This window comes from Miscanthus floridulus, chromosome 8 (assembly GCF_019320115.1).
Source record: "Miscanthus floridulus cultivar M001 chromosome 8, ASM1932011v1, whole genome shotgun sequence".
Taxonomy (NCBI): Eukaryota; Viridiplantae; Streptophyta; class Magnoliopsida; order Poales; family Poaceae; genus Miscanthus; species Miscanthus floridulus.
Window position 1 is genome coordinate 92,287,137 of NC_089587.1, and position 71,415 is coordinate 92,358,551.

The 71,415-nt window shown below is 47.6% G+C and overlaps 4 protein-coding genes across 5 annotated transcripts in view; 2 read left to right on the forward strand and 2 right to left on the reverse strand.

Annotated features, from left to right (window-relative positions):
* The first annotated feature begins 1,415 nt into the window (after nt 1-1,415).
* On the forward strand, nt 1,416-8,380 carry LOC136476973 (probable E3 ubiquitin-protein ligase ARI8). The gene is made up of 15 exons (XM_066474960.1): nt 1,416-1,694; nt 2,536-2,657; nt 3,261-3,363; nt 3,484-3,574; nt 4,057-4,229; nt 4,357-4,458; nt 4,562-4,650; nt 5,578-5,685; nt 5,768-5,858; nt 6,088-6,177; nt 6,661-6,708; nt 6,892-6,963; nt 7,060-7,153; nt 7,248-7,401; nt 7,659-8,380. Exons 1-15 carry the CDS (start codon nt 1,503-1,505, stop codon nt 7,912-7,914), a joined length of 1,785 nt encoding a protein of 594 aa, XP_066331057.1. The 5' UTR covers nt 1,416-1,502; the 3' UTR covers nt 7,915-8,380.
* Nucleotides 8,381-8,524: 144 nt separating this feature from the next.
* On the reverse strand, nt 8,525-11,077 carry LOC136476974 (calcium-dependent protein kinase 21-like). The gene is made up of 4 exons (XM_066474961.1): nt 9,989-11,077; nt 9,765-9,917; nt 9,391-9,674; nt 8,525-9,324 (listed from the first exon to the last, which is right to left on the reverse strand). Exons 1-4 carry the CDS (start codon nt 10,950-10,952, stop codon nt 8,977-8,979), a joined length of 1,749 nt encoding a protein of 582 aa, XP_066331058.1. The 5' UTR covers nt 10,953-11,077; the 3' UTR covers nt 8,525-8,976.
* Nucleotides 11,078-27,758: 16,681 nt separating this feature from the next.
* Nucleotides 27,759-28,379, reverse strand: LOC136469587 (uncharacterized). Its single transcript, XM_066467719.1, has one exon. It carries the CDS (start codon nt 28,377-28,379, stop codon nt 27,759-27,761), a length of 621 nt encoding a protein of 206 aa, XP_066323816.1.
* A 41,290-nt stretch (nt 28,380-69,669) lies between these two features.
* The window catches only part of LOC136476975 (CRS2-associated factor 1, chloroplastic), a 6,426-nt gene continuing 4,680 nt past the window's right edge, over nt 69,670-71,415 (forward strand). Inside the window, exons 1-2 of one of the 2 annotated variants that reach the window (XM_066474963.1) lie at nt 69,670-70,332; nt 70,414-70,541. In XM_066474963.1, the coding sequence (XP_066331060.1) occupies nt 69,714-70,332; nt 70,414-70,541 (747 nt within the window). In that variant the 5' untranslated portion in view covers nt 69,670-69,713. Of the gene's footprint in view, nt 70,542-71,415 lie in introns of both variants that reach the window. The other variant, XM_066474962.1, reaches the window with a different exon arrangement.

Sequence of the window (71,415 nt, forward strand, 5' to 3'; positions counted from 1 at the left end):
CTTTTCTCCGCACGTCTTCTGGTTCCTACCGAGCGGGCGTCCTCGGTCGGATGGCTCCAGTCGACTCTAAGTGCGCCGGTCGGAGAAGAGCGATGAACAGGGTTCCTGCGAACCCGGGTCGGAGACGCGGGGTCGGAGTCGGAAGTAGTGTTTTGGGCCAGGCCTTCCGATCGGAGAGGCCGTCCGGAGGCGGCTGGAGTCGAAGCGAACGCTCCGGTCGGAGAGGTGGGCCGAAGTAGCCGACGAGCGGGCGTTGTTCCTCTTTGGCTAGACCTTCCGATCGGTGACTGGGCCGCCCTTCTGGCCTGTCATTTTAGACTCTTGGGCCGGCCCATGAGTTACGTGCTGTCTACTCGAGCCGAGCCTTGGCGTGGAAGCCGGTTCCCAAGGGACCCCGGGTTTATGAACCCGACACAACTAATCGATCGTGACCAAGATTGAGGATCTAATCTATCCGGACCGTTGGCTGCGCATAATGCACCGAGCCTAGTTGTCCCCTTGTGTCGTGATATTTGGGATTCGGCCAACATTAGAGACAATCAAGATTGATCAGCAAATCAATATACTAATTGAGCGGAATATTTCTTAAGGGAGATGAAGATGGTATAATTGAATCATCTCCCATATAAAAGTGTCGGCAGTGAAACTCAAATAAGTAGTATTGTAAGTCTCATGCTCTCTTTTATATCTATATTTTGAACTATCAACAACATGACGTTTGAACCATTTATATTAATAATTTGCGGATGTTTTCAATTCAATCTTCAAATTTATTTAAAACTTATCGTGTTATTTACTTCATGTATATTGAATTACATTGAAAATTGTTTAATTGTTACCGAATTGCTAACAGCCTGTTCGGGAGGCCGTATCGTATCGTGGATTATTTACTGCTGGCTGGTTTGGTGTGAGAGAAAAACACTATTCTCAACTAGAAATTTACGATCGTTTACGAGCAAACGAACAAGCTGTAAATTGTTTTACCGAATTGAATGCAGTTTTTTTTTGGCGGCATATTCTTAGATAAAATCATAGATCCGCCTCAGAGTGTTTATATTTTAAGTCCAAGCATGTTCTTGACATTTCCTTTAAAACAAACAACTACTACTCGGAGCAAGTGTACTTACTTCATTTTGAGTTTTTATTTATAGCAACACAACGGCACAAAATAAATGGAGTTTTAAACGCGAATCAAACGGGTCAAATCAATTGTGTGAAGAAAACGAAGAAGAGGCTTAAGCTTTTAACCCCGTTTGCTTTTCCCAAATCACCCTTCCTCCCGCGGCACAGAAAACCCAAAAGAAACGCCGTTAAAAACGCGCCCCACGACTCGGGCACGCAACTCTCTCTGCCGATCTCCGCATCCCCCCGCCCCCCCCCCCCCCCCCCCCCCCCCCCCCCCCCCCCCCCCACCATCCCCCCCTCTTGGCCTCTCCCTCCCAGGCCCGCCGGAACCCTAGCCTCCCCGCCCCGCCCGATCGCCGGATTCGTGCCGCGGCTGGATGGACTCCGATGTGGAGATGAACGCCGCCAGCGACGAGGAGGTGATGGACGACGAGGACTACTACGACTACTGCGACAGCGACATGGGCGACGACGACGGCGGGAGCGAGGAGGAGGAGCTGGTGGCCGGGGACTACGACGAGGGCATCGAGGCCGAGGGGACCGACGAGGTGGTGTCTAGGCGCGAGCAGGTGAGGCCGATGCTGCGAGCATGAGGCGTATAGGGCCGTGTGCGGTGCTTAGAATGTTTAGTTATCTCCTGAATCCTTGGGGTTTGAGTTCGGATGTGTTGGAATAGGCTGAAAAGCTTGCGTGCTCCTACCGGAATGGAATGGTTTTTTAGTGATGTGTGATATGTCAGTGAGCTGGGGATTTTCATATGTGATATGCCAGTAACCTGGGGATTTGGGCGATCAGTGCATGAGCACTATAGTGGTAGCGATTTTTTAGTGATATGTGATGTCAGTGAGCTGGGGATTTTCATGTGATATGTGACATGTCAGTGAGCTGGGGATTTTTGCGATCAGTGCATGTACTGGAGCACTAGAGTGGTAGCGATGTAAGGTAGCGGGTTAGATCAATTCATTCTTAAATCAGTGGAATGTTAGATCGGTTCATAGACTTTTATTAGAACTGGTGGCCTGCTGCAAATTGATGATCATTTCAGTGCTGTGGCTGCTGATGCCTGCTTTATATGCACCGCTGAGTATTGATTTGTGTCATTGTGTGGTCTGAATTTGGCTTAAAAGTAGCACTGCAGAAGCTTCCTTTGCTTCTTAATCTGAGTATTGATTTGTGTGGGCTGAATTGGGCTTAAAAGTAGCACTGCATGAGCTTCCTTTGCTTCTTAATCAACTGTTAGTATCACGGTCCTAGATGAGTGATGTACCGCCTCTTGTAGGCTCTGTCAAGCATCCTAGATGAGTGATCACGCTTGGTCTCTTTGTGTTGCTTTGCTCTTCTGCCCATATTTTTGCTCCATGTGATACTCTTGAGTTTTGCTAAAAGGGGAGTTGCATTTGCTATTAACAGACATTTGTGGTTTTAAACGAAGAAGTTATATCTGAGCGTCAAGAGGAAGATGTAAGCAAGGTATCTGCCGTGTTGTTGATCACAAGGGAAGAGGCGTGTGCCCTCCTGCACCACTACAAATGGTGAGTTTGTTATGTCAGTGCTCCATCAAATATTCTTTTCTGAAGGCAGCAAACTCTTAACAACCTTGTAATGTAATGGCATTTATCCTTATTATACTGTATGTTAGTACACAGTCACTGAAATCAGGTACTCATGTCTATATCTTTGAACACAGTATCATACCACAGTATGTGTAGGTCACTATGTTGTTTCTTGTTTTTAATTACTTCCCAAGGTGCTGACAGCCCCGCCTTTTTATTGTTGAAAGTTCCTCTATCAAGCTCGAGATAGAACCTGTAAATATTCTCTCAAAATACTCTGGAAAGGACATTGCATGATATGTACCATATGCTAATCATGGCAATGATTTTCTATTTTTCCATATGTTTGCGTCTATACATGAGATATCAAGAAAACTGCTACCTTCAGTTTGATCCTACTAATTTTCCCTGTTTTTGGTTGTTCGCAAAAGCTAGTGCACACTTTATGCACTTGGATATATTTAGAATGATAAAACTAAATCTGCGCTAGAAGCAATGCACTGACATTTTCTTATTGCTAGATGGTGTGGAAGTGGAATTAATGTACATCTGCGCCCTGTGTGTTCTGTATTCACTATGCAGGAACATCAGCAAGTTGAGTGACGAATGGTTTGCAGATGAAGAAAAAGTCCGCCATACTGTTGGCTTACTTTTGAATGGAAATCATGAGCCTCACTCTAGGAAGGCAAGATTTATATTTCATATTTTTATGCTTTTTTTTCATCAAAGCAGCATGTGTAATATGGTAGAACCTTTGGCTCTGGCATATATTCATAATTTCTTCTAACAATCTTTTTGGTTGCAGCTAACTTGTGGAATATGTTTTGAAGGGTATTCTTCTGATATGATGAGCTCCGCTGGTTGTGCTCATTTTTATTGCCATGAATGTTGGGAAGGTCTCCCTTCCTTCCTCCCTTGTTATTGCTCTTTATGCTTGCATGATTAGGTTCTGTTGTCATTGTTTGACTGGTCAAATTTATGTTTTAACTTGACTACCCACAAGCATGTTTTGTGATCCTTTGATTGTGATAATACTAAATGTTTAGTATTATGCATGCCCCTATATATTCTACATAAGATAGAATGATATTGAAGCAGATCATGTCTAGTTTTGTATATTACCCAGAAATCTAAATGTAGTATAAACTTTTTTCTGTTTTCTTCTGTAACGCCATAGAACTACATTAGACACATCAGAGTAAATTTCCTAATGTCAATATGAATGACATAAACATCAGGTTTTTCTGGTGCCTTCTATATGTTAAGTATCGCTTCTGCTGGTAACATTCATCGTATGACTATCCTGTTTTCCCTTGTACGTGACTATCTCCCTCCTAATAAAGGGGGGATTTCTGATGGATCAATTTAAATTTTGTAGGCTACATTAGCGCTGCAATAGGTGGTGGTCCAGGATGTTTGTCATTGAGATGTCCTGATCCATCATGTAGTGCTATGGTTCTTCAAGGGATGATTAATGAATTAGCTAAAGATGAGGATAAAGAAAAATATGCACGATTTCTCTTACGTGCATATGTTGAAGGTAGCAAGAAGGTAATAGGTTTTAACAATTTGACCGATTCTCCAATTTCACAGTTCTTTGGGCCTGCCTTGTTTTTACACCGCTTTGGCATCATGTTCTCTCACCGTAAACTCAATTGTGAAACCTCATTTCATGCAGACTAAATGGTGTCCAGCTCCTGACTGTACATGTGCTGTGGAGTTTCTTGGTGATGAAAACTATGATGTCTCATGCAATTGCAAGTTCAGCTTTTGCTGGAATGTATGATGGTTCCATTCTTCTAATGATTTTATGCTTTTGTTTTCACGAGTCCTAGGGATCAAGCATCTAAGGCTTCATCAATATCCATTACTCTTGTTTGCAGTGCACTGAGGAAGCTCATCGACCAGTGAACTGTGAGACTGTTTCTAAGTGGATATTAAAGAACAGTGCAGAATCTGAAAACATGAACTGGTTCGTTGCAGGTTCAACACTAGCGTTTGATGTGGTTTTCAAGTTTCGGTTTTTGTTGATACTATATTTTAGTTAAGACAGGGCATATAGATAAGGAGTTCCTTTAATTTTTTTGGAAGATACAACCTATTTCAACTTTCTACTTTCTGATTTTGATTATTTGTTTTGTAATGTGCCATTTATCAGTTCAGACTAAGCACAGTGATAACTAGTTCCTGTGTGGTTGGAGCTTCATATCCTATTTCACCAAACTTTTAGCAATTTATTCAACAATGTAAATGTCACAGTCCTGGAACTATTCACCTTGACTGCTGACAATAAGTGAGATGGTGAAAAAAATTGTGCTTAAAGTTAGTTGTTCAGGTTCACAGGCTTTTATTACCATTTTTTAAGCGATTTAAATTGACTTGGAAGTGGGTGGGGAAGCCACGACAAATATTTCTGTGAGGTTGAATCATAGGTGTCATCAACTATGAAAAATATCCTAGTAATTCTAATATAGTTTTAAGATAGCTTTTTTTTTTTACTGTAACTTGCATGGGATTAATAAGCTTTGTTGTTACTGCTGCTGTAGATTGAGGATAGCTAGATTTTTTTCTCTCTGAACATGTAGGAGAGTTGCGTATCATTATATTAAGAAGATGATGAGGTAGCTAGTTTGATTTAAGTGGATTATAGAGGTTTTGGATTGATTTAATTTTCATCTATTTGCCTTGTTTTTTTTCTTGAAAAAAGCCCTAACTAGGCACAAGCAACCAAGATGCTGTTCAACTTGAACTTTGCATTACCTGTACTAGATTCACATATCATTCAGATAGAGATAGTGTGTCAATGTGTTTAGCTGATAATTGTGATTGTTTTTATTTTATTCCTTATGGCACTCCAAATTGCATGAAAAGGTTTGTTATGTTGTGTTCATCTTTTCAGGATACTGGCTAATTCTAAGCCCTGTCCAAAGTGCAAACGACCAATAGAGAAAAACCAGGGATGCATGCATATGACATGCACCCCTCCTTGCAAATTCGAATTTTGCTGGTATAGTTCACTCACTGCTTGAAAGAATTAATATACATGCCTTGTTTATCTTCTTTTGTCTGAGGTTCTTTGGACATTCTAGGTTATGTCTAGGCGCATGGTCAGATCATGGAGAGAGAACAGGTGGCTTTTATGCTTGCAATCGTTATGAATCAGCAAAGAAAGAGGGAGTTGTATGTCTTCTCTTTACTTCATGCATTTCAGAGAAATCCTTTTGTAGAACCCTAGTATAATTGTAATATTATTTCTGCCACTACTGCTACAATGGGATTAGAAGCCTGTGTTTGGTGGGTGAACAGCAGCTCATCTTTGGGATGTTGTGATTTTCTGTGGTGCTGGATGCTATGTTCTTTTGATTTCCAAGAATGTTTTCTTCTTGAACTTAAATTGCTTCTGTTGCAGTATGATGAGACTGAAGCAAGGAGGGAAAGAGCTAAGAACTCTCTTGAGAGATATATGCATTACTATGAACGCTGGGCATCCAATCAGACAGTACGTTCAAGTACCTTAGTTCGATGTACATAAGTTTCAAAATACATCTGTTTTGTGCTCATAATGTAATGTTTGAACCTTCTCTTTTGTTGTGCTGCTACTCTAATATAATGCCAGCTATAGTTCTTGCCTTCTTGGTGGGATACCCATTTCAGTATTATGTTGGTTGTGCATAAGAAGAGTAATGTCTTAACCAAATAAGAAGAGTAATGTCTTAACCAAATATGCTTTGAGGTTGTTCGAGGGTTTGTTTCGTGATTATTTCCTCAGTCAAAAAATAATCGCGTTGCCTTCTGTACGTGCATTATCTGATTATTTCATGGCTATCAATATGCTTATTGGCAGTCAACGATATATTTTTATTCCTGATGTTCTTGATCTCCGGTGCATTTTTATGCTTCAGTATTTAGATGCTTTCATTTCATAATGTATATTTTGAACTGAGCGCATTAATTTCTGTTCTCATGTTTGCCTTTATTGCAGTCGAGGCAGAAGGCCCAAGCAGATCTGCTAAAAGCGGAAAAGGATCAGGTGAGAAAATAAATCATGTTATGGGCCTTAAGGGCTCTCAGCGTGCCATGTAGAAGTTTCTCTGCTTGTCATTCTTTTCTGTATTAGCTGCTGTGCTAGACTATATTTTAGTCTTGCTTGCCCTAACTCTTCTTCCATGATGGACCAACTATAATGCTGTTTCCCTGTTCCTCTGTGCCACAGCTTGCAAATTTAACTGATATTTTCGGGATACCAGAGACCCAGCTTAAGTTCATAATTGAAGCTTGGTCACAGGTTTGCCATCATAAATTTTATATTATGGTTTCAATGGGTTTTATGATTTACAAATGTTCTTATATCAGATGCTTTCACCACTCTATTGTACATCAGATTATAGAATGCAGGCGAGTGCTGAAATGGACATATTCTTATGGCTACTATCTGGATGATAAGGTCAAGAGTGAATTTTTTGAGTATCTGCAAGGTTTGTTATTTCTATTTCATGTTGACATTATTACTGGGTTTATAATTGCTTGTGGGAACTCTTGGAACATCAGTGAATTCTATGTATTTGACAGGTGAGGCTGAGTCTGGCTTGGAACGTCTGCATCAGTGCGCTGAGAAAGACTTGCAAAATTTTTTGCCTTCTGTGAAATCAGACAGCACTGAAACGACGGCACCTACACTGGATGAATTTAGTGAATTCCGCGTGAAGCTTGCTGGGCTCACAAGGTAGTAAATTCACCATGCTGTCCACCTTTTTGTTGATATGACTACTACCTCTGATCTCTAAAGCATGATGTTTTAACAAAACAAATAGGCAGAAACAAGTGATTTAGTATGTCTAAAATGTCATTTAGCATGATTCGCTCCATAATTTCAGTTATGCTCTGTTTTTTGCTTGTTTTCGTGGACCCTACATCATAGAAGGATGTTTTGGAGTCTTCCATCATTACTCTAATTTTACCAGTGAGCTTTGTTTACTGCAGCGTTACCCGGAATTACTTTGAGAACCTTGTTCAAGCTTTGGAAGCTGGGTTGGAGGATGTCCGCGCCACTGCCCAGGCTGCTGGTACATCCAGCGCTGCCACCAGCTCCAAGAAAGGAGGAACTAAATCCAAGAAGAAGCAGCACACTAAGCCATCATCTGACCACACTGATGATGGGTGGCCCTGCGAGCGTTGCACATTTCTTAACCCTGCCTCAGTGGATGTGTGCAGCGTCTGCGAAAAGAGTAGGTACTAGATGATGGAATAGCTCAAAGGCAGGCACCCCAAGAAAAGCTCAAAGTTCATGAGAAGAGGAGGGGCGCTTTAGATCTAGCATCAGATGCTGAGCTTCCAGCAGCAGCAATGGTGTACAGAGAGTTATTTGAGGGCCTCAAATGGTTGGAAACGGAGTGGAGGCACAAATGGTTACATGTGTGTGTGTGTGTGTGTGTGTGGGGGGGGGGGGGGGGGGGGGGGGGGTTCATTTGGTTTTCTAGTTCGTTTCTGTTGTACCTTGTAAATATTAGATGTGAAGTGGTAACCTGTGTGTCATGTGGTGGGTTTTGCATCTGACCAATCTGTGAAATTAAATTTCACGAATCTGATGGGAGGTAGCTCTGTTTATCCCCTCGTAATTGCGGGCAGGGCTTTTGTCTATTATTCAAGGACTTATAAACTATGGTTACTTGCCATCTGCTAGTGCTGGTCAATATTACTTCAAAGCCGAACATCGCGTGATATATGTTTTCCCATATACTGTCACGGTGTCACCTCTACCGTATGCTCGCCTCTTTTACCCATCCGTTCCTGGAGTAATAGGAAACTTTGGATTTCATTTCAACTTGCTCATAGGCTGGGTAGAAATTGTTTGAAAAGTTGGCTGAAGTTGTTATTCATTTGAATATACTCGTATGCTTATCGGTTATTGGTGAAATGTTTGAAAGTGGCTGTTGGCCACCATACAAGGGCTTGATGTAGGAAACCAGGCGTTAGATATGATGATGAAGAAACGCTGAAACGGTTGTCGGTCGGTTTTACAAGTTTTCTACAGGTTTCAGTTTGCAAATCCGTTCTCAGCTTTGCTTCAGCTTCTGAAATCGAAATTGTGCGCTGCGCCCGTTGTGCACTCGTTCTTTTGTAAATTTTGAATTTGAAATTGTAAATGCAGTTCTAATTACCCAACGAATTGAAAATGATTTTCTGTCAGATGGGCAGCAGCAGCCGTACATGCAAGCGTTTATCCCTTTTGCACCGCAGTTCTAATCAAGAAGCGCCGAGCCCGTGGATCGTAGATGTTGGTGGTGGCGAATCGCGATCGTCACGACATGTCCTTGCAGAGCTTGCGGCTGAGGCTGCTGAAGTTGGCCCTGGAGTACTGGCGGGAGCCGTTCCTCCAGTCGGTGCCGGACTTCATCATGAGCTCGAACTCCTGGTAGCTGATGCGGCCGTCCTGGTCGGTGTCGACGTCGCGGATGATGTCGAGGATGGCCTGGTCGTTGGGGCCCAGCTCCTCCCTCAGCTCCTCCGGCTCGATGAAGCCGCTGCCGTCCTTGTCGAAGTACCTGAACGCCGACGCCAGGTACTCGTCGTTGCTCATCTTCTTGAGGTGCAGCGACACCGTCACGAACTCGTCGCAGTCCAGCGTGCCGTTGCCGTCCGTGTCGGCCTGCAGGGATGCATGTCCATCATCCGGTCTGAAGGAAGGAAGGAAGCGACCAAGCAAAGCACTCACGGCCTCGAGGAGCATCCTGATCTCCGACTCCGGGACGGGCTGGCCGTTGATGTGGAGGCCCTCCATGAGCTCCTCCAGCGTGAGGTTGCCGTTGTGGTCCTTGTCCATGAGGTGGAACATCTGCACGTACTTGTCCAGCTCCTCCACCGGCAGGTTCCGTGCCACCACGCCCAGCGCCTTCTTCTTGAACTTGTTCATGGCGGAGAACTGCTGCAGCCGGGCGCGCACGGCCTCGCCCAGCGACACGTTCGGCGCCGTGTCCGCGTTCTTCAGCCACGGGTGCTCTGCATGCCGTTGCAATTGCAAGCGCCCCAACAGCATCAGTGCCGCGCATTCTCTGCATTCACCGGAGGCTAGGACGATCGGTGGCTTACCAAGCACCTGCCTCGCCGTGAGGCGGGTGGAGGGGTCGGGGTCGAGCATCCGGCGGATGAGGTCCTTGGCGTTGGCGGACACCCTCGGCCATGGCTCCCGGTTGAAGTCGATGACGCCGCGGAGGACCGCCTGCGCGATCTTCTCGTCGTTGTCTGCATGCATTGTTCAGATCAGAACCGGATCGGAGGACGAAGTGAAAGCATGCACGCCGCCTACGGCCTACCTCCCCAGAATGGCGGGACGCCGCAGAGGAGGATGTAGAGGATGACTCCGGCGCTCCAGATGTCCACCTCCGGCCCGTAGTTCCGCTTCAGCACCTCCGGCGCCATGTAGTACGCGCTCCCCACCACCTCCGTGAACCGATCGCCGGGGCTGAAGAAGACGGAGAGGCCGAAGTCGATGACCTTGAGCGGGGAGTCCTCCGACTTGTTGGCGAACAGGAAGTTCTCGGGCTTGAGGTCCCTGTGGATGACCCCGTTGGAGTGGCACAGCCGCACGACGTCGACGATGGTGCCGAACACGCCCGCCGCGGCGCGCTCCGAGTAGTGGCCACGCGCGACGATGCGGTCGAACAGCTCCCCGCCCTCGCAGAGCTCCATGACGAGGTGCACCGCGCCGCCGCCGGCGTCCTCGCAGCACGCCTCGCGGAGACGCACCACGGCCGCGCCGCCGCGGGACGACATGCGCCGCATGATGGCCACCTCCCGCTGCACGTCCGCCGCGTGCGCCGCCGCCGCCGCGTCCTGCTGCCCGGCCGCGGCCGGGGGCGCTCCGGCCGGTCCGTGGGGACCGGCGGCGTTCCCGGCCCCGGCCCCGGCCCGCGGGCGGCGGACGCCGGCACCGCCGCCGCCGCCGCGGGGCCGGCGGTGCCTCCGGATGGTCTTGCACGCGAGTGCCTCCCCCGTGGCGGCGTCCCGGCAGCGGCGCGTGACACCGAACTCGCCGCGCCCCAGCTCCCGGCCCAGCACGTAGCGGCGCGCGAACTCGGCCGCGGTGGTCCGGACCACCAGCGGCCCGGCGTCAGCGTCGTTCTTGCGCGGGGATGGGGACGGGGACGTGGAGGCGACGGAGCTGGCGCCGCCGTCGCTGGAGCGGTCGTCGCGGTCGCGCTCGGTGACGGGGAGGACGAAGGAGATGCGGCCGCGCAGCTTCCGCGAGCAGGCGAAGGCGGAGTAGCAGCCCCCCATGGGTTCGGCGGGGCCACGGCCACCTCGCCTCGGCCTCGGCGCGTGCGTGCGTGCGTGCGCGGGGACGCTGGGCTGGGCTACGCTTGTTGTCTTTGCTTGCTCTGCGGGTCAGAAGCTCCCCCTCCACCTCGTTCGGTTCGCCGCGAGCCTCGCGGCGGTGCCCGTGCCTGCTATCCCTATTCTATTCGTGGCAGCCCAGCGGCGGCCGCATGCGTTATTAACGGTGCGTGCGAGGTTTGTGTCATGTGTACTCGAATAGGAATACAGTTGGATTGCGTGACATGTGCCGTTGTGCGCGACGTTCCCACGTGCGCAAAAGCCATTGAGGACCGATATGGATCCATTATTCATTGGCCCTATTGTGTTCTTCTTGAACTCTAAGTGTGATTTTACCTCTATTTTTTTTTCACTTTGTGTTTTTACCTATGCTTTTCCAAAACGAAGGTTCAATTTACCCATACTCCGTGAATAACAGGTAACAGTATTAAAAAAGTTGAAAGATGACATGTTTACCCTTCCGAATATTGCGTTTTTGCCCCTATTTCAAACCGCAATTGTGATTTTACCCCTATTTTCTTTCACTTTGTGTTTTTACCCCTACTTTTTCAAAACGAAGGCTCCGTTTACCCCAATTCTTAACTCAGTTATCTACATCCGGATCAAAGCAATTAAAAATTAACAAAAGCCCTGTGAAAACATAAACTTACCCCTTATCTCTTGGTCGTCTCTCTCAGGGTCGTCTCTCTCAATGCTAGCAGGCAGCGGGCGGCTGGGTGCGGCGGCGGTGGCGGTGGAAGTACAGTGTCGGGCCGTCGGGCGGGCGCGGCGAGCGGGCGCGTGCGGCCAGGCGGAGGAAGCGGCGAGGGCGCGCGCGGCTTAGCTTGACGTGGGCGCGTAGCCAGGCACGCGACTCTGCTTGGCGTGGGCGCGCGCGGCTTGGCCAGCGTTGCGAGCGCGCCTCTCGTGAAAGCAGCCGACCATGGAGCCGAAGACCCGCCTCTCTCTCTCAACTCTAGCGGATGGCTGGGTGCAGCGGCGGCGGACGGCCAACAGCGGGCCCGTCGGGCGGTTTGCGGCGAGTGGGCGTGTGTGGCCAGGCAATGGAGCCCGAGACTGACAGGTCCAGAGCTATGATTTACCTGGATCTGTCAGTCTCCGGCTCCATTGCCTGGCCGCACACGCCCACTCGCCGCACACCGCCCGACGGGCCCACTGATGGCCTTTCGCCGCCGCCGCACCCAGCCATCCGCTAGAGTTGAGAGAGAGAGGCGGGTCTTTGGCTCCATGGTCGGCTGCTTTCACGAGACGCGCGCTCGCGACGCCGGCCAAGTCGCGCGCTCCCGCGCCAAGCAGAGCTGCGTGCCTGGCCCGCTGTTGGCCTTCCGCCGCCGCCGCACCCAGCCATCCGCTAGAGTTTGACAGTAATAGCATATGAGTTAGACTGAACAACAGTACCATCAAAAAGACTACTATTCCACATAGTGAGGAGGCCTCCAGAAGCACCAACAAAAGGGAAGTAGGCAAATTGATCCGAGTTTCTTGGGTAAAATTTCTTAATGTAGAAACTGTCAAAGGTTTCTCTTTTAGTTTCTTGTAAGCAGAGCACTTGGCAGGCACTTTCATTAATTTTGTCTTTTATTGCATCCCATTTCTCTTGAGAATTTATTCCTCTTACATTCCAAAAAAGAATCTTACTGAATCCATTATTGTTGCTACTATCCATTATCACTATTAAGGGAAGGAGAGACAGGTTTGAACAACCAAGTGTCAAACAAGACAACCATCTTTTCATAGTGAGAGTGGGATAAAAAGGAGAAAAGTGCAGGAGGATAAGAACAGATAAAATCTCAACATATAAGCAAAATCACCACTTAGATTAAAGGACATAAGGACATTGTCTGCAGGAAAGCTCCTGATGGTGCTGAGACACCTGATACAGGCATACAAGTTTTTATTTAGCCAGTACATGCACTGGTCAAAGTAACAAACTAAGGAAGCAAAAGCATAAAGCACCATCTTCAGGACTGGTGGTGCACCAACAGACTGCAAGTGAGAACTAATCAACGAGGTCATCATTGTCCAGAAGCGCAGCAGAAACAGCCTTAGGCTGGATCTGCAGGAAGACCTGCCCAATGCCTTCCAGGACCTCCTTGGAGTGGTGTGGGGCAATCTCTGTGCCCGCTGAAGGGATCATGGCAAGGGGAACAGGCTCATCAACATCAGCTTCAGCAGTTGCACCAGTTGACTTCTTGGTCTTTTTTGTCCCCTTGGGCTTCCTGGCCTTCTTTGGTTCATTGGGCTTTTTCTTTTCTTTCAGCTTCCTTGTGCTTCCTGGCACTGTCAGCATCTTTGAAGCCACCAAGCTTCTGGGAGACTCTCTTGCTGCGCCTCAGGAATTCATCATCTAACTTTTACTTGACCTTGACCACCCTCTTCTTCTTAGGAGTCATGAAGACAGGGGGTGGACCATCCAGCATCTCCAGGTCAGAGTCCTCTTTTTCTTCCATCTCCATATCAGGTTCCTCCTCCTCTTGTGCCATCATCTCATCTTCCTCTTCTATTTCTTGTGCCACCATCTCAGGCTCTTCTTCATCTTCCTCAAAGTAGTCCAGAGCTATCTTTTCCAGGGCAGGTCCACCAAGCTGTGGAGACAAGATAAAGGCAAGGTGGACAAGGAGATTTCTATCAGAGAAGTAATTTGGCACAAGAGTATCATGGTTAATATCTAAAATGGAGAGATGCCTGAGAAAAGTAGATGGACTAAAGGATATAAAATTAGATACCTGCTTAATGAGAGAGGGAACCCCAGGAATGATGGGGTCATATGCAGCTGAGGGTCCAACAATCACAGACTTGAGTTTGGGAGCTGCTGCTGCTGCAATCTGAACAAGGTTGGGCATAGGGTTCACATGAACAGAGCTGGTCCCAATGTTCCCTGCATTGTTTTCTGTCATCTTCTCAACTGTATGTGCAGCTTTAGTACCAACATTCTCTGCAGCTTCCAGGACAACTCTTGCAACAAATTGTCCAGCCACGGTTGGGGCAGGCTGATTAACAAACTCACCTTGGGGGGCCAGGTGCTGCTGCCAGCGATTAGTTGGGCCTCCGCCATCAACATGCATAGCTAATCCATTGTTTGATCCAACAGGAGTAGCATCTGAATCTGCGGGGGGAACTGGCCCCATCCAATGAGAAGGCTGAGGAGGCTAAGGGGGCCAAGGCCCAGTTGTGACAAAGGCTTCTTCATCCTGCAACTCAGTAACACTCTGCCTTTTCAAAATAAAACAACGAACAGTCCAAGATCTGCCCTTCTGAGGAAGCACAGCATTCACTTTCACTGAATCAGGGATTTTAGAATCATCATTCAGGTAAACTTTTGCAACTACTCTAGCAAGGATGTGAAGTTCATGCCAGTGTACCAAAATGCCAAAACCAGAAACAGCCTTAGCTATGCCAACCGAGTCCTTAAGATCTTCTGGAAACCCAACCAACAAAACCCAAGCCTCTCTATCCAGATCAAAGCTACGTGCATTCTCAGCTTCATCATGTTTAATCACTGACATGGCATAGTTTCCAAAACGAAAGACTAGACCAATAAATCTTTCTCTATCCAGAGCACTATTGAATCTGACGTAAGCATCACGGAGGGCACAAGGTTGAATTTCAGCAGTGCGAACCTGGTGGATATCATGGAAGAAGGTTCTGAGCGCAGTCTTCAGTTCACCAAAGTCATCCTTGTGCACCGGCGGCTGCATCCTCACAATCGCCAAGTCTTCATTGCAGAGTGTGTAGCAGCCCGTGGTAGGATCAGCGGTGTATAAATGCTCCTTGCGCGGCCCTTCGCCTTCGGAACGGGGAACAGCCCGGTAACGCCGTTATGCACGAAATTTAGAGAGACAAAAAGAGGAAGTGTGACCGTAATTGTAGCAGCGATTGCACCTGACCGATCGGGTGCACTCCTTCCTAATGTGTCCTAGGCCCAAACAATTGAAACAGTAGAGATCCTTGTCGATGGCAAAAGGTGACGTGGAGTCGTTGACACGTGAGCAAGCCAAGAGAAACCGCACGGAGTAGATCCCGAGCTCCCTCCGGGCTTAAAAGGTAGGGCACCGGACCGGATGGTCGTGACCGAGGGCGTGCCAGTCAATTTGATCATGCAATTGACAAGAAGATAAAAGTTGATCAGTAATTTAAGGTGGAATGTGCCGATGTTTGTCCAGACAGTTCCAAATATACGACCAAGTGGCCAGCACAATAAGGCTATCGACTAGATCCGACATGTTCATGATTTAATGTAAACAAAACAGGCATATCGACAATTATTATTTACTTAGTTACATACATCTAACTTAGCCGATGATCATGAAAACATGCGAAGGATGTAAGGGTAGATGTGTAAGCATACATGTGAGAGACATACTAGCTTTTAACCAGGACAAGAACAAGTAAAAACATGTAAACAGCTAGTACATCCTCAACAAAGCGGGCTATCGGCTAGAACAGTCGATTCCAGTGATCGTGTTGTACGCCATACAATCACTCATCCGTTGGATACAAATAAATCTACAAACGACTGGACTCAATCTATTGTACCGCCAACAGGTCAAGTCGTCTGATGCAGCATTGAAGGTAGGACCCTAGATCAGAGACCAACAATCGATAGATCTACTTACGTCGCAAAAGAATCATGAAAGCATGTCGTACGCGTTAGAGATCAGGCTATCGGCTAAATAACCGATGGAGTCATAATGAGTGATAGACGCCATGCTCTTCATAACAGATAGATCTACTAACCACCAATGTTCGATCTGACACACTATCAACAGATCGAGTCGTCTAATACAGCATTGATAGCGGAGTCATACCGGATACTGACGATCAATGGATCTATCTCCTAATGGAACACGACTTCAAACACCCGTCATGTACGATCAGGACCGAGATAGATTGGTCATTGAAACAGGATCTAACGTCAGGGATTGAATTCAACTGTTATAGTAATTAACAGACGATAGATCAAAACAGATAGGACCAACGAATCTCAATCTAGATCTTGCAATTGGTGATATTGTATTAAACAACGAACTATCTAACACAATATTGATAACTTTGATTAATACCAATGTTTACCAGAGATCAGTCGTCTGTTGCAGCCTTGTAAAAGTTGATACGAATCGATAACTAATCTATACCGTGATTTGTAAGAGATCAGTCGTTTGTTACAACCTTACAAATAACAATATAGATCGATAACTAACTTATACCGCGACTCGTAAGAGATCAGTCATCTGTTGCAGCCTTGCAAGTAACAATATAAGTCGTGACGGATATTCACAACAAGCCGGAGGTCAGGTCATCCGATGCAGCCCTGGTTGTCTAAAAAATTCGTCGAAATCTACTATACTCCTACCCGTAAGGAGTGGCCAGAACAAAAAAAAAAAGTAAAGATACTAGATTAGATTTGTTTGATCGATGTGAGATCTCTTACAATCTACCGTGACCCCTTATATTTATAGGGCTGCTGGACTTTAGGTACATGGACTAGAACAGCCGAACAAAACAAACCTAATCTAAGTCGGTTGAATCTCGTACAGGTCCTAGACTTGTTCGGCCCAATAACTGGTCACGTATGCTAGGTGGCCAGGCTAATTACGTGACCATGTTGCACCTCGTCTGGAAGGATATCTGCCTTGGTAATTTCCTTACTGATGTATTAATCCTTGTATTTTCCCTCCTTCGTGAATACGTGATCTCCATCAAAAAGATGTCTCTCTATTTCAGCTCGCCGGCCAAACAATACTAAAATATTCCTCCATATATCAACTAATAGGCCAAATAAGTTAATTGGCCATGCTTGCCGAACATGCAAGTTTAGCGATCACGTATGCATGTATGTATATCTTCCTTGTTTTGTTTTAGAGGGTGTTTGGATCAAGAAACTACAGTCTAGGAGGTGTCACATGAGTGTATCGTAAGGGTGTTCGGATACTAATAAAAAAACAAATTATATAATCCTTCGTTAATTCGCGAGACGAATTTATTAAGTCTAATTAATCTGTAATTAGCGTATGTTTACTGTAGCACCATATTGTCAAATCATAGTCTAATTAGGCTTAAAAATTCATCTCGTAAAATAGTCTCAATTTGTGCATTTAGTTTCGTAAATAGTCTATATTTACTACTACATGCATATGTCCAAACATCTGATAGGACAGCGACTAAAGTTTAGAAGGTGAAACCAAACACCCCCTTAGTCTTGCTGGTGACCATGTCAAGTTGGATTTTTTTAACACTTTTTGTAAACTAATTTTAAATCTAACACTATTTTAATTTTTTTCTCAAAACTAACACTATCTCCGTGGCGCGGCGAAACGCATGTGCCTCGCATTGTATGGTGGCTCGGCGAGAGGGATGACATGGCGACGAGAGCGCTGACCGGTGACATGGCAGGGTCTGCCGCGCCACCGATTTTGGCATGGCAGTGACGCACCCTGATCGGTGGCGCGGCAGAGCCGGCTAAAGGCCCGCGGCCTAGTCCCGCGTGCCTACCGCGCCCGCCGCGCCTGGCCACCGCCGTGCGTGCCCGCCGCTGTGCCTGCCGCCGGCAGCGCCAGCCCGTTGCGCCGGGCGCGCCACTCCCGCCACGCCCGCACGCGCCCGCCGTGCCACGAACATCGACCACCCACTGCGCCCGCTGTGCCCGCACGTCGGTGCACCACCCCCTCCGGCCACGCACAACAGTTGCCCACCACGCCATGGACGCCCACCGCGCCCGTCACTGCCCTCACTGTCGCGCCGCCGTCCTCACTGCAGCGCCCGCGACTACCGCTGTCGTCCTCACTGCCACGCTGTACACCGCTTCCAACTGCCGCACACCCTTCTCTCTATCCCGTGTCCACTCGCCGCCGCCGAGGCCAGCGCCCGCGCCTCCTGGCCCGATCTAGCACGCCGCCGCTGCGAGGACGAGCATCGCTACCGCGAGGTACTTCCCTAGTGTATTTGTTGATTGAATCGACATTGTTAGTATAGTAAGTTAGTAAAATAAATAAAGTTAGTATAATTAGTATAGTTAGTAAAGTTAGTTAGTTTAGTTAGTATAGGCAATATAGTAAGTTATTATAGATAGTAAAGTTAGTTAGTTTAGTTAGTACAGTTAGTGAGTCTAGTTATACATTAGTTGTTGTAGTTAGCCTTGTATAGATGTTAATATTAGATTAGTTAGTATAGTTATAGTTAGAATATGTATTAATATTACTATGGACATTACGTACGACGATTTCGATGAATTGATAAAGTTTCTTGAAATGCTTTTGTAGATAATTGTTGTGTTAGAGTTTTTTACGAAGGAAATATTAGGAGAGAAGATAGTATGTTTGAGGATATAGAAGAAGAATTGAAATGGTTTGATGAACCTCCTAGCTTCAACGACCTTTGTGTCCATTTAAATGCAAAGTTTGGCAGTGATTTTACACTAAAGGGGAGGTTTGATACTGGAAAGACTAGCGCACACTATGTCCTCATACCCTTGCGTGACCCTGCTCACTGGTCCCGCTACACTAGGGTGCTCCAAGGTTCCAATGTGCCCATAGCTGAGGTGGTGGTGGAGAATTGGTACAGGATGTAGGATGTCTAGGACGGGCCGTCCATTGACGGTGTTGGAGGCAATGAGCAAGAATTGGGGGTCGAAGGGAGAGCAGCTCATGGTAACATGGATTTAGACGGTTAGTTGACACAGGAGCAGTTTCATTCAAGTCAAGTAGGCTGTATAAGCAATGATTTCAATGTGAACGAGTTCAAACTGGAAGAGGAGGAATAGGAGGAGGACAGGATCGGTGATGTAGTTAGCACTGATTCAGATGATTCAAATGGTGACCAGGGAGATAGACATGTTATACCCACACCGGTTGGTGCCATGCCAGTACCTGTCATGGTATGCCATTACTAGTACCAACTGAGGTTTTGCATGCTATGCAGACTCAGGGTAGACTAGTCATAGATTTGCCAGTAGATGATACCCCCTATGATTCATGGGGCAGAATTAGCGAAGCGCAGCAGTATGTTCCACCACCACCTTACACAGCGACTGAGCTTGAGCAACTAAGGTCGATGAGCATACCTTTTAGGGATGTTCCAAACTATAGGGATGTCAGCACGATGGATATGGCAGTTTATGACACCGGTCTCCAGATGTGTAGGAAATCATTGTATAACCATGAGAAAGAAACCCTTAGGAAGAGGATGCTATTCAATATAATGTCAGAGATGAAGATCTTCCTTTAGGACTATGCTATGTATCACCATAGGTCGTACAACGTCACTCATTCGGACCAGGAGTTGAGGTACCATGTGATATGCAAAAACGGTTGTATGTGGAGGTTAAATGCACGAAAGAGACAGAGTGATGACAAGTGGAGGATAAGTAAAGTTGTCGAACCCCACACTTGCCTAACAAATAGGGGGAAGGAAAATCATCAGTAGCTCACTACACGTTACCTTGCCCGTCATATATTGGGGCTCGTTGATGACAATAATGACATTTCGGTGTCTTCTTTACAATAGTCCATATCTAGATTCGTTAAGTATGATGTGAAGTATGGAAAGGCTTAGCGTGCTAAGCAAATTGCCATGGCGATTCATTGGGGTAGTTGAGAGGAAGCGTACAATAGGGTGCCCCACATCTTATGTGCAATGCATTACTATAACCCTGGCTTGAAATGGTTTGTGGACACCGGAGGGATGTGTTTTTGGGACCTGTTGAGGCATGTCCTCTATCGTGTGTTCTGGTCGTTCGCGCAAACGGAACATGCATTCTAGTTTTGTCGGCCAGTCGTACTTATTGATGGCACTTTCCTGACATGAAAGTACAGGGGCACCTTGATGATGGCTGCTGCTGTTGATCCTAAGGACCAGATAGTACCCATGGCATTTGCTTTGGCAGAGGGAGAGAACAATGAATTATGGTCATGGTTCATGCGGCTTGTACGTGTACAAGTGCTTGGCCCATATCACACTATATGTTTGATCTCGAACCGTCACCTAGGGCTTCTTAATGCTATAGCTGAGCATATAGATGGGTTCCCACCTCTAGTGCATAGATGGTGCATGAGACACTTTGCCGCTAATTTCTGGCGGCGTCAGAGGAAGCAGGAGGTATGTGACAAGGTAAAGGCTCTATGTTGTGTACGTACATAGCACCAGTTTAAGGAGACAAAGAGAGAACTAGACAAGATGGTAAATGAAGCAGGAAAGGCTTGGTTAGAGGCGCAGATGGAACAGAAGGCTCAGTGGGTGTTAGCATATGATGAGGGAGGGTTTCAGGTATGGCATCATGACCACTAACTCCTTGGAGTCCTTCAACCATGTATTCTCTAGAGTTTGATCATTGCCTGTGTCTAGAATTGTTGAGTTCTCCTTTCATAAGTGCAACAAATATTTTGTTAAGAGGTACGAACTTGCATAGAGGAATATAGCTGAGCAAGGGCATTTTGGAAAGGCCGGAGCAGAACATTTGAAGAAGGCCGAGGAATTGGCCAAGCAGCACACCGCCGGGCCGTATGGACCCTGCCGCCATATCTTTAGTGTACGGGGCAAGGGTGGCATAAGCTTAAACGGCGAACATTATGGTGGACAAAAATATCGAGTTGATCTTGAAAAGGTAGAGTGCAATTGCAACATCTCTCAGATCATGCATGCCCCTTGCTCTCATGTGATCACGGCCTACAGGGTTCGTGGGTACAACTATGAGGATCTACCATATATGTCACCCTTGTATCTCCATTCGAACACCATTAGTATTTGGGAGATGAGCTTCATGCTATACCTTGACCCGACATAGTGGCCACCTTATAATGGTTATGACTATGTGCCGCATCTAGATCTAATGAAGGTAGGGAAGGGTAGGAGGAAGAAGAAGTGACTCAAGGGGGATATGGACGCTATGAGAGGGTACAACAAAGACATGTACAGAGGGGGAGACTTCAATGAGAGCCGTGGTAGGAATCTTTGCTCCATTTGCAAAGACCCTGGTCATAAGGCTAGCAGGCATAGAAGACGAGGGCAGCAGGTCCATACATAGAAGTTCAAATTTTGCAATGCTACATGTCGGGTACCACAAAAAGAGGTCCCCTAAGCAAAAGCCGAAAAAATCACTTACACCCTATCAAAGTCAAAGCCAAGAGACAACCACCGGCTAACCCCCACCTTGGCTGAGGCTCAGTTGGACCGCCTGGCCCACCTCAAACAGTTCTCCGACTCGTCCGAGGCCCCAACCGTAAGGCCTCGGATGGAGTACCGATTCTCTGCCTCGCTCGAGGCCTTGCACGTAAGGCCTCGGATGGGGAACCGATTCTCCATCTCGCTTGAGGCCTCGCACGTAAGGCCTCGGATGGGGAACCGATTCTCCGTCTCGCTCGAGGCCCCACGCATAAAGCCTCAGACGAGGTGCCGATTCTCCGCCTCGCTCGAGGCCGGCTCGGCAACAACCCCATCGCCTCCGCCTCGACCGATCTCCCTGACAGAACGTCACGTCCAATTAATGTGACCAACCACTCCTATGACATCAGCCGAACAACGGCTTGGCACAGCAGAGCGGCCGACGAGATGAGAAGTCGCATCAACACCACGCCGCCTAGGACGGGATGGGGCAGGGGTTATCGGCCGCTGTACTCGGTACTGTGCCCACAACTGATGCCCGCACTGCACTGTGCTACCTAACCCCTGCTCCAAGAACAACACGGCGTGGGGAGTCACGTCTGAGTCACTACAGCCTTAGAATTAGTGTATAGGACCAACTGCTCCCTCTGTGCCTCGGCAATCCACTTTAGGGTCTCGGTAGCCTTGGGATTCGTGCCCACCGAGCCCCCTACGATGGCTCAGCCTCGACATCAACTGAGCCTCGGCTCTTTACGCTGTCAACACACAGCAACCAGCACGTCGTCCGCCATGCCTTGCATCAAGCTATCATTGGAGCTCCCACGTCACATAGGATTGGGCCTGACCAGCGCGTCGCTCCAGTGCATCAAGGACAAAGACCGCTCCATCGACCATGCTGCCACAACGACAAGCTACAGGGCTCGGAAACACCACCTCCGCTCACAGGACGCCACATAGCAAACACATGTATCACCCCTGTCCCCCCTTCAACTATAAAAGGGGGGAGACCGGGGCTGTTTCTAAAGAGACAGGCATAGACAGATGAGGACATACGAGGTAGACGAACACACACACATTCCCTTCCTCACCGTAAGAGATCAACATCTCAAGCAATTCACACTGCTCCACGCAGAGACCTAGGACTAGCTCTCTCTCTCACCCTGCTTGTAACCCCCTACTACAAGCACTTCGGTGCAAAGAATAAAAGATCGATCTCTCAGACTAGACGTAGGGCACCTATCGCCTAAACCAGTATAAACCTTGTGTCTCTTTGCATCACCATCCGGGATTAGGAGCACGCAGTACATTTTCACTAATTGGTTGAGGGCCCGCCGGTCCAAAACACCGGTAGTTGGCGCGATAGGTAGGGGCCTCTACTGCGTGTCAGCTTCGTCATCCCAACAAGTTTTGGATGGCAGACCTCGTACGACCACTACGTCTTGGCACGGTGATCTGGTTCGGGAGCCTAGAGTTCATGTCTCTAGGATGTGAGTACGATATGGTACTCCTCACACCCAGAGCCCCACCGATCGAGAACGACACCACGCACCAGTAGCCTAGGCGCAGGCGGCGCCCGGGCCATTGCTCTCATCGTGCTCGCCAGGCATAGTGCGAGCGGGACCACCCCGACACCGCGCAAGCTCAGGGCGACGCACCACGCTCTGCCGGTACCCCATGCCCGGCTATTGGTATAGAGTCCCTGGTTGGGGACCTGTCCAACTTAAGCCTGGGCAAGGGAAGAAGGCCGGTGGTGTGCGGCGACGCCTCGTCATCAAGCTCTGCCCCGCCACCTCCTGAGGAGCCGACTTTGGCAGAGCAAAGCCCGGCAATGACAACATCCCCGTACCCTTTCGGGTTTGGCAATACCGCTGTCGCCTATGCTTCTGCCTACTCTTCCGCACATGTGGAGCCCTCAGGATACCACCAACGCTTCGCCCTCAACCTCGACTCCACAACCTCGACCCATACCCACGCCGACTCATCGGATGAGGACGAGACGTGGGCTGGAGCAGACTTTTCTAGGCTTCATGACCCTGAAGCTATGCGCCACTTCTTGGCCATGAGCGACTACTGCTTTGGTTACTCCAACTCCAACAACGAAGACACTTACGCCCCCACTCATGAGTGTTTTCACATCAGGCTCGGGATGCTAAGGGCGAGTGATGAGGACGAGGGGGCAGGCAACCATTCCCCGCTTTGCTAGGGGGCAGGCGATGCCACACCTCCACACATCATGCCACCGGCAGCGCAGAATGGGAACCCCAAGGAGCTTTGACGCCTTGACTTGGAGCAGCTCCGTGAGCTTCAGGCTAAGGTCAAGCAAGACCGACTCCTGCTACAGCAGCTCTGAGACACTCTCGAGCAAGAGTAGCAGGGTCATGGTAAGGGTGGAGCAGCCCAGCAAAGGGCTCGCGACGTCAATCGCCGCATCAACAACGACAAAGGGGGCGGGCAACCCCCTATCTTCAATTGCGCTAGCCAGGAACTCTTGGGACCTCAAGAGTTGTCGTCAGAGGCCGGACGAGTCTCACCAAGACTTCATTCGATGCTTCTCCAAGCAATGCACCGAGTTGCCCAGCGTCGACAACTCAGAAATTGTCTAGGCTTTCCTCTCTGGCACCACCTGCCGAGACCTGGACTGAGAGTTAGGCCAAAACATGCCGACCTCGGTGGCCACGCTCCTCAACATCGCCACCAACTTTGCCTCGGGTGAAGAAGCTGTCGGAGCCATCTTCCCCAATAATGAAGCCAAGGGGAAGCGGAGGGACAAGGTCCCTGAGGTCTCGGCTCCCCACCTCCCTAAGAAAAAAAGGGTCGCCAGGGGAAGCAAGAAGTCATCGAGGCTAGCCTAGTCACGACCAAAGAGCGCAAGAATCCTCGAGGCCCAGAGGCCCTGGGCTCTTCGATGATATGCTTAAGAAACCCTACCCTTACCACCAGGGCCCGATGAAGCACACCCTCGAGGAGTGCACCATGCTCCAGCATTACTACACCAAGTTTGGGCTCCCCAACGATGATGCCAAGAAGAGGAGCGCGGGCGACAAGGATGATGACAAGGACGATGGGTTCCACAAGGTACACAACGCCTTCATGATCTTCGGTGGGCCTTTAGCATGCCTCACAGCACGCTAGCGAAAGAGGGAGCGCTGGGAGGTCTTCTCGGTGAAGGTGGCCGCTCCCCGGTACCTCAACTGATCTCAGGAGGCGATCACCTTTGATCAGGATGACCACCCCGATTATGTCCCGAACCCCGGGCAGTACCCACTTGTCATCGACCCCATCATTGGCAACACCTGGCTCACTAAGGTATTGATGGACGGAGGCAGTGGCCTCAACATCCACTACGCCAACACCCTAGAGCTCTTGGAGCTCGACCAGTCGCAGCTTTGGGGTGACGCTGTGCCTTTCCATGGCATTGTGCCAGGGAAACACATGTGGCCCCTCGGGCGCATTGACCTACCCGTCTGCTTCGGTACTCCCTCCAACTACCAAAAGGAGGTCCTCACCTTCAAGGTGGTTGGGTTCAAGGGAACCTACCACGCCATCCTGGGGCGGCCATGCTACGCCAAGTTCATGGTGGTCGCCAACTACACCTACCTCAAGCTCAAGATGCTGGGCCCCAACGGCATCATCTCTATCGAGTCCACATACGAGCATGCATACGACTGCGATGTCGAATGCATCGAGTACGCTGAGGCTCTCGTGGAGGCCGAGACCCTCATTATCAACCTTGATCGGCTTGGTAGCAAGGCGCTTGACTCCAAGCATCATGTCGGGACTTTCGAGCTCACGGAAGCCATCAAGCTCATCCCGGTCGACCCCATCTGCCCTAACGACCGGGCACTGAGGATCAGCGCCACCCTTGACATCAAATAGGAAGCCATGATCGTCGACTTTCTCCGCGTGAATGCTGATGTATTCGCGTGGAGTCCCTCAGACATGCCGGGCATACCAAGGGAGGTCGCTGAGCATGCCTTGGACATCCGGGCCGGCTCCAGACTGGTAAAATAGCGCCTGCGCCAATTCGACGAGGAAAAGCGTAGGCCATCGGCGAGGAGGTGCAGAAGCTTTTAGCGGCTGGATTCATCAAGGAAGTGTCCCATCCAGAGTGGTTAGCTAATCCTGTATTAGTTAAGAAGAAAAATGGGAAGTGGAGAATGTGTGTAGACTACACCGGTTTGAATAAAGCATGTCCAAAAGTCCCATTCCCATTACCTCAAATCGACCAAATCATTGACTCCACTGCGGGATGTGAAACTCTATCTTTCCTTGATGGGTAGTCTGGTTACCATCAAATCAAGATGAAAGAATCCGACCAGCTTGTGACTTCTTTCATCACCCTATTCGGCATGTACTGCTATGTGACTATGCCATTCGGCCTCAAAAACGTAGGGGCCACATACCAGCGGTGCATGACCCAAGTCTTTGGCGAGCACATCGGGCGACAACGAGCAAAGCAACCGCACTACCCGCGAGGACACCCTCGACCAACTAGAGGAAGCCTGAGACATTGCGCTATTACATTCGGCCAAATACTAGCAAGCCCTACGACGCTATCAAGCTCGGCACATTCGAAGCCGAGACCTAAAGGTGGGTGACCTAGTGCTGAGACTGAGGCAGAACAACAAGGGCCACCACAAGCTGACCCTACCATGGGAAGGGCCATACATCGTCGCCCAAGTGCTAAAGCCCGGGACCTACAAGATAGCCAACAAAAAGGGCAAAATCCTCACCAACGCTTGGAACATAGAACAGCTACGTCGCTTTTACCCTTAAATTTCCAAGCATTGTATACATTGTTTCTCGAAATACAATAAAGAAGTGTTCTTTAATTGTTCTAATTTTTGAGAAACCCCCCGAGCCCATCGTGGGCCTCAGCTTTATGATAACACCACAAGGGAGACTCGGCTCTACCTCTACAGAGGTGCCCACTGCGGGGCTCGAACGAGACACGGCTCTGCCTCTGCAGAACCGAGCCTCCCTCGGGGGCTAGAAGGGGGGACTCCCCCCTAAGTCCCACGCACCATTTTTAGTCATTTTTTCGAAAAAATTTCTATGCCAAACTCTCTAGCATGCTCTGACAAATTGATTGTAAAAGACCTAAAGACCGAAAGTCTGTCTCAAGGCAAAAAGGCTGGCCGAGTCGCGAGATGGCCTACGCCTCTGGGCTACGGCACTCCCTCACCACCTTTTGCCCGAGGGGCAGCTTAGGCTCTGAGGAAGCTTTTTGCAAGAGATATGTTCAGAGACGAGATAGAGAGCAGAGGCTTGGAAATACAATAAAAAATGATTAAGAAGCGTAGACACAAGTGCTTTAGAAAAGGCCTCGATAGCCACAAGCGTTATAGTACAATAATAATCCTAATTTATTTACACGGCCCCTTTGGCCTAGGTCAAGGCTCAGGGTCTCCAGCGTTGGCAGGCGACATGGGAGGAACCACCTCCTCTTTGAACAGCTTTGCCAGCGCCGTGTCGAGGCCCTCAGCCGCCTCCATTAGCTTCGTGACCTCCTCATCGGCCTCCTCGTCGTCCTCAGCAAGGACATAGCCGTCACTGATGGCCTCAAGGTCAACGCTGGCCTAGTGCGAGGCGACGACGGCCAGGGCACGCTTGATGCCCATGTGTAATGCCCCCCCCCCGGAGTCGCTCGTGCGCTTGGCCGCTCAACGCGGTCAAGCGGCTCCTAAGGGAGCTGCCCGACTCGACCCCCTCAAACTCTAGGGCCTCGCAGATGGTACGGGCAGCGCTCTGCAATGCGTTGTGCTCCCCAATCTCAGCCTCGAGCACCGCCTGCACTGCGACAGAGGCCTTAGCTATCCGAGAGACCTCCTTCTCCAACCCTGCACCAAAACAAGCAGGACAGGGTTAAGCGCAAAAGAAAATGAGCCAAATAGGGGCAGGGCCCTACAGGACTCACCCTCGGCTTTCTCTTTCCAATGCTAGACCTCGACCACGGAGGCCTTAGCTTTCTCCTTCTAGTGCTGAACCTCGACCCGAGAGGCCTTGGCTGCCCTAGAAGCCTCCCTCTCTAGTCCTGCATCACGTCAGGGAGTTAGGGGTCGAACACAAGAAAAACAAATAAAACAAGGAGAATAGGACTCACCCTCAGCCTTTCCTTTCCAGACCAGAGCCTCGGTACAGGAGGCCTTGGCCACCTTAAGGGCCTCTGCCAGGGCACCCTTCATTAGTAGGTGCACACCCTGCTCCGTCCCTAGCTGCCCAGCGAGGGCCTTGGTAGAGGTCGTCGCTTCTTCAGCCTAGGACCTGAAGGTGTCCCGATCACTGGCCACCCAGGTCAACTCCTCCTCCAACTCCTTGATCTGCGCTGCCAAAGGGGTGGCCTGCTCCCAAGCCGTGGCTGCCTCGACCTTCATATCAGCACAGCAGAGATGGAGGTCCTCCACCTCTGTGCTCCACGCTGACAGAAGCTCATTGGCATTGGAGAGCAGGTCCTTCTACTGCCGAAGCTGGTCCTAGACATCCCTCTCCCATCGAAGGAACAACGACTTCCTAAGGGACCAGGCCTCGAGCTCCTGATTAGTAGAACGGACATCAAGCGCTGTGAGAAAACTCGGGAAAAAGACGACACCGCACGAAAAAAGAAGGCGCGTACCTAGGCGACCCCGGGCAAATCGTTAGCCATGACGGATAGCGCTATCCGCAGCGACCGCTCCACCAGACGGTGGTATAGCTCAAAGGTGTCCCAATGCCCCTGTCAGCCGCATCCTCGAGGGCAAATAGAGGCTCCCCCTCAGGGTCGGCCCTGTTCCGCCACAAGACACGTGGGTGATCCCACCCACGGGGCTCGGGTTGTACCCGCATGAGGGCCGAGCTTCCCTCGCCAGAGGTCGGAGCCAGCTGCTCCACAGCACAGGCCGCCTTGGCATCTGCCACCTCCTTCCCCCTAGAAGTATCATCCGAGGAGATCGAATGGACCTCCACTTCCCGAGCGCTCTCCTGCAACGGCGGCGGGCCTTGGGCCGGCGGAGGTATTGAGGCTTGCCCCGCCTCCGTCTCCACTTCAAAGGCCGCTGGCTTCGCCGCGCTCATGCCGACCCCCACCACCCCAGCCTCGGTGGTCTCGTGGGCTTCGGTCCCCGCCGCTTTAGCCTTGGTAGTCCTAGGCGCCCCGGTCTCCATTGCCTCGGCCTCGGAAGTCCGAGGGGCCTCGGCCTCACCCTCGGTGGCCTCGGCAACTGAGGGCGCCTCGGCCCCATCTGACTTGCAAGCCTTGGCCCCATGGGGCATAGGCTCCTCCTCCCCCACTTGCCTCATGGCAGCCTCCGTAGCCTCTCCCTGGGTGACCGGCTCCTTTAGGTCGGTCCTCGCTGTTGCCGTGCCACATTGTATGGCGGCTTGCGCCTCCACCACCCATTAGGCGGTGGAGCTGGTGCTCACCTTGAGTGTCTTACGCGGCACCAAGGCGGGCACTTCCGCCTAACACATCTGGCTGAAAGCAAAACTCTGACAAGGTCAGCATACGACCAAGGAACGAATGGGAGATGCTACCGAAAAAGCACTCACCTCGAACGGGGACACAACTGCTTTGGCACTGCGTCCCTCCTCTACAACGGTGGTGGTGGCAGTGGTGGCACGACCTCTATGTCTGCCGGTGCTAGCCGGCCCTCACCAAACGCTGGTGCCCCCTCGACCCTCTGCGGGGGTAGTTGCATCACCCCCCCCCCCCCCCCCCCCCCCCCCGCCGCCTGCTCCACCTCTGCCGTCGAGCCCACCGAGCTGACGGCGCGCTTCCCTAACGCCCGTGCCTCGGGTGTGTCAGCCTCGGCCTCAGGGCGGGTGGTCGCTGGCCCCGAGGCTCCCTCCCCTCCTCCTCTTGGGAACGACAGGCTGCTCGCTGACGCCCTGATGTCAGGGAGATGGTCTAGGGGACCCTGCCCCACCTCGCTCTCATCATCTTCGCCCAAAGAATCCGTCGATAGTGACGACGACGGAGATGCCTCCACTAGAAGACCATCCTGCCTCTGCTGCTGGCGGCGCTTCTCTAGCTCCTTGTGCTCAAGGATCTTCATCTTACGCTTTGCCTCCTTGGTGTCCTTCTGCTTCTTCTGCGCCTCGACGTATGCCTGGTTCACCGCCCACCGCTCTATGTCCTCAGGAATGGGCGGCGGGGAGGCTCGTATGTCCCTCATCCCCTATAGGAATGGCGAACACAAATAAGGGAACAGGAAACAGTGAGGAACGAGGAGGCCTTGGGGGCCACAACGGCGCATGCCTTACCAGAGACAGGTACCCCCGCGATGGGCGCATCGCGAATGGGGTCAGACCACCCTCAGCCATCCCTCCACCATCTCTCTCACCTGACATAGAACCTCCTCATCAGAGAGGGTGACAGCGGACATCCGGATGCCCTCGATTGGCTCATCTGGTGACATGTCGAACAGGCACCGCTACCGGGCCATCAGCGGCAGCACCCTCCAGCGGTGGAAGGCCACCACGACCACAGCCACCGTAAGGCTGTGGTGTGTAGCCTCTCCAGCCCCTCTAGGAGCGGCTATAGCTTGGGCTAGTCGACTAGTGGGATGCCGTACCTCTACTTCTCCGGCTAGCTCTCCACGATCCGCCTGGTGTAGGGGGGAAGTCCACCGTCGTCGTTGCGGAGGTAGAACCAGCTGGTATACCAGCGGCGATTGGATGTTGCGAGCTGGGTCGGGATGTAAAGGTGCTACCAGTCTTGGCGCACTTGGATAGTGCAACCGCCGGCCCTCATCGCCTTCCTTGTGCCCGTTGTGCCCGTTGGCTTGGTGGTATGCCTCGCCCGGAAGAGGTGGAGCCATAGCTCCCAATGGGGGGCGATGCCCAAGTACCCCTCACAGACGGCGACGAAGATGGCTGCCTACGCGATGGAGTTGGGTTGAAGTTGTGAAGCTCCACGCCGTAGTAGTACGGGAGCGCCCACATGAACCGGTCTGCCGGTAGGCCAAGACCACGCTCGTGGAAGGACACGAAGCTCATGATGTAGCCATCGCGTGGCCTCGGCTCTGGCTCGCCCCCCGGAGCAATCCACTCTGGCCTGTTGGGGTCGATAACCAGGTGGAGGAGGCTATCATCGACAAGCGACTGCAGTGTCTCCACGGTCACATCGGACGGACCCCAAGGATCTGCCTGGAGGATAATAGGGCCACCGGCCATTGCACGGTGGAGAGTGCGGCTACGGCGGTAAACCTCGCTCTGCCTCTCTCGCTCTCTCTCCCTTCTCCCTTCTTCTCCCCGATGCTCTTTGTTCCTAGCAATGGCTCGAGGGCAGCAAAGGCAAATGCAGGCAAGGTTCGGAGGAGAGGGGCGAGGCTCATTATGTATTTATGTAGGAAGGGGGTGAAACGGATGGGTGACGAAATTGGGGAAGTTTCCCTCAAATCTGATACAGTTGATCCAGATCTGATTTTACCGCCCACACGCCCACCTTTTCCTTATTAATTGCATGCACAGTTATGTCCCATCCATTGACACCGCGTTGCATCCGACCGTGGCAGCGGCAGGCACCGTTCCGCCTCCCCAAGAAAACCGCCTCAAAAGGCACACCTGCTGTTGTCAGCCGATGGGAGGGGAATATCCCCCACCCGATTCCTTTCAGACGAGGGAACTGGGCACCGAGCCCATTATGGTCCAGGGGTTCGAAGGCTGGGCCCCCGAGGGTCTCGATAGCTGCCCCAAGACAATAGAGTCAGGGACAACTATGGGCGAGCCCGTACATGGCCGAGGCCTGAGCAAGCGATCGCTCGGGATGCCCTAAGTCATGTCCGAGACCGGCAGGAAGGTCTCCGAATGGGATCCCACCGTAGGGAGGCGTCGTGCCCCCGGGGCTAATTGAACGGCCCTAGGACCCACTAGAGAAGCCCTCTGGTACTTTTGGAGTGTGTCTCTAGACCGCTAGCCGACCCCTATCGAATGGGGCACGGGCCTCCACTCGAACTTACCCGATAACAGCTCACCGGAGATGTCACCGCTCGCGCCCACCGAGGGTAGCCTGGCATATTCCACCCCTCCTTCCGAACTAAAAGAATGCGCGAGGGTCGCACAAAAAGCCAGGGGAACTCCTGATCGCCCTCTCGCTCCGTGTAGAGGCTCGGGGGCTTTTCCTGCAACCATGCCGAGACCCAGCGACCCAGGCTCTCACCCGAGGGCTCGGCAAACAACCCCTCCGTCTGAATGAAAAGGATGCACGAGGGTCACACAAAAAGCCAGGGGAACTCCTGATCGCCCTCTCACTCCATGCAGAGGCTCGGGGGCTTTTCCTACAACCATGCCGAGACCCAGCGACCTAGGCTCGCACCTAAGGGCTCGACAAACAACCCCTCCTTCTAAATGAAAAGGATGCGCGAGGGTCGCACAAAAAGCTAGGGGAACTCCTAATCACCCTATCGCTTTGTGTAGAGGCTCAAGGGCTCTTCCTGCAACCATGCTGAGACCTAGCGACCCAGGCTCGCACCCGAGGGCTCGGCAAAAAACCCTCCTTCCGAATGAAAGGATGCGTGAGGGTCGCACAAAAAGCTAGGGGAACTCCTAATCGCCCTCTCGCTCTGTGCAGAGGCTCAGGGGCTCTTCCTGCAATCATGCCGAGACCCAGCGACCTAGGCTCACACCCGAGGGCTTGGCAAACAACCCCTCCTTCTGAACGAAAAGGATGTGCGAGGGTCGCACAAAAAGCTAGGGGAACTCCTGACCACCCTCTCACTCTATGTGGAGGCTCAGGGGCTCATCCTACACCTAGGACGAAGACAAGCAACCCGAACTCACACTCGGGGGCTCGGCAAAATGCGACAAGGGGCACCAAGCCCGTTACGGTCCAGGGTTCGAAGGCTGGGCCCCCTAAGGTTTCGACAGCCGCCCCAGGACAAATAGAGTTAGGGATGACTATGGGCGAGCCCGTACATGGCCGAGGCCCAAGCAAGCAATTGCCTGGGATGCCCTAAGTCATGTCCGAGACTGGTAGGGAGGTCTCTGAATGGGATCCTACCGTAGGGAGGCACCGAGCCCCCAGGGCCAATCGAATGGCCCTGGGACCCACTAGAGAAGCCCTCTAGTACTTTTTGGAGTGTGTCCCTAGACTGCTAACTGACCCCTATCGAATGGGCATGGGCCTCCACTCGGACTTACCCGATAACAGCTCACCGGAGGTGTCACTGCTTGCGCCCACCGAGGGTAGCCCGACGTCCTCCACCCCTCCTTCTAAATGAAAAGGATGTGTGAGGGCCGCACAAAAAAGACAGGGAAACTCCTGATCGCCCTCTTGCTCCATGCAGAGGCTCGATGGCTCTTCCTGCAACCAAGTCAAAGACCCAGCGACCCGAGTCACACTTGTGGGCTTGGCAAACGCAATGAAACCCCTCGCACGACGTGAGAAAAGCCCCTGGAGGAATAAATCCACTCCTCCAGGGCCTCGAGGGCTACACCCAGTGGGTGCGCTCGCGTGCACCCCCCGAGGCCTCAAGTACGAAACACCATCCCGCTAGGAGCTGTCGCAAGCCGAGTCTTGTCAAAACCTCAGGGAGAGCGCTCACACTCTCCCCGAGGCTCGGGGGCTACTGTCGGGTACCACAAAAAGGGGTCCCCTAAGCAAAAGCCGAAAAAATCACTTAGACCCTGTCAAAGTCAAAGCCAAGAGACAACCACCGGCTAACCCCCACCTTGGCCGAGGCTCAGCTGGACCACCCGGCCCACCTCGAACAGTTCTCTGACTCGTTCGAGGCCCCAACCGTAAGGCCTTGGATGGAGTACCGATTCTCCACCTCGCTCGAGGCCTCGCATGTAAGGCCTCAGATGGGGAACCGATTCTCCATCTCGCTCGAGGCCTCGCACGTAAGGCCTCGGATGGGGAACTGATTCTCTGTCTCGCTCGAGGCCCTGCACGTAAAGCCTTAGACGAGGTGACGATTCTCCGCCTCGCTTGAGGCCGGCTCGGCAACAACCCCATCGCCTCCGCCTCGACCGATCTCCCTGACAGAATGTCACATCCAATTAATGCGACCAACCACTCCCGCGACATCAGCCGAATGATGGCTCGGCACAGTAGAGCAGCCGACGAGATTGGAAGTCGCATCAACACCACGCCGCCTGGGACAGGACGAGGCAGGGGTTACCGGCCGCTATACTCGGTACTGTGCCCATGACTAACGCTCGCACTGCACTATGCTACCTAACCCCTGCTCCAGGAACAACGCGGCATGGGGAGTCATGTCCGGGTCACTACAGCCTCGGAATCAGTGTATAGGACCAATTGCTCCCTCTGAGCCTCGACAATCCACTTCAGGGTCTCGGTAGCCTTGGGATTCGCGCCCACCGAGCCCCCTACGATGGCTCGGCCTCGGCATCAATTGAGCCTCGGCTCTTTACGCTATCAACACATAGCAACCAGCACATCATCTGCCATGCCCTGCATCAAGCTATCACTAGAGCTCCCACGTCGCATAAGATCGGGCGTGACCGGTGCGTCGCTCCAATGCATCAAGGACAAAGACCGCTCTATCGACCATGCCGCCATAGTGACAAGCTACAGGGCTCAGAAACACCACCTCTGCTCATAGGACGCCGCGTAGCAAACACATGTATCACCCCTGTCCCCCTTCAACTATAAAAGGGGGAGACCAGGGCCATTTCTAAAGAGACAGGCATAGACAGACGAGGACATACGAGGTAGACGAACACACACACATTCCCTTCCTCACCGCAAGAGATCAACATCTCAAGCAATTCACACCGCTCCACGCAAAGAACTAGGACCAGCTCCCTCTCTCACCCTGCTTGTAACCCCCTACTATAAGCACTTTGGTGCAAGGAATACAAGATCGATCTCTCAGACTAGACGTAGGGCACCTATCGCCTGAACCAGTATAAACCTTGTGTCTCTTTGCATCATCATCCGGGATTAGGAGCACGCAGTATATTTTCACTAGTTGGTTGAGGGCCTGCCGGTCCAAAACACCGACACTACATAATGTTAATTTGAATATTGTTAATTTGAATACCCTAACCCGTTGTTTATAAATTTGTAACAGGATGGCTCCTCCCATGTAGCACCAGTTATACCCCGTTCTTGAGGTGGAGTATGACGACCCGCACTGAGCACACTTCTTAACTAACACTGACGCAGAGGTGCCCTTGCCTCCTTTGAAGGCCCCACACCGATGTTGGCTACACTCCCACTGTGTTGCCTACAAATCTGAAGAGACTGAGACGTCTGAGAGATCCTTACACTCCTAGGACTTAGTTGGTTATGTTGAACTGATGTTGAACGAATATTGTCGTCCAAAACTTGTAGACTCATGAACCAATAAAAATGTTATGTCACAACTTGTCAACTTGTGCACGGACTCTAATTATTTGTTCAATATTCATTTCAATGCATCGCGGCAGCCCTTGTAGTTGTTTACAGCACCGATAGCAGCTCCTGTTCAATTGGAATTGAGACTTGTCGGCTTCTGTCTGCGTTTAGGTCTTACCGCGCCATGGGCTATGGCACGATAGAACCTAGGCTTAGGGTTGCATGCCAAACGAGAACATTGATCTGCCAAACATGCCGCGCCGTGGGCCTTGTTATTTTACATTGATCTGATGCTAATAACATAAATTACACGCTACTATTTTAAAATACATGGGACACATGCAAAATATATATGCCAGCCAACCATATTCGAAATAATTTCTCTCGATTTTGTTCGTTTTAGAAATTCTCAACGCATTCACTATTATTAAAAAAACTTGGATGCATCGGAGAGCGACAAACAAATGGGTCAGAGGGTGACAAATGGATGGGACACTTAAGATGGACCATGGGTAATCCGAGTACATGATACATGGGTACAATACACCAATAGTTCAAAAGCAAAATAAGACAACACAATGAAAGTTCTAGTACATAGCTATATTGATCATTAATAAAGCATGGAACTAACAAACGTCGCAATAAAAAACCCTTAGTCAGAAACATACTAAGTAAGCAACTCGTCGTCCGAGTACCAATCCTCTACCACAACCCTGTTGTTGTGGCTAGGGTCACCTGCATTGCCCTGATCTACCTTTCACCTGTAGTAAGCGGCCTCTGCTTCATCTGCGGTCTGAGACAAGAACACGTTCTCTTCCTCCTCGTTCATGTGGCTAGGCTCACCTGTATTGCTCTGACTTGCATGTCACCTGTAGTAAGCGGCCTCCGCTTCATCTATGGCCTCTGCGGCCTGAGTGAAGAACGCTGAAAGGTCCTTATGGCTAGAGGGGGGTGAATAGCCTATTAAAAATTTCTACAACACTTAACAAACCGGTTAGACAATTATAAGGCGAAGCAAGTATTGCGCTAGCCTACTAAAAATGCAAGCCACCCACCACAATTCTAGTTTCTATAGTTTCTAACCACACAATGGCTATGTCACTATACTAAGTTAGTGTACTCTCAAAGGCTAACTAAAGAGCCACACTAACCAAACTAACAAGCTCTCATAACTAGCTACACTAAAGAGCTTGATAACTAGTTTGCGGTAATGTAAAGAGAGTGAGCAAGATGGTTATACCGCTGAGTCGAGGAGTGAACCAATCAATCACAAGAAAGAATACCAATGAAGACCAATCACCTCAGAATCAAATGATGACACAATGATTTTTTACCAAGGTTCACTTGCCTACCGGCAAGCTAGTCCCCGTTGTGGCGATTCACTCACTTGGAGGTTCACGCGCTAATTGACATCACATGCCAAACCCTCAATAGGGTGTCACACAACCAACACAAGATGAGGATCACACACGCCACGAGCAATTCACTAGAGTACCTTTTGGCTCTCCACCGGGGAAAGGTCAAGAACTTCTCACAATCACCATGATCAGAGCTGGAGACAATCACTGACCTCCGCTCGATGATCCTTGCTGCTCCAAGCCATCTAGGTGGCGGCAACCACCAAGAGTAACAAGCGAATCTCATAGCGAAACACGAACACCAAGTGCCTCTAGATGCAAACACTCAAGCAATGCACTTGGATTCTCTCCCAATCTCACAAAGATGTTGAATCTATGATGGAGATGAGTGGGAGGGCTTTGGCTAAGCTCACAAGGTTGCTATGTCAGTGCAAATGGCCAAGAGAGTGAGCTTGAGCTGGCCATGGGGCTTAAATAGAAGCCCCCACGAAATAGAGTCGTTGGGCTCCTTACTACACTAAACACAGGGCGACTAGACACGCTGATCGATGTGACCAGACGTAGGACCCCAGTGCCCGATCGCTTGATGCTTGCCACATGTCATCGGTTTCAAATGCTAATCACCCGATCTCAACGGTCATTAGTACACTTAAGTGGTGATCGGACATGCTGCTTCAAAGTGATCGGACGCTGGACCTCAGCGTCCGGTCGTTTCCAGTAAGCATCTAGAAGCGAGAAATCATGATCGGACACGTCCGGTCATGCTCGACTAGACACACCCAACGTCCGGTCACTCAACATCATCATACGTCAGACTAACCAGACTTAGGACCTGAGCGTCCGGTCAGTTTTTGTGCCAGTGTCCGGTCATGAGATCAAAACCACGCGCCCTCTGCTGCCACTGACCGGACGCGCCGGTCTAATCGAGACCAGCGTCCGGTCACTTACAGTGACCTCCGTCTTTTCTATATAGAGCATCGGTGGCACCGTCAGACTATCCACACTCTACGGGCGGATACTCTGCTGGTGAAGTTCCTAACCCTTGCTCAAATGTGCCAACCACCAAGTGTATCACCTTGTGCACATATGTTAGCATATTTTCACAAACATTTTCAAGGGTGTTAGCACTCCACTAGATCCTAAATGCATATGCAATGAGTTAGAGCATCTAGTGGCACTTTGATAACCGCATTTTGATACAAGTTTCACCCCTCTTAATAGTACGGCTATCGAACCTAAATGTGATCACACTCTCTAAGTGTCTTGATCACCAAAACAAAATAGCTCCTACCATTTATACATTTGCCTTAAGCCTTTTGTTTCTCTTTTTTCTTTTCAAGTCCAAGCACTTGATCATCACTATGGCATCACCATCATCATGATCTTCACAATTGCTTCATCACTTGGAGTAGTGCCACCTATCTCATAATCACTTTGATAAACTAGGTTAGCACTTAGGGTTTTGATCAATTCACCAAAACTAAACTAGAGCTTTTAAACGCGTCATCCTCCTTCTCCGCTTGCAAGCCCGCCTCTGCTAGAGCGATGAGCTCGCTTAGTTTGTCAGTGTCATCCTTAGCCTCCTCCGCCTGTAAGCCCGCCTCTGCTAGAGCGATGAGCTCACTAAGTCTATCAGTGTCGTCTTCAGCCTCCTCCATCTATAAGCCCACCTCTGCTAGAGCAATGGGCTCGCTCAGTCTAGTAGTGTCGTCCTCATCCTCGTCCCCCTCATTAGACAACACAATCGGTGATTGAACGGTGCGACCAGCTCACATTTTGTGCTCATCTAACTTCTTTTCCTCATACCTTGCACGAGCCACCTCCCCATCATGGTCCTCGCTGCATCTAATCCCTTCATGTATAAAATATAATTAGTTAGCAACGCGATTATATTACATTTAAAATTAGGCAACAAAAAATGGCTTTCAAGCACTCACTGGCACATAATGCAACAACATGCTCGTTCAAGACCTGCATCTGTACTTTTGTCTCCTCCTTTGCCTCCTTGCTTTCTCTCTCCTCCTCTAACACCCTCCGTCTCTCCAATCTCTATTTGTCAAGCCCAACATCGATCGAGTTACGAATACCACGATGTCTAGCAAACTCACGCATCTTGTCTTTGTGATGTTTAACGAATAGGTTGACGTAGTCAGGTCCATATCTCCTCTTTCGTGCAATTACTTGCATCCCCTTTAGTTCATCCAAGAACTTAGCTTGACCATCATAATATTCCCACCTGCCTTTCCTAGTGCTCTGTTCAAACAAAAAATTATATCATATATGTCTTAGGAAAAGAAACAAAATACGATTTCATGTTTACCACAAAAATAACCAACCTCATCATAGTCAACCATATGGCCGCAATAATGGCCTATTCCAAGCTCCGAAGGAACTAGACCATAGTTGGATTTCACACCACATTCGCACATGACAGGAGGTGCTTTGTAAATTACTCTTTCTTTCTTCTTTTCCTTAACTTTTGGCGGTTCTTCCGGCCATTGGTTCTTAGGACCATACAACTATTTCTTAAAACGACACTTCGCCATTGAAAACACCTAAATAAGGTGACATTAGTACATGAACACATATAGCTTAACATTTCAACACATACACTTTGCACTTACTTCATGCTTGTTTGGACACACAAACTCCAACGTATTCTCAGGGTTTATCACAGCTCGATCTCCACAATCGCGCAGAGGAGGTTCCTCGAGTCATATAACTGCGGCTAAGTGCTTCTCCTTAGCCGTTGTTGGAGGGGGGTTAGTGGGAGGTGGAACCCACCGCTCGAAGTGCTCTCGTGGATGTCGCCCTCTCCACCAATCATCAAAAGGAGATACCTGGTGTCAAACTTGTCTGCACCGTTGATCCACTGAAAGAAAAAGCACCTCTCATGGGCCTACACAATAAAATTCCAACAAAATATTAGTAACCTAGTAATACAAATGAAAAAAAACATACGGAAACAATTACTTACATTGAAACGACTGCATGTGTAGAAGCAACGAGCCGCTGTGTCCGGATGTCTCGATTGAAACACGTCGGCCGGACGACCACAATCACAGTTAGGGACATGAAGGTCAGGAGGGACGAGGGCATCTTTGCTAGTCTCATCGGGGTACAATTCTCTAGGACGACCCCGTTTTCGCCACAACTGCTCCTGAAATATGTCTTTCATCTAATAAAACGGTTTAAATTAAACATCAATCAAAACAACGTAAATTAATGTAGAATATAATAATTTGCATTGCAACTCAAATAATATAACCAACACTTATAGCAACAAAATATACATGTTAAACATACTTCTAACTAAATAATTAACCTTAACATCGATAAAATCAAACTAATATCTTTCTCCAAACCATAGTCCATAGTTCTCAAACATAATTTTTCTCCTAACCTTAACTCCCATTCATAATATTTCAATCCACCATTCAAACGAAAATAAAAAGTGCGTCATTACCTTAAACGAGGCCGAGGAGGGAGGGAGGAGGCCAGGGAATGGAAGGAAAGGGAGAGAGGGAGGCGGCAACAGAGGGACGGGTGCCGACAGCACTTGGGAGTGGCGGGCAAACAGGAGGGTAGGCGGGGCGGCGGGCAGGCGGGCAGGCGCGACAGGCAGGCAGGACTAGGCCGCGGGCCTTTAGCCGGCTTGGCCGCGCCACCGATTAGGGCGCGTCACTGCCGCGCCAAGATCGGTGGCGCGACAGACCCTGCCACGTCACTGGTCAGCGCCCCGGTCGTCGCCACGTCATCCCTCTCGCCGCGCCACTGTGCATGGCGCGGCACAGGCGTTTCGCCGCGCCACAGAAATAGGCGCGGCCAAAAATGTTAGTTTTGAAAAAAAAATTAAACTGTATTAAATTTAAAATTAGTTTAAAAAAGTGTTAAAAATTAAAAAAAAAAATCTCAAGCTGCATGCCCTTCTCTTCTCTTCACGTGAATAAATAATCGTATGACATCTGAACTCTCTGCCTGTATTGCTTTGTATCTTTACCATGTCCCGGCCAGCACTTAATTAAACAAATCGGTCATTTTCCTGCTTCTCTGGCCATCGATCAATATCACGCTTCCTTTGGACTCTCACGCTTGATGCGTGTCACGCCGGCACAGTTTCCTAATTTGGCCTCCGTAGAACATACATGGAACGCCGCTTAGCTGACCACATATGCACGTTATATCTGAATCTCTGAATTTCTCACGTACGTAGGCCATCAGACAAGTGACATGATGCATCTTGCTGTGTCGTCTCTTGCCAATTACTTATAGTGTAACCTTCCCTAATTGGCAACGGAGATAAACATGAATTTTCAACTAGACACTGCTCAAATTATCGGCTTTCCTCCGTAGACTTCCATCGATAATAACTTGACCAAATTTTGGCGTCAACAATCCTTCAAAGGACTTTGGGCCGGGCCTATAGAAGGATTGGGCCATGGAGGAGTCGAAACAGGGGATTTTGAATTTGAATTCCCGGGAGAAAGCTCCTGAGATGGCGCCCCATTCAAATCAACCAAGCGTTTCTCCTGAGACGACGCTGGTTTAGTAACTGCTGCTTTAGGAACCCAGCGACGAACACGCCTGGATCTGCCATGGCGATGATTCTTGGGAGCAGCAGCTTTAGGATCAGGAGGTTTGACTCCAACAAACTTCTTAGCATCAGAAGTAAAATCTCTATAATTTAGATTGTAATTATCGGGGTAATTCAAACGAACAAAGACAGAGCGTTTAGGCACTGAAAGAAGAGCGAACAACATCAGCAAAACTCTTCTTAGACTTAGGACCAACTGTGGTCCATTCCGATTCTTGTTCAAGCCGCCAGAGATCAAAATCTCTGCGCCAGTTAGGTCCTCCTCCACCCCAAAGATGAAAGAAGGCAGCAAAAGATTTACAAGAGAAGTTTGTGGATCATGAAGCCAACATCTTTGTAGGAAACGGTAAAGCTAAACATCCATCCCAAAAGGTGAATAACGTTAAAATCCTTAGCAACACCCCCAAGGCAAGCTTGGAGGATTAAGCCAACCAAATCCTCATTGAGACAGAAGAGCTGATCTACCAAAGCTCACCACGAGATGAAGGCAACAGGTGGACTCACCGAGCAACCAAAACGAGAGGAGACCAAAGAGGAGAACTTGATACCCGGATCAAAGCACAGATCCGAGAGCCCTGCCATGATAGAGCTTCAAAAGCAGGAGAGATCGCCATGGTTGGAGGTCGAGTTGCCGTGGGAGGGGAGGGGGCGAGCGGTGAGGAGGTCTCCATCATAGCCTAGAAATATTTTCATGGTTTAAAACACCTATGTGCTCAAGTCAGTTGTGGTGATACCGTATGAGTACCCTGAGCTTGATCACAAGAACCATCCAGCTGCCGTAAGTATATTCAACTACTTGTGCTATCCTTGCTGGCAGTTTGTCGTATCTGAATTTGAAATTTGTTGGCTGATGTAGCATTTGGGGCGGAACTTCAATGATCTGGCCGCTCTGCCCCCCAATATTGGCTTCGATGGAGCTGGCGGTAGCGGAGCAGCATCTGCCGGTCCGCGGTTGGTGGGAGCACCGCTGCTACAGCCATTGCTCTGGACGCCGATCCGGGTAGTGACTCAGAGCTTAACATCGACGACTTGGTGATGCAACCTGTCTCGAGTGCAGGAACCGTCAGCGGAAAACGGCCATTGGAAGCCGGTACCGCCGCGGGCACGCACAAGCGAACAAGTGCCCAAAAGGCCCCGTCGTGCGCGTACGTCAAGAGTAGGTAAGAACAGTCTGATCCAAGTAACTCTGCATGCTGCGTGCTATGTGAGTTGTTCGATGTTGAATCTTTTGGAATGTCATAGGCCGTGAACCTGTTGTAGAGCCACAAGAAGAAGAAAGCGAAGAGGAAGACACATCCTGGTCGACCAGGCAGTAAGTTTACTTGCCGACTTGAGTTCTTCTTGATAACTTGTCTTGCTGTCCTTAAAATGCTGATTGAACTTTGTAGAATGCCTCCCCCGAATTTGCTGACAGCGCGCACCCGGGCCGAGTCCAAATGCTGGAAGCCGACTAGATAGCACAGTACTGACAGCACCAGTGTCAGGTTTGCACCTCGGTCGGTCTTCTAGCGCTATGAGCCTATGAAGCTGGGGGTGCCTGTCTTGAATGAAGCTGGGGGTGCCTGTCTTGAAGAAGAGAACGTCCACCAAGTAAGTATCATCTGAATGTCTTATAGAAAACCATATACTGTCCAATAGATGGTGCTTGATTTGGGAAGAAGTTTGCTTGTTTGGCTTGCTAATTGCTGGCTTTGCTCTTAAAACTGTATAGAGGTGCTCTCATTAGACTAGATTTAATGCTTATTAAGCTCACCTAATTATCTAACAAGTTTAAGTAGTGCTATGGCTTATAAAATTTTTGATAGGTTGTTCAATCAACTGAGGTACATACTTGTGTTATATACTCATATTTCAAATCCCTACATAACTACTGATTTTGTTCTAATAAAACAATCGATAAGGCAAATAGATATTTGTAACCTTTAAAATCAAATATGTAGATAATATTTGAATGTAATTTTGAATTATTCATTTTGTATTTGTATATCCAATAAATAAAATCTTATATTTTAATTTGAACTTAAGAAATATACTCTCTCTATTTTAATAAGAAGTTTACTATATATATTTAAATATACATTATGTTGGGAAAGTCAAAATATCTTATACCACTCTTCGTTCTAAATTATAGGTCGTTTTGACTTTTTACATACATATTTTTTTGCTATGCATCTAGATATATATAATATGTCTAGATACGTAATAAAAGTTACTCTCTCCATCCTAAATTATAAGTCATTTTAACTTTCTTGGAAAGTCGAGGCATCTCAAGTTTGACTAATTTTATATAATAAAATAATAACATTTATGATACCAAATAAGTATTATTATATTCTTTATTAATTATATTTTATTAGTATACCTATTTGATGTTATAAATTTTTGTAATTTTTTATAGTTTAGGTTAAATTTGAGATGCTTTGACTCTATAAGAAAGTTAGAATAACTTATAGTTATGTATATATAAAAACTATTAAAATAGTATATATAATTAGAACGGAGGATGTAATTTATACCTAACAATAAAGAGACAAAATTTTCAGCCATTTTTTCGTCCATCTTTTTTTTGTCCATCTTCCTCTAACTACCGGACAATGGAGAGTTTCTTCCATCCTAATTTTTATATATAATAACCCGTTGCATGTTTTCTAGAGTCCCAAATCAAAGGAGTCCGTGGCGGAGTCTATCACTATTCCTTTTTTTATTCCTATTATTTTTCCTATATGTTATTCCTTTTTCCCTGATATTTCCCTCCTACACTAGTTCTTTTTTTCGATTTTTTCCCTCTGCGTCCGAAAATTGGAGTCCATCACCACCACAGAGTCCATGGCTATTTCTTTTTTCTTAATATGCGGATGTTACTTTTTCCCTTTAGCACACCGTGTCTGACTTCTTTTTTTTTTCTATAGATTTGGTTTTTTTCTTCCACTTCTACATGGAGTCCAGTTTCATAACGTGCACTTTTTTCTTTTTCCATTTTACCGTGCCCTTTCTTTTTGTTTTTTGTGTGTATTTTTCTTCTATTTTTCTCATAAATATATGATGAAACAAATAATAACTGCAACCCACTCTTTCCATTGCTAATTTGTTGATGTAGTTATGATTAAAAATAAAACTTATTTTTATTAAAATTAGATCAACCGATGCTCTAACTAATCAAACAATTGAATAGTATTGAAAATTGAAGTTATGATATATATCTATGAGTAAATATTTTTATCTTTACAACAGAAGAAAAAACATACTAATAAAAAACAAACTAATCAAACAACCGTGCAGGCCATGAATCCCGCGGCTCCCTCCGGCAGTGCCCACAGCGAATGCGGCGACGCAGGGCCCGCACGGCGCGTGGCCACCCATAGATAGGGATGAAAACGGATTGGATACGGACGGATATTACCGATATTACATTTGTTTTCATATTTCTGTCCGGATTCGGATTCGAATACGGATAGTGTCAACTATGTCGGATATGATACGATTGGATATCGACATCATAAATATGCGATTTGAGTATTCGGATACGGATACGGTATCGGATGTTGGATATCCGGACTCGGATATGGACAGATCTCAACCCCTCTAAACGGATTCGGTTTCGAATATGGTCGGAAAATATCCGTACCGTTTTCATCCCTACCCATAGGCACGAATCGAGCCTTCCCGACGGCCGGCGGCTCCTCCGGTCCCCATGGCCTCGAGTCGCAGCCTATGCCCTACCTCTTCCCTGATGCCCCGATTAGCGTAGCTCCACCTTGCTTCCCTGCTTCCCCGACGCCTTGATTAGCGGAGCTTCACCTCTTCGCCACGAGGACTTCGCCTCGCTTGCCCTACCGCTTCCCCGCTGCCCCACTTCCTACTTCCCCGATGCCTCGACGACCCATGAGGACTTTGCCTCGCCTGCACGCTCCTTCGTCTTCGCGCCGCGTGGACTTTCCCATGCATATAGATCAGTTCCGTCTTGATGAGTGTAGAGAATGATGAGCGTGTCCCTTTTGTCAGTGTCTACATGAATGGATTTGGGGGCTTAAATTTGGGTGTTGCTGTTGGAGTAGAAGTAAAAAAACTAGGCCAACAAAAGTAGGGGGGCACACAAAAGAAAAGTAGAGGACCTGATTTGGGTGTCCCTGCTGGAGTTGCTCTGACACGCCCATCCTCAGAATTGAAGTCTGGCCCATGTAGGTTGTGCACATGCAGGATAAATTGGAGGAAATAGAACAAAAGAAAAAAAGCGTACGGAGAGGAATCAAAGTCGCAACCTGTAAGTTAAAAAACTCACCCTTTTCCATTACAACTCTGTTAACTATACTATACCAGCGGTTCGATCGGGTGGACTAAGCAAACCGTTAATCGAGGGCTTTGCTGGTCCGTTCCAAACAACTATGTGCACCCATTGGCCTCCTCTCCTGCAGCCTTTGTGCCCGATCTTTGAAAAATGGTGCTGTCAGTGCGAAAAGTGACCAACAAGTAAATATTCATAGTTTTGTCATGCGTTGTGATCAGATGTGGCCTAACACTCAATGACATAGGATTTATACTGGTTCAAGCAACATGCCCTACGTCTAGTTTTAGTCAGTCGGTGACTTTATTCCTGAGCCCAGATGCTCGAGTTTGCTGTGGGGGTTACAAACGAGTAGGAATAAGAAGCGGGGTGTTAAAGGCCTGGTCGGACTCTGAACCGAAGGACCAAGAGTGACGAGGGCTCTAACGTGTGCTAAGTATTGGAGCATATGCTCTGTGTAGCTTTAGAGTTCTAGAGCTATTGAGCTATTCGAGTTCTTAGGTCCTTGAGTGCTCGAATCGTCTAGCTTCTCTTTTTTGAGGAGATCCAGAGAGCTTTTTAGGAGAGAGCTCATCCTCTTTTATAGTCGAAGGGGATGGCCTTACAAGTCAGAGAAAGAGAGAGAATGTATATGTGCGCTACCTAGTCTTGTTACCCACGCTGTCGGGTACAAGACGGTCGTCGGCGCCTACAATACTGTTTATGTCCAGACGCATATGGCAGGCTCTACCGTGTTCGCCTGGTATGGCAAACATCAGCGCCTACAATACTATTTGTGTTCTGATATGCCTAAAAGGTTGCATAGTGCCCATCTAGCATGGCCTGGTGGCACCGTCCTGTAGGTGCGCAGGGTATGGCAGGGTATGGTCCTCGGTATTGCAGTTTGACTTGAGCGCCTTACCTTATCTGCTCTACCTGATCCCTGGGCCCTCACCGAGCGGGCGTCCCTAGTCAGTTGTTCCCAGTCGGCCCCGACCATGTCGGTCGGGGAAGAACCGCGAGCAGAGGTCCGACGTATCACCGGTCGAAAAAGGAGGTTGGAGTCGGACTGTGTCCCCACCTTGGGTAGGCCTTCCAGTTGGGGACCGGATCATTCTCCCGGCCTATCATTATATATCTGGGCCGGCCCAGGAGGTGCACGTTATCGCTACACCATCTGCTGGGCTGAGTTTTTACAGGCTTTAATATTGAGATTAGCAAATGTCTCATATTGTTCAAGCAAGGTTTTATATGCTTCTTGTGAACTATCTAGCTTTTTCTTGCAATATTTTTAGCTTCTTTTGTTGGCTAGTGCAAGCCTTAGCATATTTAAGATTTTCTTGCACAAGTTCATTAAGAGAAGGCATTTCATCATCAATATCACTCTCACTAGAAGATGAGGTTTTGTTACCTCGTGTCATAAGGCACACACGAGAAGAGCTTGATGATGAGTGCTTATGGCCTCGCCTCTTGTGATGGTCTTCTTCTTCACTTGAAGAATCATCCCATGACCTTATTGATATGAGGGCTTTGTCCTTGCACGCCTTCTTCTTTGTCTTGGGTGTGGGCTTGTTTGGACAAACTTCCACAAAGTGCCCTAACTCACCGCATCCAAAGCATCCTTTCTTTTTTTTGCTCATTTCTTTGATTGGTGAAGATGAAATCTTGAATTTGGATGGGCACACCCTTGATATTGAGCCTTTGGATCATCTTCTCCACCTTGTGAATAAGTTTGATTGATTCTTCATCAAGGCTGGAGGTGGAGGAGGAAGATTGATTATCATCACTTGAATCTTCATCATCATCATCATCATCATCATCATCATCATCATCATCATCATCATCATCCTCATCTTTTTCTTCATCTTCACTTGAGAAGCTTGAGCTTGTCTCAACTTGCTTGCCCTTCATCTTCTTTTTCTCACTACATGCGAGAGCTTTGCCTTTGCTTGATGATGAGGCCTCTTCTTGACCCATCTTCTATGACATTTCAAATGCCACTATCTTGCCAATGACTATGGCCAGGGTCATGGTGCTCAAGTCCTCCATGTTATGAAGGATGGTGATGATGTTTGCATATTTCTTGTGTGGTAGCACGGAGATGATCTTCCTCACAATGTCTGCATCATCTAGCCTTGTTAATCTGATTGAATGGAGCTCATTGATAATTAGATTCAAACGAGAATACATATCACGAACAAGCTCATCATAATTTATTTTGAAGGAATCATAATTTTGTTTAGCTAGACAATATTTTTGCTCATGGACATTAGTTGTGCCGTCATGGAGCTCTTAGAGTTTTAACTAAATTTATGTGGCGTATTTAAAGTGAACACTTGGTTAAACACATCCATGCTAAAAGATTCAACAAGCAATTTTTAGCTCTAGCATTAAAATGAATTTCTTTTTCTTCACTCATTGTGGGTTTATCAGGATTCTTAATGGGTTCCACCCCATCACGAGTGACTCTCCAAACACCCAAATCTACCGCCTTAAGGTGACAAGCCATTCTAGCTTTATAGTAGGGAAAGTTAGTGCCGTCAAAGTGCAGAGACCTAGAGGTATCCATCCAAACCACTCTAAATAGCCTCGACTCAACGGCGGTGAAGCCAAAGGTCCAAATTAAGCCAACCTGGCTTTGATGTCACTTGTAAGGGACTGTGACGCCTAAGAGAGGGGGGTGAATTAGGCAACTTAAAACTCTAACTCTAAAATATGGCTTCTTTTTCTATCCTTAGCAAAAACCTATGCAAAAGATAAACTATCTAAATATGCAACTATGGTTTTACTAGTGTGTTGCTATCTCTACCGTAAAAAGGAGTTATGCAACCTAGGTTCTAAACCTATAAACTAGCCTATCACTAAGCTAGGAAAGTAAGACACAAACCAAGATTGCAATGTAAATGAGGAAGCTAAAGAGTAAGGTAGAGATATGCAAACTCCCGTCGACGACTCCGGTATTTTTACCGAGGTATCAAGAAGCGTGCAAGCTTCCCCCTAGTTCTTGTAGGAACCCCTCGCAAGGAATCCCTCGCAAGGGCCAAGCTCCTGGTCGGGTAACTCCATGGATAGCTTTGGGCCTTCCCCATGCGCAAGCGGGTCTCCGGTTAAGCCACTCGTGGCAAAGCCTCTCCCGGACTGCTCCCTGCCATCTTCACTATCAAGCTTTCGGCCGAAACACCGCGGGCCATTTCCCTCTAGTACACAGTGGAAACACGGTTGGTGTGATCTCACAAGACTACAAGCCCCTCCGATGTACAACAATAGTGCGTGCAAGCACTGAGTTGTAAGAGGTATGCAAACCTCACTAAACACTAGGCCTAAACCTAGAGCAAGCGCATAAGCAGTGGTCTAATCAACCTAAGCACTTTGCAAAGCACCTACGCTAATCACCTAATGAATCACTGAGTACTATACAAGTGGAGATCACTAAAATGGTGTATCAACACCCTTGGTATGTTTTCTCAATTCTCCACAACTCAAATGGCTGGTTGAGGGTTCTATTTATAGCCCCACATGTGAGAACTAGCTGTTGGACCGAAGACCCAACTTTCTGCTAGTGACCGGACGCTGATCACATCCCGATCGAATGCGTCCGGTCCTGCCGACCATTGGAGCGCGCACATTGATCGAACTCTAGGCCAAGTCCGATCTCACTCGATTGGACGTGTCTGGTCGCACTGGCGCCACTCTGGAACCTTTCTAGACATGATTGGATGCTACTCCAGTCATCCTGTCGTCACGTCCGGTCACACTGAGAATATTATCGTGATGAAGAACAATGTCATCTGTGCGTCCAATCACTGCTTTGCTCAGTGTTCGATCACATCTACTGACGCCTACTATTACCAAGCAACTGATCGGACGTGTCCGGTCCTCCTAGGGCCACGTCCGGTCACCTCTATTGAGCTCGTTTCTTCATGATCTTGCGTCCGGCCTGGTTCCCATCTTCATGCTTGGACTATGCTTGATATCTTGGGTCTTTTCTTGTGCTTCTAGGGTCTTGCTTATAGTGTTGATCGTGGGATCATCATGTCGCCTTCATCCAAGTCACGTCTTGCACCCTATTGAACTATAAAACAATTACTTGCAAATTCATTAGTCCAATTTGGTTGTGTTGGTCATCAAACACCAAAATCCAAAGTAAATGGGCCTAGGGTCCATTTTCCTTATAGAGATGAGTGGGAGGACTTTGGCTAACCTCATAAGATTGCTAAGTTAATGCAAATGGCCAAGAGAGTGAGCTAGAGCCGGCCACACGCCTTTAAATAGAGCCCCCAACGAAATAGATCCATTGGCTCCTCAGTCCTCTAAAACACGGGCTGACCAGATGCATCGGTCAGGTTGGCTGGACACAGGACCCTCATTGTACTCTCATTATCACATAGCAATGGTACTTTCTTGAACTTGATTCCAAAGTCATTAAAGGTGGCCTTCATCCAAAGTATTTGTGCATAACAACTACCGACGGATATATATTCGACTTCGGTGGTTGATAATGTAACACTATTTTGCTTCTTTGATGACCATGAAACAAGTGATCTTCCCAACAATTGACATGTGCCCAAGGTGCTCTTCCTTTCAACCTTGCATCCTGCATAATCCGAGTCAGAGTAACCAACTAGCTCAAACTTTGCTCCTTTGGGATACCATAAACTAATATTTTGTGTATGCTTCAAGGACCTCAATATTCTCTTTGTAGCTTTTAAATGACTTTCTCTTGGTGAGGCTTGAAATCTTGCACACATGCATACACTAAAAATGACATCCGGCCTTGATGCGGTCACATAGAGTAGGTGTCGGGTTCATAATCCTGGGGGTCCCTCATGGACCTACTTCCCAGCAAAAGACTCGGCCCAGCAGATGATGTTGCGAACAATGCGCAACTCCTAGGCTAGCCCAGAAGGGCGATCCAAATCTTCGACTGGAAGGCCTGGCCAAGGAAAGGACGACGCTCGCTTCTGACTCCGGCCTGCCTCTCCGACCAGAAGGCCTAGCCAATGAGGAACGATGCTCGCTTCTGACTCTAGCCCGCTTCTCCAACTGGAAGGCCTGGCCAAACACCATTTCTGACTTTGACCTACCTCTCCAACCACAAGGCCTGGCTAGCACCGCTTCTAACTCCGACTCGTGTCTCCGACCAAGGATGCACCAAACCTTTGCTTATAGCTCTTCTCTGACTAACGCAGTCGAAGCTGACTAGGACCAACCGACCAGGGATGCTCGCTCGGTGAGGACCTAGGAAACAAGCGGAGCAAGTAAGGCAGGGCGCTCAAGTCAACCACAATACCAACGACCGTGCCCTGTACACCTACAGCATAGTACCGATAGGGCATGATAGAAGGGTGCCCTGCCACCTTCTAGGCATGTCAGAGCCCCAGCAGTGTTGTGGGCATCGACGTTTGCCCTACAGTGTTGTCGGCACCCTCAACTCCCATACCAGGCGAACACGGTAAAACCCCCCACATGCCTCATGGCACCAACAGTGTTGTGGGCGCTATCATTTGCCATACATGGTGAATGTGGTAAAACCTCCCACATGTGTCTAACATAAACAGTGTTGTGGGTGCCTACAATCATCGTTGTACCCGATGGCATGGGCAACAAGACTTAGTAGCATATGTAAACTCTCCCTCTCTCACTTGTAAGGCCATCCCCTTCATCTATAAAAGGGGATGCACTCTCTCTCCCAATAAGGACGACTCTCGAGCGATTTGGACACACGAATGATTCGACCACCAAGACGATCTGAACGACCAAGGATTCCAACAGAGCACACGCTCAAATACTTAGCGCACGTAGGAGCTCCTGTCACTCTTGGCCCTTCGATCTAGAGTCCAACCGGACCGCTTGTGCCCCCCATCTTACTCCCTTCCGTTTGTAACCCCACAGCAAACTTCAAGCACCTGGGCTCAGGAATAAAGTCACCGACCGACTCAAACTGGACATAGGGCACTGCCTGAACCAGTATAAACCCTATATCATTGAGTGCTAGGCCACATCCGATCACAATGTATGGCAAAACTACAAATATTTATGTGTTGGTCACTTTCTGCACCGACAGTAGGCTTCCAATCATAGACCGATACAATTTTTGATCCACCATATTGTCACTTGCATCACTATCCAAGTTGCCATTTGTCCCCATTGGTGTGCTAATGACTTTGCTATCACTCATGCCAAACTTCTTGAGCATGTCTTTGATGTACTTACCTTGACTCACAAATATACCATTCTTCAATTGCTTGATTTGAAGACCAAGGAAGTAACTTAGCTCCTTAATCATAGACATTTCAAACTCATACGCCATCATCTTTCCAAACTCTTCACAAAAATTTTGATTGGTTGATCCAAATATGATGTCATCAACATAGATTTACAACACAAATAAGTCTTTGCCAATCTTCTTGGTAAAAAGAGTGGTGTCAACCTTGCCCATCATGAACCCTTTAGAGAGTAGGAAGTCCCTCAATCTCTCATACCATGCTCTAGGTGCTTGCTTTAAGCCATATAATGCCTTCTTCAACTTGTACACATGGTCGGGCTTCTTATCATCTTCAAAACCAGGAGGTTGCTCAACATATACTTCTTCATTGATGTAACCATTGAGAAATGCACTCTTAACATACTTTTGATAGAGCTTGATGTTGTGGGCATAAGCATAGGCTAGTAAGATTCTAATTGCTTCCAATCTAGCAACTGGGGCATATGTTTCTCTAAAGTCAAGACCTTCAACTTGTGTATATCCTTGTGCTACCAATCTTGCTTTGTTCCTTACTACTATCCCATCTTGATCTTGCTTGTTTCTAAAAACCCATTTGGTTCCAAACACATTGTGTCCCTTTGGTCTCTCTACTAATTTCCATACTTGATTTCTTGTGAAGTTATTCAATTCTTCATGCATAGCATTCACCCAATCAACATTCTTCAATGCTTTATCTATCTTCTTTGGTTCAATGGATGACACAAATAAGAAATGCTCATAAAATGAAGCCAATCTTGATCTAGTTTGCACACCTCTTGAAATATCACCAATGATAGTGTCCAATGGATGATCCCTTGCAATATTGGTTGATTGAAGTATTGAAACTTGATCGCTTGCACTTGCTTGATCATTGGGTTGAGATGATGTACTAGCCACTTGATTTTGTTCATTGTCATGAGAGCCATTTATACTAGCTTGATTTGTATTGTCTTGCATATTCATGTTAGAGAGCACTTGCACTTGTTCATCTTCATCATCATTCACTAGCCTAGGCCTTAATTCACAACCATCCATGTCCTTCATGGCATTTGAAAGTTGAATGCCTCTAACATCTTTCAAGTTCTCATTCTTATTTTAGGAACCCTTGGTTTCATCAAATTCAACATCATGAACTTCCTCAAGAGTACCACTATCGAAATTCCAAACTTTATATGTTTTGCTAGTAGTTGAGTATCCAAGTAGGAATCCTTTATCATATTTTTGTCAAATTTGCTCAATCTAGTGCCTTTCTTCAAGATATAACATTTGCAACCAAAGACCCAAAAATATGTAATGTTGGGCTTTCTACCATTCAAGAGCTCATATGGCGTCTTCTCTTTCAATAGGTGACAATAGAGGTGGTTGCTACAATAGCAAGCCGTGTTGATAGCTTCAGCCCAAAAAGATTGACTTACATTGTACTCACTAAATATAGACCTTGCCATATCAATGAGTGTTCTATTCTTTCTCTCAACAAGACCATTTGATTATGGAGTGTACTTGGTCGAGAATTAATGTCTAATTCCAAATTCATCACACAACTCATCAATTCTAGTGTTCTTGAACTCACTACCATTGTCACTTCTAACTCTCTTGATGGTTGTTTCAAACTCATTGTGAATGCCCTTACAAATGATTTGAATGTTGCAAACACATCACTTTTGTCCACTAGGAAGAATACCCAAGTGTATCTAGTATAATCATCCACTATCACAAAGCCATACTTGTTTCCATCGATGCTAGTATATTATGTTGGCCCAAACAAATCCATGTGCAATAATTCAAATGCTTTACTAGTGCTCATCATGCTTTTCCTAGGATGGGTGTTTCCAACTTGTTTGTCGGCTTGACAAGAGCTACAAAGCTTATCCTTTTCAAACACAACATCTTTCAAGCATCTAACCAAGTCATGATTAACCAATCTATTCAATTGTTTCATTCCAACATGACCAACCCATGCTAGACTTAGTGAACAAATATGTAGATAGTTGAGCTTCACTAGCATTGAAATCAACCAAGTATAGATTCTCACATCTAAAGTCTTTAAAGATTAAGTTAGAGCCATCTACACTTATGATCTCTACATCATCTACCCCAAATATGCATTTGAATCCAAGATCACACGATTGAGCCACGGATAGCAAATTAAAGTTCAATCTCTCAACAAGCAACACATTGGAAATGCTCATGTTATTGGATATTGCAATCTTACCAAGGCCTTTGACCTTGCCTTTGCCATTGTCACCAAATGTGTGTAGCACCCGGTTTTAAGAACAAAACCAGATACGCACCATATGTGAGCCCAAGAAGTCAAATCTCACATATAACTACAAATAAGGGTAATATCAAAAGACAATGCTCAATATATAACGTACTTAGTATAAAGGATATAACCTTAGACAGCAAACAGTGGAAAGACAACTCCGATCTTCGGGTAAAGACTCCATCCACAGGGACAACTGACTGGTTGATCACAAGCCAAATTCCTCCAAACACTAGCAATCTGGTACCCATCTGGGATTTTTTCCAAATATGTGAAAAATAAAGCAAGCGTAAGTACATGTCATACTCAACAGATATAACATGGGGTTTATGAGGCTCAAAAGGCTAACACTGGTTCAACTTAATGAGTCATGATTTTAGCAATTGAGTAGCAACAAGTTTATCATAAGCCCATATAAACACATGATCAGGTAAACATGTGAAAGCATCTAGGCCCCTAGTTGGGTTTCGATGATTAATGACAATACGTTATTACTGTGACTAACGTGTATTTTGCAGAGGCAATTAAGTTAGGTCATGGTAATGGAGATCGATTAGGCTATCATGGTGGTCATGCCCCTATGATGGAAATCATTTCGGTTTTCAAAGGATGGACGACAAGGTTAAGGATGGACTAGTTCTAAGTGTCGATTGGAGTTGGAGTGACACTTAGAGTAGTTTAGGACTTTGTTTTTCCTTTGGCCATACTATTAAGGGGGGTACGAACGGGTAGCTTGACCTAAGTGAGTCTAGTGGGTTAGGTGTGGTGCACACTTGCTAAAACTAGCACTAGGTAGCTCCAAAATAGTCCTTAGATCCAATGGAGCAAACTTCATTCACATATGATTGAGAGTTGGAAGTGAATGAAGGGTCAAATACTGACCGAACACTGGCTCTAGTGTGATCGGACGCTGGCTCAGGGTCCGGTCAGTTCATTTGACCAAGGTGTTTTTTGTCTGGTGCGACCGGACGCTGAGACGTCAAGTGACTGGACGCTGAGGGTCAGTGTTCGGTCGACATCAGTAAGGTTCCAGTGAGGGAAAATCTCGACCGGACGCGTCCGGTCAGTGCTGACCGGACGCTGGCCAGCGTTCGGTCACACTATAAACACTGGAGTTCGGGGTGAACTGACCGGCGCGTCCGGTCAACATGACCAGAGCGTTCGGTCACCCCGTAGAGGCACATAACGGTTCATTTTTTAGCCCATGTTATAAATACCACCGCCATTCGTGTGTAGGGGTACTTTTGCTCATTCCAACAGCTGAGAAGCATGTTTAAGAGTGCCAAGAAGAGCAAGGTCCTAGTGAGGTGATTGAGATTTGAGAATCCCAAAGAGAGCCCTCATTAGTGAAGCAAGAGTAGCAAAGTGTGCATCCACCCTTCTCATTCGGCTTGTTGTGGTCAAGTGAGAGTTCGTGCTTGTTACTCTTGGTGATCGCCATCACCTAGACGGCTTGGTGGTGATTGGGAGTTTGGTGATCATTCGGCGGAGCTTGTGGGTGACCCAACTCAAGTTGTGAGTGGTTGTGGGTGATTCACCGCGACGGAGTGTTAAAGAATCAACCCGTAGAGAGCACTTGATCCTTGCGCGGATCAAGGGGGAGCTACACCCTTGCGCAGGTGCTCCAACGAGGACTAGTGGGGAGTGGTGACTCTCCGATACCTCGGCAAAACATCACCGTGTTCCTTCTCCTCTCTTTACTTTAAGCATTTACTTTGAGCTATTCAATACTTGTCATTTACATTCCTAGAATTGCCATGCTAGAGTATGATTGAAACTTAGGGTGCTAAACTTTTGTGCGTTAGATCAATAGAAATACTTTCTAGGCATAAGGGGTTAATTGGGCTAACCATAGGATTTGATTATTGCAAAGAAATTTGTAATTAGCCCAATTCACCCCCCTCTTGGGCATCTTGATCCTTTCAACATGAATAATGAATAGCATAAATAGTAATCATTAGTGTGCATCTTCATCATCGGTATCATCCGTGTTCATCATCTATTCTGTAAGGGTCCAAGGCCGCTCGTGACCGTGAGCATGGCTTATATACCAGTTTTACACTCTGCACAGGTTGTACACTTTCACTGTGAGTCGTGATTTACCCTTTCGCCCGAGGCGGCCAACCTCTTGACCCACTACCAAGGAAGGTCGGCAGGGTTCACTATGAAGCCTTTCAAAGGCTCGTCTAACAAGTTAGGGCCACTAGATTCACTTGGCAAACAGATATAGGAACCCCCCTGTCGAATGACATAATTCCATCATGGCTATACACATAAGAGTAGAGGTTGTCCTATACCTGATTCAACAAGTCATTCTTACGCCAATAAAGGTAACCTCTAACAAGCTAAAAAAGGTCCTTATACTGAGCTAAAGCTAGAGCCATGTAGCCCTCATAGCTATACTATAAGTCCTGGATGTTCGCTTATAGATAAGTCCTTAGGGAGAGGAATCTAGAGCACCATAAAAATAGCCTAATGCTCTAGCCCTCTTGTTCCATGTTGCTAAAAAAGCATCTTTTAGTGTTTATTGCATATACCATTAGTCAAGTTACAAGGTCATGATTGTAGTTGAGCATTGGCATCATACTACCCAATGCAATACCCCATAGGTATCAAGAAATAAGGTACAAAGTACTAGGAAATCCTTAGTGGCAGTCAAGGTAGACACATGCAGTATGAATTAAATGATTAAAGGTGTATAGGACAACAAGGAAGATCCCATGCTATACTTGCCTTAAAACTCTGATCCTTCTTCAAGTCAAAAACCTCAAAGAAACTCCTTGATCAACACGTAAAGCTCACCGACTGGACAAGATCATAAAGCACCACACAAGCATCCATGCAATCATACATGAAGCAAACAATAGATCTAAGTTAGAATAGTACACCAAACATATGAAACAACAAGTTGAAGAGTTTGAAACATGATTCTACGCATCACTACGATCACATAGAAGCGAAGATCACGCTAATCAGAGTTACGGGGATCAAATTATAACTATTCGAAGTTAAGAACAAAATGATCAAATTTTATTTCTGAAAACAGTGGCTTACATGTTACTAATACATAGATTATGAAAATACAAATCTAACGCAACTTGAATGGGTTAAATTGGAGTTAAAACGAAGAAACTATGCATAAAATAAGATCAATGGCAATTCTATAAATATTTTTAAATCAATTTCATATTAAAAATAATTAAAAACCGAATTAAAACAGTCCTGTGGATCGGGCATCATTTTTGGAAAATTGTAGGGTTTGAAACGAAAAATCTAGGGGCATATGTTGAATTATTTTCAACAGAGGGTGGACTGCGGGTTGATTTGAGAAAACTACAGGGTCTCTTTAGCAAAACTATAGGGACAGCAGGTTATATACTTAAAAACTTGGAGGACTCTTTAGCAAAATGGCCCACAAAGGGGTATGATCTATTTTCAATTGTTGATCCTGAATCGAACGACTACGGTGGCTCTTGGGCTCAGACTGGCCGGAACAGAGGGCCGCGTGGAGGTCGGCCATTGCCGGCGACGAAGCTCATCGGCGAAGCTCAAAAAACAGGCTATGGGCCACGGTTTTCAATAGGAAAAGCATGGGAAGCAAGAGGAGCTCAAAACAAACTTGAAGGAGGGGTTTAGAGCGGCTGCGACGGCATGGTGGTGACGCGGTGCTCACTTTGGTGGCTTAGAAATCCGGCGATGCAACGGTGATGCGGCTAGAAGAAAAGAGAGCGAGAGAGGGGGCACGGCAAAGACTAGCGGATTTGTTACCTTGTCCTGAAGCGCGGCAGATAGCTCAATGAGTCGTTGAGGCGGTGGTTGGACGAGTTTTGTGCCTGCGGCGGCTTGTGAGCTTACGGCGGCATGGCTTATGGCATGGAGGCGCTACGGATTGCTCAACTTTGATGGGAAAGCGGCATGGGCACGGGGCGGTTGCTATTTATGGGGCCATTCGGCTTGTGTGGCACGGCAAGGAGGAGACATGAGCGACGTGGCATCGGCGGAGTCCGTGGCAGACACGCGTGAGGAAGACGGCGCCGACAAGCGGACCCGGTGTGTTAGTAGAAGCAGGCAGGAAAAGGCATGGGACCGGCTGGTTAGTCGGACAGAGAGAGGAGGCAGAGCGAGTCGGTGCGCACGCTGGGCCGATCGACTGGGCTGGCTGTGGTTGGGCTTTTGTAGGAGGGAGAAAGGGAGCGGAGAGGAACGCTTGGGCCGGCTCAGAAGCAGGCCCACGCGGTAGAGTGAGGGGAGAGGAGAAGGAGCGGGCCGAGGAGGCTGTCTGCTGGGCCAAAAGAGGGAGAGGGGGTGTTTTCCATTTTCCTATTTTCAATCCAAATTCAAATATGATCCAAATCAAATTCAAATATAGTTTCAAATATACTTTTCAATTCCAATAAAAATGAGCAATTTTAGTAAGCTTCCAAAAATAAATTTTACAACCCTTTTTAAACTCTTTTATTTTCCTATTCTCTTTTTCTTTCTTTTCTTTTACTTCAAAGCTATTTTAATTTATTTTCAAAAGCAATTCAAACTATTTTCAAATTTACAAAAACATTTTGAATTCATTTTGAATTTTAGATTCAACCCCTCATTGTAATAGATCAAATGCACCAGCATGTATGCACATCCATGTTGCTACTCCTTATGATGAATTTTAATAAAATAAAAAAATATTCTTTTTCCTATATTCATGAGCACAAAAACAAGTATTTAAATGAATTTAACTTTATTTTAGAAAATGCAAATTTTAGGGTGTTACAATATGATACTATCATAACCATCATTGCCATTGGTATTGATTGAGTTGAACATTCTTACATCACCGATCATGTGTTGAGTGCACCCACTGTCAAGAACCCAATGCCTTCCTCCGGCTTTGTAATTGACCTACAAAAGAAGATCAATTCCTTTTAGGTACCCAAACTTGCTTGAGTCCTTAAAGGTTAGTGACCAAGCTCTTTGGCACCCAAATGGCTTTCTTCTTTGAGCCCATCCATGGTGTACCAATGAACTTAACTTTCACACCATTTATACCCTTAGTAAGCACATAGAAAGAATTAATCTTAATTGAACTTAACTTTCACACCATTTATACCCTTAGTAAGCTCTTGTTCTTGCACTCATGCTCTTTATGACCAACTTCCTTGCAACTAGTGCAAATCTAACTATCGTTCTTCACAAAACTAGTCTTGTGAGGAGCAAAGGCCGCCTTGCCTTTCTTGGGGGTATAGCCCAATCTCTATTTATAGAGAGAAGCTCTTTGGTTACCCAAGCACATAAGCAAGCGGTCCTCACCACCATAGACCTTAGCCAAGGTGTGAGTGAGCTCATTGACCTCCTTCTTGAGGGTCTCATTCTCAACCATTAGTGAGGCATCACATGTGAAACCATTACTACTAGATGAGGTGAAAGTAGAAGTGCTACAAGAAGGGTTAGTGGGAGCAACAATGATAGGCTTATAGAATGATTCATCAATTATATCACAAGTTAAGCCTACATCACATATCTCAACATGCTTCTTCTCATTTTGTTCATTAAGCAAAGAGGAATGAGCTTTTTTAAGCTTCTTGTGAACCTTGCCAAGCTTCTCATGGGCTTCCTCTAGCCTCTCATGAGATGCATTGAGCTCATCAAAGGCTTGCTTAAGGACTTTTAGTTTCTTACGCAAGCTTTTGTATTCCCTTCTCTTAATATCAAAGTGTTCTTTAGCATCATCTAGCATGCCAAGTAATTCATCCTTAGTTGGTTCATCATCATCACTATCACTCTCATTTTTATTTTTATTATCATGTTCCTCATCACTTCCATCATCATAAGTTTGTACCTTAGTGGCCTTAGCCATGAAGCATGATGGAATGTCAAAGAGAGAAGACTTCTCATTGATAGCAATGCTTGCAAGTGCCTTTTTCTTGGTGGTCTTGTCATCTTCACTATCATCGTCATCACTTGAGGAAGCATCACTATCCCAAGTGACTATATATGAACCACCCTTCTTCTTCTTCTTGAAGGTCATCTTGTTCTCCTTCTCTTTCTTTTCCTTCTTGTCCTTCTTCTTGTTCTTCTTATTGTCATCACTATTGTCGCTATTGTATGGGTATTGAGCAACAAGATGATCTTTGCTTCCATAATTGAAGCACCTTCTTGATTCTTTCTTGTTCTTTGATGAAGACTTCTTTCTTCTAGCATGGTAGCCCTTCTTCATCATAAACTTGTCAAATCTATTGATAAAGAGAGCCATCTTCTCATCATCCATCTCATCAAAGCTCAAGTCTTCATCTTCACTTGATGATTCTTGCTTTGCCTTGCCCTTGGATGATGTGGACTTGAATGCCACACTCTTCTTCTTGTCATCCTTCTTGTCATCTTTCTTCTCTCTCTTTTCTTTCTTCTCATCATCATCTCTATATGTATCATTGGTCATTATATCTCCTAATACTTGGTTTGGTGTCATGGTGTCTAAACCACTTCTCACTAGAATAGTGACCAATGTGCCAAATCTTAAGGGTAAGCATCTCAAAAACTTATGGGAGAAGTCCTTGTCCTTCACCTTCTCATCAAGTGCTTTGAGATCATTGAGAAGCACTTGTAACCTATGAAATATCTCTGGCACACTTTCATCCTCCTTCATCTTGAAACTAGCAAACTTTTCCTTGAGGATATATGCCTTGGCACCCTTCACGGTTTGAGTGCCCTCAAATGATTCCTCCAACTTCTTCCATGCTTCATGGGCCATCTCAATATTCTTGATTTGCTCAAATGTTCTCCCATCAATGGCATCATGAATGGCACTAAGAGCAATGTCATTGTATTGAAGAAGCAATTCTTCGGTGGTGGTGGGATTCTCCAGATCTTCTATCTCAGTCTTGGTCTCCACCACTTTCTAAACCTTCCTATTGATTGACTTGATATATGTTGTTATCATAGCCTTCCAATAGGGATAGTTTGAGCCATCAAATTGGGGTGGTTTTTTGGTGTTGTTGATTTGAGCCATTTTGACACCGAAGGTTGTTAAGCCTCAAATCATGGTGACCATGGCTCTGATACCACTTGAAAGGTCCTAATGGCTAGAGGGGGGTGAATAGCCTATTAAAAATTTCTACAACAACACTTAGCAAACTAGTTAGACAAATGTGAGGTGAAGCGAGTGTTGCGCTAGCCTACTAAAAAGCAAGCCACCTACCACAATTCTAGTTTCTATAGTCTCTAGCCACACAATGGCTATGTTACTATACTAAGTTAGTATGCTCTCAAAGGCTAACTAAAGAGCCACACTAACCAAACTAACAAGCTCTTACGACTAGCTACACTAAAGAGCTTAACAACTAGTTTGCGGTAATATAAAGAGAGAGAGCAAGATGGTTATACAGCCGAGTCGAGAAATGAACCAATCAATCATAAGAATGAATACCAATAAAGATCAATCACCTTAGAATCAAATGATGACAAAATGATTTTTTACCAAAGTTCACTTGCTTGCTGGCAAGCTAGTCCTCATTGTGGCGATTCACTCACTTGGAGGTTCACGTGCTAATTGGCATCACACGCCAAACCCTCAATAGGGTGCCGCACAACCAACACAAGATGAGGATCACACAAGCCATGAGCAATTTACTAGAGTACCTTTTGGCTCTCCATAGGAAAATGGTCAAGAACCCCTCACAATCACCATGATCGGAGCCGGAGACAATCACCAACATCCGCTCGATGATCCTTGCTGTTCCAAGCCATCTAGGTGGCGGCAACCACCAAGAGTAATAAGCGAATCCCGTAGCGAAACACAAACACCAAGTGTCTCTAGATGCAATTACTCAAGCAATGCACTTGGATTCTCTCCCAATCTCACAAAGATGATGCATCAATGATAGAGATGAGTGGGAGGACTTTGGCTAAGCTCATAAGGTTGCTAAGTTAATGCAAATGGCCAAGAGAGTGAGCTAGAGCTGGCCACACGCCTTTAAATAGAGCCCCCAACGAAATAGAGTCGTTAGCTCCTTAGTCCTCTAAAACATGGGCTGACCGGACGCCCTGGTCAGGTTGACCAGACACAGGACCCTAGCGTTCGGTCGCTCGATGCTCGCCATGTGTCATTAGCCTCAAATGCTAAGCGCCCGATCTTAACGGCTAGTCAGCTTCGCGCCACATGTTAAGTTATGACCAGACGCACTATAGTGTAGGACCGGATGCACTGTCGCCAGGCATCCGGTCACTTCCAGTAAGGTTCTAGAGGCAGAAATTCATGACCGGACGCGTTCGGTGGCTCATGACCGGACCTAAGCCTACGTCTGATCAATTCATTCTCTTTGTTGCTAGCGTCAGCGTACATCACTAGGTGACCGGACACACCCCCTACGCGTCTGGTCTCTCTTTCTATTCAGCATTCGGTCAAGGGACCGATGGCAGCCTTCACTGCGCGCCACTGACCGAACACGGGGTCAGAGTCCGGTCACTGCCCAAGGCAGAGTCTAATCAATACGAAACTTCTCCTTTTGACCCTGAACTTCACCACCCTTGATCAAATGTGCCAACAACCAAGTGTATCACCTTGTGCACATGTGTTAGCATATTTTCACAAATGTTTTCAAGGGTGTTAGCACTCCACTAGATCCTAAATGCATATGCAATGAGTTAGAGCATCTAGTGACACTTTGATAACCGTATTTCGATACGAGTTTCATCCCTCTTAATAGTACGACTATCAATCCTAAATGTAATCACACTCGCTAAGTGTCTCGATCACTCAAACCGAAAAGTTCTTATCAATTTCACCATTGCCTTGAGCTTTTTATTTTTCTCTTTCTTCTTTTCCAAGTCCAAGCACTTGATCATCACCATGGCATCACCATCATCATGTCATGATCTTCATTTGCTTCACCACTTTGAGTAGTGCTACCTATCTCATAATCACTTTGATAAACTAGATTAGCACTTAGGGTTTCATCAATTCACCAAAACCAAATTAGAGCTTTCAGGGGGCCCTGGCTCTGTTGCAGCCACCAAATGGGATCTGCATCCAGTTTACCTTAGTCGCACCTTCGATGCGCCTCCATCTCCACCAAAGCCGACTGAACTGTCATTGTCCCGTGACCTTGTCTACTGTGTGACGAGCTCGAGGCCACCATCACCGAGTGTAGACGACGAGTCAGACATAAGTTAGAATATGATAACAACTCCATGGCAAATAGTGCAAGGTAGATGTGATATGTGTTTTTCCTTTAGTGGATTGATTATTAAAAGATTGATGTCAAGAACGGAGATGGTTTACCGCAAGAAACACAAACATAGACGGTCGGGACTCGGGAAACAGATACGCGGATGGAAAAACCGGTACATAGGAAGAAACCTAAGAGCATCTCCAAGAGTTCCCTAAACCTACTCCTAATCCTAAGTTTTTAGAAAGATCTACAAAAATCCATCTCCAACAACTCCTAATACAGTTTCCTAATATTTTAGGAGTTGGAAAAAATCCCCCTCATCCACGTAACTTTATGCGCCGCAGCCTCACGCGTATCCTTCGACAGCATTGTCCAGTGAGCGCGATGGCATCGAGGGCAAGGTTGCCATCTCTGGTGAACGCGTCCGTAGCACCCACCGACACCGCCCAGCCGTTCACATCCGCACACTTGGCCCCACCGTGAAATTCGCCGCCGTCAAGCCACCTTTGTCCGATTCCTTTCGTAGCCAGGGCCGCCTCATCCTTGCGCTCCATTTGGACACACTTGCGGCAGTCCTCTTGGTCGGAATCGGCCACGCACGCCATTTTCTGCTTGCTGGTCCCTCCTGCTCCTCCTTGTTTAGACGCGACCGTCGTGAGGCGCCCACTCTTTGGGTGGCCCAGACTTGCCCGTCATCGCTGTCGCTTCTAGCTCACTAGGGATGGATGCTCCCGCGCTCTGGAGCCTCTACACCTCAGCCATTATCCGGCTCTCGTCCACTAGCGGCAGGCCGGAGAGGGTCTCAATGACGTACTGGTTGAAGAGCGCTTCCTGGATCCTCTCGAAATAGGTGGAGACGTGGAAGGATGAGGCGAGCACCTTAAGCAGCAGCAAATTTAATTTTTTAGATGTCATTTATTAGAAACTCTTGGAGATGATCTTTTTTTCCTCCCCAAATTTTTTTTGGAGTTACCAAACTACAAGTTTTTAGAAGAAAAAAGTAGGAAAGTCCTGGAGATCTAATAGACGGTCCATAAATAAATATGCAAGGATAGGCCAGACAAAAAAAATCAGCAAAAATTTTGCTCTGGCAGCTGCCATTCATCCAACGACTCAGGGCTATCGACCTGGACGGCAGTCCAAATAGCCGCCCAGGCAAACAAGCGCCCCATCTAGGCCCACCAATCCAACATACACCCAGCCCTCCTCAGCCCCTCACAGCCTCACGCATACACCCAGGCACCTAGCTGCACGGCACCAGTGAACCCTAACCCTATCCTTAGGAGGAGGCGACAATGTGGCTCACCCGGCAGGCCAGCGGTGACGGCGCGACGCCGCACGGGAGGTGGAGGCGCTGAGGTAGTGGCGAACCGGCGTGGTGGCACGGGCGTGGGCGACCCACGAGCAGCAATGGGGGCGCCGCACGGCCCCGACCGCGCGAGGCGCGAGCAGGGGTGTCACGCCCCGTTGTCGCCGGCAATCGCCGCCGACATGAGGAGTCTAGGAAGCACCGAGAGATGAGGAAACGGGAAGAGGAACCTTCCTCTTTCACCGATCTTAGATTTCAAAAATTCGATGAGTCTTACAGCGACGCAACGCACGCTTAAAACATACCCCTTGGCCTATGGCCCACATGTCATACTCTGTCTATTACATAACTGCTAGAATCCGTCTTTTGGCTTCCTTAGTGACTTCCTTGGTTTATGCCTTCTTCAACTCACGGTGTACTAGGTCTGACATCTCCTCCCACCGAAGATGATGCTTGACCCCAAGCAGGTGCATGCGAAAATTGTTGATGAAGAACGTTGTAGTCTTCCTAGGTTGTTGAGGTCGGTGGTAGACCTGTCCACTGAATGAGCACCTGTGGAATAGCGGCATTCCCGCGCTTGACCAATCGGCGCTCAAGTACCTTCCTAGGCAGGGCCGTCGTGGCCTCAATATTAGTAGTAAATGGAAGCTCAGAGAAAACTGGTGTATAAGCTGCAACAAAATGTTTAAGCTGTGAAACATGAAATACATCATGAATCTTACTGATGTCTGGAAGCTTCAGGCGACAGGCCACCCACCCAATGCGTTCAGTAACCAGATAGGGCCCAAAATACTTGTAGGACAGTTTAGGGAATGGTCGATTTTCCATGAAACTCTATGTGTACGGTTGCAGCTTCAAGAGTACTTGGTCACCCACTTGGAACTCAAGGTCAGTACAATGTTTGTCAGCCATCACCTTGATCCTGTTCTGTGCCCGTGCCAAATTCTCCTTAAGGGCCTTCAAATGGAGTTCCCTGTTCTCTACTAGTTCAGCTACCATGACTGGTGTTGTCTGTTGTATAATAGGAGCAGCTCCAACCTTTGGATCATAGCCATATAGAGCCTTGAATGGAGAACACCCAAGAGAAGTATGGTAAGTACAATTATACCACAGCTATGCTAAAGATAGCCAATAGTGCCAGGTTTTGGGTGAGTCTTGGATAGCACACTGCAGGTATAGTTCAAGACACTGATTGACTCTCTTAGTCTGTCCATCACTCTGGGGATGGTAAGCAGTGCTAAGCTGGAGGTTGACTTGGTAAAGCTTGAAGAGTTCCTTCCAAAAGGCACTAACAAATATGGTGTCTCGATCAGATACAATGGAGTTTGGAAGACCATGAAGCTTGACAATGTTGTCCATGAAAAGCTAAGCTATGGCAGAAGCTGTGTATGGATGTTTAACTGCCACAAAATGAGCAAATTTGGTAAGTCTGTCGACTACTACCATGATCACACTGTACCCATTGGATTTAGGTAGGCCTTCTATGAAATCCATAGATATGTCCATCCACACCCCTTTAGGAATTGGGAGAGGCTGCAATAGTCCAGGTGGGGGTGATTAGAATGCTTGGCTTGCTGATAGACAGAGCACTGCTTAACAAAATCTTCCACAGCCATCTTCATTCCCTTCCAGGCAAAGTGAGTCTTGAGTCGCTGGTATGTTGCTTTAGTACCTGAGTGACCTCCAATAGTGCTGGAATGGAAAGCTGCTATAATCTTTGTCTGTAAGGCTAAGTTTTGAGCAATCTAGAGCTTGTTCTTGTACCTGATGACACCATTATCCAAGCTGTACCCTGCCATATCAGGGCTGTGAATAGCCAGTTGGGTCAGCAGCTTCTGGGCCCTTGGATCAGTTGCATAAGAATGAAGTACTTCCTGCAACCAATCAGGTTTGACCATAGAAACAGCCTATAAGGTGTGGAGGTGAGCCACCCTGGATAGTGCATCTGCTGCCAAGTTGTCCTTCCCTTTCTTATAAACAATTCTAAAATGTAGCCCCATCAGTCTGGCCATGGCCTTCCTTTGCATATCAGAATGCAGGTTCTGTTCCTAGAGATAAGCTAAGGACTTGTGGTCTGTCAAAATAACAAATTCTTGTCTTTGTAGATAGTGTCTCCATCTTTCAACTACCATAATCAATGCCAAGAACTCTTTCTCATAAATGGAGAGATGTTTGTGCTTTTCACCCAAGGCTTTGCTAAGAAAAGCAATTGGTTGTCCCTTTTGCATCAAGACTGCCCTAATACCATCTGCACAAGCATCTGTTTCCACAGTGAATGGTTCTTAAAAATTGGGTAGGGTGAGAACTGGAGTATGGGACATAGCAATCTTTAACTCATCAAATGCTGTCTGTGCATTTGGATTCCACTGGAACTGCTTGTTCCTTAATAGATTGGTCAGTGGTTTGGCAATGATGCCATAACCCTTCACAAACTTTCTATAATATCCTGTTAACCCCAAAAAGGCTCTCAGTTCTGTAAAAGTTGTTGGTGTGGGCCAGTGAACCATAGCTGCTGTCTTCTGAGGATCAGTGGCTACCCCATCAGCTGATATAATGTGGCCCAAGTATTCCAACTGGCTTTGAGCAAAGGAGCATTTGGACTGCTTCAAATAAAGCTGATTGGCCAACAGTGTCTGGAGAACTAGCTGTAAATGTGTCTGGTGTTCTTGTAAGGATTTGCTATATATGAGAATATCATCTAAGAACACTAGGACAAATTTCCTCAGAAAAGGTTGAAGGACTTGGTTCATGATGCACTGGAAAGTGGCTGGTGCATTAGTGAGCCCAAATGGCATTACCTTGAACTGATAATGGCCCTGATGTGTTTTGAAAGCAGTCTTGTACTCATCTTCAGGTAACATTCTCACCTGGTGATACCCTGACCTCATGTCCAACTTAGTGAATATTTCTGCTCCAGACAACTCATCAAGAATCTCTTCAATAACTGGCATTGGAAATCTGTTCTTAACAGTCATGTCATTCAACTTTCTGTAGTCCACACAAAATCGCCAAGACCCATCTTTTTTTGACTAGGAGGACAGGGGAAGCAAAAGGGCTATGGCTGTGGGTGATTAACCCAGCCAGTAACAGTTTCTAGACCTGCTCTTCTATTTCAGTTTTGTGTTGAGGAGAATAGTGGTAAGGTCTGGCATTGATAGGTATAGCTCTAGGGATGAGTGGAATGGAATGATCATAGCTCCTGGATGGTGGTAGTGTCTAGGGATCATTAAAAACTTGGCTATGTTGATCAAGAATGTGTTGTATAGATGGAGATGGTTCAGCTGGTGGAAGGTTGGGTGGAGATAAGGTGGCATGGGTGGTTTTTACAATAACAAAAGCCCAACTGTTATTGCCTTTGGTGTCTTTGTATAACTTACTGGCCGATATGGGTTTGGCTTGCAAAGGAGGGGAGATAATGCCCTAGAGTTTAACTAGTTTGTTGTGGATGTGGAACTTGAGAGTTTTGTTGGACCAATCCACCTCCATAGGGCCTTGTTGCTTAAGCCAGTCATAGCCCAAGATGGCATCATAAGTAGTCATGTCCAAGACTATCATATCACTGCATAGAGTATGCCCCTGAATATACCACTGTAAGTTCTTTACTTTGGCTGTAGTAGTCAACATGTCTCCATTAGCCAATCTGACTGTCCTTGTGGGAATTGTTACAGTAGCTAACTTGGCCAATTTCACAAAGTTGGAACTGATGAAACTATGTGAACTGCCAGAATCTAACAAGGTAAGCATCACTTTATCTTGCACAAGGGCTTTGAGCTTCATAGAGTTGTCAGTATCCATACTAGAGAGTGCATTCAGAGATAAGTGACAGAAATCTTGTGCAAGAGTCTCTTCAATAGCTAGCTGATTCAGCATATCTTCTATAATTTCCTCTTTGTTTGTGTCTAGATCATTGATAACCAAGGCATGAACTTGAGCCTTGTGATGTTTGGGACAAGTGTCTTGGTGGCCAGGCTCATATTTATCACCACAAGCAAAACACAGATTGTTAGCACGCCTGTAATCTCTCAACTGCCTAAGTCTTTGCAGATTGGCATTGTTGGTCTGAGGACTAGGAGTGTCCTGCTTCTGAAACTGTGGCTTGGGAGCAGTAGTGTTCCTGTTATATTTGGCCCTGGTTCTCTCTTGGGTTCTCTGCTGGATCTTGGCAATTAGAGCTGCCCTGTCAACTGTGAGTGGGACATGGGGCTCTACCGCTGCTCTGATGTCATCCTTGAGACCGGCTACATAAGCTGAAGCAAAGAAAACCTCATCATAGTGGCTGTTGTGCATGGTAATGTTATACTGCAGTGCCTGAAACACCAAAGTGTACTCTTCCACGGTACCACTTTGCTTGAGAGCTAGCAGATCAGTGATGGCTGTACGAAAATCATCTATCCCAAACTTGGATAGAACGACTGAACAGAATGCAGTCTAGGAGGGCCAAGTGCGACCCTGTTTGTAGGCTTGCCACCATTTGGCAGCATTGTCCTGTAAATGCATTGTAGCATATGTGACCTTCATCTCCTCTTCAGTCTTGTAGATTTTGAAGTAGTTATCATAGTTGTCCAGCCATATCTTGGGATGGTTGCCATCAAAAGTTAGAAATTGCATCTTGGGAAGTGCATGGTGATGTGTGGAATCCTTCTGATGATGCTGCTGTCTGTTGGATGGCTTAGTCTTCACTACATAGTCTTTGTGAGCAAAGATGTTGTCAAAATGTGCCTCTTTCGCAGAGCCCAACGAAACATTCTCTGAGTGATGCAGCGCAGCCTCATTCTCCATCTGACGTAGTGTTAGCGAAGCCACTGCTTGTCCATTTGCCTGTACTTGCTTGGATATGAGTTTCTTCTCTGCCTTTGTTTCATCCACACTTTGCTTCAACTGCTATTGGATCAGACTGATATCATTCATTTGTTTGAACACGAGGTCGAAATTGTCCATGACTTGCTCCCAGTGACTCTTTTCATCATCCGTGTTGGTCGACATGGCTTTGAGGATGAACTTGGTCTAAACCGAAGGCTTAGGAGGAGCCGTCGTGAAGAAGTTGAGATACAGTGGACTGACTGGTGTAGTAACCGGTTTGGCCTCTGCCTCCCCAACAATCTACCACACCAGAACTGCAGACTACGCCTGGACGCACGGCACCACCAAGGAATTTTACGCGAGAACTTGTCCCGCAACCCGAGTGTGAGCACGCCACCGCCAACGCCACCGTAACCCAATCGAGTAAGAATGCTACGGAATTTTACATGGGAACTTGTCCCGCAACCCTCGCAATCCTCGAATGAGTGCCAAAGTAACTCGTATCCGCCGCTGCCCCCAAATCGATGCCGAACTCTAGCCGAGGAAAGATGACGTAGAATTTGGTGGGTGGGAATTGGTGTGTTGTGGATGGGTGGAGATGGAAAGTGCAGAGCTCAGGTGGAGTGTTGCCACTGCCGGAGCCGACCCAGTTCAACCCAAAGGAGGGACCTCTGGTTCCTTCCGTCGAACACCTCGAGGGCGTTAACGGAGATCCCCTGTCCACCGGAATTACGAACTGCAAATCAAGGCACCCGGTCGTGTTTCGCACTAAGATGGACTGAGCAACTGCGGTGAGGTGGATTGAAGGTAGTAGGTTACCGGATGGTAGAAATGGCGGCGCCGCTGCGAGGCAGCCATCGCCGGATAACTAGCGCGAAGAAGAGCTGCGGTCGCCCGTCGCCCCCCACGCCGAGGATACACCGTCTCTGATACCAACTGTCACGCCCCGTTGCCGCCGGCAATCGCCGCCGACGTGAGGAGTCAGGAAGCACCGAGAGATGAGGAAACGGGAAGAGGAACCTTCCTCTTTCACCGATCTTAGATTTCAGAAATTCGATGAGTCTTACAGCGACGCAACGCACGCTTAAAACATACCCCTTGGCCTATGGCCCACATGTCATACTCTGTCTATTACATAACTTCTAGAATCCGTCTTCTGGCTTCCTTAGCGACTTCCTTGGTTTACGCCTTCTTCAACTCACGGTGTACCAGGTCTGACAAGGGGGCGGGCGCGGTGGCTGGGTCTGGCTGCGACTGTGACCTCTAATTTTATGACGCGCTCGGCTGTCGAGTTACCTTATCCCTGCGTCGAAACGGAAGCTGCCGTCCCCTTGCACTGCAAACATTCCATGGCGACTGCACCCTTGCCCTCTCGTTCCCTCCTGGCCCCAGCTCAGCAATCCCATCCACGGCTTCCCGCGCCCCTCCGCCTCTGCCTCTCCCACCACAAGCAACCTCCCACCGGCCCCAAGCGCCCCCGACGCGCCGTCACTTCGCATCCGGCCTTCTCTGCAGCCGCGCGGGGTCGTGCCAAGAAGATTCCCATCGCGGACACCGATGAGCCCGCCGCCGGAGTCCGCGTCACCGATCGTGGCCTCTCTTACCGCCTCGATGGCGCGCCATTCGAGTTTCAGTATAGCTACACTGAGGCCCCACGCGCACGCCCTGTAGCGCTCCGTGAGGCCCCGTTCCTGCCGTTCGGGCCCGAGGCCACGCCACGCCCGTGGACGGGAAGGAAGCCGCTGCCAAAGAGCCGCAAGGAGCTTCCGGAGTTTGACTCGTTCGTGCTGCCACCACCGGGCAAGAAGGGGGTGAAGCCCGTGCAGTCACCGGGGCCGTTCCTCGCCGGTATGGAGCCGAGGTACCAATCGGTGTCCAGGGAGGGCATACTCGGGGAGCCTCTCACCAAGGAAGAGGTCTCCGAACTCGTGAAAGGAAGCCTCAAGTCCAAACGGCAACTCAATATGGGTGGGTTCCCTCTCTTGCTGTGGATTCAACTGTGTCGCCGGATTAAAATGTGGATTGTTGGTACATGTTGGCTTGCTGCAGGTAGGGATGGTTTGACACACAATATGTTGGAGAACATTCATTCACATTGGAAGAGGAAAAGAGTTTGCAAGATAAAGTGCAAAGGTGTCTGCACGGTGGATATGGATAATATCTGCCAGCAACTAGAGGTAGTTAGCTTCTTTCTCCTTCCTTTTGGTTCAGTTGTTTGTGTTAGTCCAGCTGCAGGAATAATGATTATCAATACACAAATCAAATGTATCAGATCAGATGGTTACATAGGAAGCTTATCTCGCTGTTTACCTGGTCTTGGTCAACAGTTGTGATCATAGTTTGCTAGTTGCTACATGCTAGGCATTTTGGTTGCAAGCTGCCAGGTTAATGCTGGAGAGTAGGGATGTGAATAGGGTTCTTGGACAGGTGCTAACAATCCATGAAAATAGGATTATATGGTATTCACTGGCTAACTTCCAAACTACCACCAAGAAAAGATTGCTTTGGCTAATAAAAAGATTATGTAGCAATCAAATTTCTAGAAGTTTTAAAGCTTTTGAGGAAAATGTTTCTATGGATATTTTTTGCTAACAACCCCGCACAATTGTTTTTTAAACTTTTCTTGAAAGTAAAAATCGCTTTTCATGAACGAGTACTTTCTGGCTTGAACTCGTACTAGCACTAGATGATGTATTCAACTGAGAACCATGGTGTCCGAGTTTAAACCATAATTCTTTTTCCAGGCTTCCACATTTAAGAGCACAGTAAAAAGTGGAGGTCTATGGTGATTCAGCAGAGTAGTGCATTTATGACCATGTCCATGCATCAACAAAATTTCATGATTTAATAGGGACGGGCGTAGGATAGTTAAGACCAATAGCCCCAACCCTTTTTCTCTGAATTTCTAAAGTTCTTTGATGTTTTAGTACCTAAATCAGCCTTAAGTTTTGTTTTACTTGCTTACATTACTGGCAAGTCACCGGCGAGGACTCAAGAAGTAGTAGTAAATTTCTAGGAGCTGTGTGTGAGGGGATTAACGCAAATATTGCA

Excerpts from the sequence above, each read along its gene's own strand:
- LOC136476973 (XM_066474960.1), top strand. The coding sequence starts at position 1,503 with ATGGACTCCGATGTGGAGATGAACGCCGCCAGCGACGAGGAGGTGATG. Across the intron at positions 4,459-4,561 it reads AGTTCAGCTTTTGCTGGAAT|TGCACTGAGGAAGCTCATCG; the intron begins GTATGATGGTTC and ends TCTTGTTTGCAG. Across the intron at positions 7,154-7,247 it reads ATTTTTTGAGTATCTGCAAG|GTGAGGCTGAGTCTGGCTTG; the intron begins GTTTGTTATTTC and ends TGTATTTGACAG.
- LOC136476974 (XM_066474961.1), bottom strand. The coding sequence starts at position 10,952 with ATGGGGGGCTGCTACTCCGCCTTCGCCTGCTCGCGGAAGCTGCGCGGC. Across the intron at positions 9,918-9,988 it reads CGTCCCGCCATTCTGGGGAG|ACAACGACGAGAAGATCGCG; the intron begins GTAGGCCGTAGG and ends CAATGCATGCAG. Across the intron at positions 9,675-9,764 it reads CACGGCGAGGCAGGTGCTTG|AGCACCCGTGGCTGAAGAAC; the intron begins GTAAGCCACCGA and ends AACGGCATGCAG.
- LOC136469587 (XM_066467719.1), bottom strand. The coding sequence starts at position 28,379 with ATGAGGCAAGTGGGGGAGGAGGAGCCTATGCCCCATGGGGCCAAGGCT.